This window comes from Lytechinus variegatus, chromosome 14 (assembly GCF_018143015.1).
Source record: "Lytechinus variegatus isolate NC3 chromosome 14, Lvar_3.0, whole genome shotgun sequence".
NCBI lineage: Eukaryota > Metazoa > Echinodermata > Echinoidea > Temnopleuroida > Toxopneustidae > Lytechinus > Lytechinus variegatus.
Genome location: NC_054753.1, coordinates 9,458,240 through 9,530,328, shown reverse-complemented (window position 1 = coordinate 9,530,328; position 72,089 = coordinate 9,458,240). Strand labels below are relative to the sequence as shown.

At 37.0% G+C, this 72,089-nt stretch overlaps 1 protein-coding gene and 1 pseudogene across 1 annotated transcript; one reads left to right on the top strand and one right to left on the bottom strand.

Moving 5' to 3' along the window:
• Positions 1-20,774: 20,774 nt before the first annotated feature.
• Positions 20,775-36,737, bottom strand: LOC121427166 (annotated as a pseudogene).
• A 28,349-nt stretch (positions 36,738-65,086) lies between these two features.
• Positions 65,087-65,554, top strand: LOC121427922. The gene has a single exon (XM_041624500.1). It carries the CDS (start codon positions 65,087-65,089, stop codon positions 65,552-65,554), a length of 468 nt encoding a protein of 155 aa, XP_041480434.1.
• Positions 65,555-72,089: the final 6,535 nt, after the last annotated feature.

The window sequence follows — 72,089 nt, the reverse complement described above, 5'->3', positions numbered from 1 at the left end:
GGGGGGGGGGGGGGGTGGGAAGGAATAAGCAAAAATGGCAGAAAGAGAGAGGGCTGATAGGAATTAGCGAAAACAGGGGTGATGGGAAGGAATAGGCAAAAACAGGGCAGAAAGAGAGAGGTATGGGAAGGAATTAGCGAAAACAGGGGAGGAAGAGAGGGATGGGAAGGAATAAGCGAAAACAGGGGGGATGGGAAGGAATAGGCAAAAACAGGGCAGAAAGAGAGAGGTATGGGAAGGAATTAGCGAAAACAGGGGAGGAAGAGAGGGATGGGAAGGAATAAGCGAAAACGGGGGGGGGGGGTGGGAAGGAATAAGCAAAAACGGCAGAAAGAGAGAGGGATGATAGGAATTAGCGAAAACAGGGGAGGAAGAGAGGGATGGGAAGGAATAAGCGAAAACAGGGGGGATGGGAAGGAATAGGCAAAAACAGGGCAGAAAGAGAGAGGTATGGGAAGGAATTAGCGAAAACAGGGGGGGGGGTGGGAAGGAATTAACGTAAACAAGGGAGAGAGGGATGGGAAGGAATTAGCGAAAACAAGGGAGAGAGGGATAGGAAGGAATTAGCGAAAACAAAGACAAGAGCAAGGGGATCGGTATTATACAGTGATAACATGAGAAAAAAAATATGACACAGCTTTTATTGATTCTGTTGTCCTTTCTCTAAAATTTCAATTTTCTTCTTGTAAAAATAATATCAGTGGTGTAACAGGCAGGGGGGCAGGCTGCCCTTGCTGATTTCATCGCCATAATATAATTAAAAACGGTGGGGGCGGAATTAAGAAAGGGAACAAAAAGAGGAAAGGGAAAGAAAGCGAGGATAGGGGAAAGGAGAAATGGAAACGGAAAAGTGAAAGTGAAAAAAAAACAATGGAGGATCCAGGGAGGGGGGGGGCCTAATATTTGAAAAATAAAAGAACGAAAAGGCGCCGCTTAAAAAATGAAGGAAAGAAAAGAACATTTTGACAGGGTCAGACTTTACCCCTTTTTCAATTTGTACTTTTATGGCGCCGGTGAAGTACAAAAATATGTATGCCGCTCGGCATTACGCCCCCCCCCCCCCCTTCGCCAAAAGCTGGATCCGCCTATGAATAAGTAAGAAAAACATACAAAGCGGGAAAGGAAGGAAAGAACATGTGAGAAAGAACAAATCATTCCATTATGCTAGCGTGATTAGTCAGAAAGGGAAATAAATGACAAAGATGCACAAAATAGCAAACATTTAACGGCGGGAAATCAAGCTGAGGTAGAATGGAATGAGTCAAAAGTTCGATTGGAAAATTAACAAAACGGACAAAGAAAACAGAGAACTATAAACACAACCGGGTTGTCTTGTTTTAATGTTTGAATCATACTTGCAATTAGATTTAAAATGGCGGCTAGTTTTAAGGTTTAAAATGAGACTTGGTGATTTTATTATTCATTTTAAATCTATTTATTATTATTATTACGTTTTTCTCTTTCTCTTTTAGGGGATCTCTCTCCTCCAAAATAAATCATTCAATCTTACAAAGGCTTTTGCATGGTCTCATTCTTTATCTGTTACTGTGTTAGAATAAAATATTGGTTGTGCTTGATTTGATCCGAATCAGCATTCATGTTGGAGGTGCCATGGCCGAGCTGTGTCTGGCTATACATGGAGAGCGCGGTCAGGCGCCGATCCCCGCGGCTACGACATTTTTGCTCTTATATCCTGCATTCAGATACATGGAAATCCTTTACGCATTATTTGTAACTTGGTGTGCACTTGTTTGTTTAAAAAGTGAAAGCGTATCTTCCCTAATCCATCCTCTGTTGGAAATTATGATGGGACTTAATTACTCATGGTACCTCCTGGCTCTTTTTGTTGTAGAATTAAGACGTTTATGTCAAGGTTTTTTTTTCTCTGCATCACTATTAGAATCACTTTAACCTTTTTTTCATTATACCTTTCTGTATTTTGTTCTAATTTTGAATCATTTCAATGCTGTATACCCCCCCCATGATGGGTACGATATTGAACCCATTTATTGAACAAATTATTCACGTTTTTACTCACACTGTCTCAATCTAACTTAAATATTAATAAAACATGAGCACATAAGTAAAGGTGAGGTACGAATTATTTTGAAGGCCCATCTTACCATTTTACAAGGGATATTTTTTTAGAACACGCGGTTAAAGTTCAGGTCATAATGACACGCTTGATAGACTACATGTCACGAGTCCGGGTAAGAGTAAACGCCATCGACATTCAAACAAGCCGATGGCACAATCCCTCCTCCATGGTTTTAGGTCCAACTTTTTAACCCCGCCTTTTATTTCATTAATAAGGGAGATCATGGCATTCTTTTTTTCTTTCACGAAGATTATTATAAAACCCCGGTTTAACTAATGATGTGTACGTAGACGATAATTGATTGACGTGGAACGTTGTTTCGTCTTGCAGTCGCGCGTGACTAACAAGTTGACTATTGTTCTCAATGCAGCCTCCTCATTGGTTAATCGTTTCGCCTTTTTTGGCACGCGGTTACTAGGGCCTTTCGGTTAGCTCGGCGGTGGCAAAATATATTTTTTTCATGGAGCAGGGTCAAAACGGAAGTCAAACTTCGAAGGCGTTTTTCTCTTGATTTTTATTTTCAAGAGCCCAATTCTTCCTCCATTCTAAAGCTAATATCTCCACTAATATTTACTCCTAAGGGTCGAGTGATATATCAAATTAAAGGTAAAGAAACGGGGAATAATAATCACTAAAAAAGTTGGATTTGAAAAATTCCGACTTGTCTCTCATTTCGGTATGCCGAGTCACAAATGAGATAACAATTCTCTTTCTATACAATGCTAACAGAATTTCACATTAATGCAAACATTATGAGATAGCAATTCTCTTTCTATACAATGCTAAGAGAATTTCACATTAATGCAGACATTATGGGCTTATGCAAGGTGAATTGGTCTTAAAGGTCAAGTCCACCCCAGAAATAATGTTGACTTGCATAAGTAGAAAAAAATCAAACAAGCATAACATTGAAATATTCATCAAAATCGGATGTAAATTAGGAAAGTTATGACTTTTAAAGTTTCGCTTATTTTCACAAACGGTTATATGCACAACTGACATGCAAATGAGAAAGTCGATGATGTCCATCACCATGATCACTCAAAATTTCTATTGTTTTTTGTTGTTTGAATAACATTTCTATTTTTACAGATTTGAAAATAAGGACACACTTGGCTGAACCATGAAATATTAAAGCAGTGGTATAATATCACATGTTCAGGGAGTGACTGATGTCAGAAGTCCCCTCATTTGCATACGGACCAGCATGGACCAGGATGTGAATATAACTGCTTTCGTGAAATTAAGCGAAACTTAATGTCATAACTTTCTTATTTCATATCCGATTTTGATGAAATTTTTAGTGTTATGCTTGTTAGTATCCCGTAATTAGTAACCATCTGGAATAAAATTATTTGAAATAGTTTTTTGACTGATTTGAGTACGTATGGGTGTCAACATTTACCAAAAAAGGTTAGGAGGAATACGGGTTGGGGAAAGTGCTTTTTTTCAAGGTCAAAGGTCAATTACCTTTTCATATATACTGTTTAATGGTAGCTCTGAGATGAAAAGGTGCAGGTTGTTGATCTTGGTTTCAAAATGCAGAGGTTCTTACAAGAAGATGAAATAAAATGAAATTAAGTACACAGAATGCATATAAATCCATACATTTCAAGGTCAAAGGTCAATGACCTTTTTACATAGGCTATATATCGTATAATGGTATCTCTGTGATAAAACGCTGCATGTTGGTGATTTTGGTGTCAAAAAGCAATTTTTGCAAGAAGATAAAAAGGCAGAAAATAATAAAGAATTATCGTTCACCTTTGATATCCAAAGTCAAAAGGTCAAAAGTTAATAGGCCTAAATATTTATATATATATCCATTCATGATTCCCCCCCCCCAAAAAAAAAAAGAAATGAATCCATTATATTCACATTTTCTTTGTGAATAATAAAAAGAAAGATAGCTATTTGTAATGAAAACTTGGATGTTTAATAATTTCACTCTGAAATAAGGATAAATAATGGCCATGAAAAATATATTCAGGGGTTAGAGGTCAATCAACTATGTCTATAACAGCGGGGAATTTAAGTAAATAGGTCGATAACTTGATTGTGGCATGTAGGTATATAGTGATTCTGATGGGAAAAAGACTGACCTGCGTTGAAAATGAACAGAAATTTAATAGGTGATTCCTTGACCAATGATGTCAAATACAAGTTCGAGGTGAAATTGAAATCAAATAGCACTCTTCAATATATATTGTAATGATGCATTGCCAAAAGTGTAAAAAAAATGTCTAAAGTAGCAACATTTATATATGCATTTTATAAATCTAAATCAAGGCACTAATTTTTCTGTAACAATAGGTCACCTCAAATACTACAATCAATACTATATACTATAACTTAATCTGTAAATGGAAGGATAGGCATCATCCAAGGAACATTTTCATATAGCCAGGGACATAGATGAAGAACTAAAATAAGGCAATCATTAAAGTGGCAGCTTTTGTCATAGTAAATGAAGTTAAGTGTCTCAACTTCATCAAAGAGTAATCAAACTCTTGAAAACCTTCTAAAATTTTCAGGACTTTGATAATAATAATAATAATAATAAAGGTATATTTACCCAGGGTAGCCACTTCAGTTCCGAAAACTGTTCTCCCAGCGGGCCCTGCTATTATCTGGCCCATTCAATGACAGCCTAATGTTCTGTCAAAGGATATCAGACCAGGATCTATATTATTACTGATATGTCCGGCTTGATACTCAAGAACTGGAAGTGGTGCTGTTAGGAGTGTTGTTAGGTCGATGGATGTGCACTTGTAAGCTAGTATCTCCTTTTTAATTTCATTATTATATGCTTAAATTTGTGCATGACAACAATCAGTTGTTCTGGACCAAATACATGATCCTTGTACAAATTGATACCTAGTAGAAATAGCATCATGGGTGACATACGGCAGGTAGAGGGCAGATATGAAGTTTTGTCCTGCAGCATAATAGCATCTCAAAGAGATTCTGGCAGCTCGCAATGAGAGGTAATTGATAATGATATGGGAATTCATCTTTGTTCATCTTTGTTGAATACATGTCATTTACTATGACAAAGCTGCAGCTCTAATGATGGCCTTCATTTCATCTTTATCGTCATCCCTCTGCTGATTGGAAATGCTCTCATATGATGCTAGCTGTGACATGAGAGTTAGACCTATCAATTTTCAGAAGATTAAGCTAATGAGATGAATGGACTACCGCTGGAGAGAAAAAGACACGACAACTTTGATTTAGATATTATGATGCATCAAATGCTGCTACAAAAAGATTAAAAAAAATCATTTCAAATTGTATACCGTACTCGATTTCATTTTTTTCATTGCTTTTGGCACTGCATCGCAGTATATGAATAAGTGTTATTCGGTTATCACCTTTTTTTAAAACTTAATTTCCACCGATATTTTGGAAAGAGTTCATTGATCTCTGACCCCTAAATATATTCTCCATGACCTTCATTACTTCAGACTGAAATTATGAAACCTCCATGTTTTGATTACAAATTAGCGATCTTTATTTACATTATCACAAATAAAATATGAACACATTGTTATTTTTTATGTCATACAGATTGTACACACACACATGTATGTATATACATGTATATGTTAAATAATATTTCATTGGATCTTGGAATTCAAGGGTGAAACTTTATTCTTAATACTGACTTTGGTGTTGTTTAATCTACTTGTAAAGATCTTTCCATTTTGGCACCAAGATCACGAACCTGCGATCTTTTATCTCAGAGATAACATTATCATTATCTTGTGTTAAAAATGATATTGACCTTTGTGCTTGAATTTTAAAGGTGAATGTCAATTCTCGATGCTTAATTTCATTTTATTTAATCTTCCTGTAAGAATTTGTGTATTTTGACACCAAGAATACCAACCTTCGCCGTTTTATCTTAGAGATACCATTATATAATATGGTATACAGTATAATGTATAAAAGGTCATTGACCTTTGGCCTTAAATTTCATTGGTGAATGTCAATTCTAAGTACTTGAATTCATTCTATTTTATCTTCTTGTTAGAATCTGTTTATTTTGACACCATGATCGCTAGCCTGTACCTTATCATCTCAGAGATACCATTATCATGATTATGCTATATGGTATATAATGTAAAAAAGGTCATTGGCCTTTGAAAGCCTTTGACCTTGAATTTTATCGGTGAATGTGCATTCTAGGTAATTAATTTTATTTTATTTGTTATTCTGGGAAGAATTTGTGCATTTTGACACCATTATCACCAATCTGCCATGTCTGCACCTTTCCATCTCAGAGATACCATTATCATGATTATACAGTATATATGAAAAGGTCATTGACCTTTGACCTTGAAAAAAGGGCACTTTCCCCAACCCGTATTCCTCCTAACTTTTTGGGGGGTAAATGTCGACACCCATACCTACTCAAATCGGTTGAAAAACCATTTCCAATAATTTTATTCCAGATTGGCTACTTTGGGATCTAATTTAGGGATACTATGGTGGATTTTTCTCTTTAAATTCAAATAAAATTTTTGTTTCTGTGGACTTGTCCTTTAAATATGTTATTCTTTAATGTTTAACATGGTTATTTGGAATATTCCATCGAGAAATAGATGGGTGACCCCTGTGTACTTAGTCTAAGGGGAATCTCAAAATGTAGTAGCCAAAATACAAAGTAAATTTGGAGAGGAAATACAAAACAAAAACAAAACAAAATTGAAATAAATGATAACAACAAAACATATTGTAACAAAATGAAAGATCCATCCAATGCTCAGCATGGTTGGAACGGCAAAGAGCGTAGAATGATCTTTAATCCATGTAAAATGTGTAGTCAGGATAGTAGCATGGGGAAATTCAGTAATCGGTTGTAATCGATTACGTACGGATTTTCTTTTAAGGGGCTGTGGCTGAGTCGTCTTAGGCGCTTGGTTATACATGGAAAGTCCGGGGTTCGATCCCCGGCCGCGACACCTATGCTCGTGAGCAAGACATTTAATCTACAATGCACTTTTATCCTGCTTTTAAATGAATAGAATACTGAAAATACTGAGATGAGTGAGGATACTGAAAGTACTGAACATGCTGAAATTACTGAGATACCGAAATACTAAATTACAGAGATACTGAATACTGGAATGACTGAGATAATGGAGATACGGAATGACGGACATATTGAAATCCATGAGATATAATCCAACTTACTGGGAAGGAACAAAGAGTCTGAAGTAAATAAGACAATAATGATGCGATTCATGATTATATAATTTACAGTGCCCTATGCCTTATTTTCCATATGTCAGATGTCTTACATTAGCCTTAGAATTATATTTTAAAAACATAATTCCATATTTATTTCTCAATGTGAACCTTCAACTTTGCGATTTAATTTCAGATCCCAATCTCAACATTTTTCACAACTTATAGATTTGTTTATTGGATTAAGTGCACGTATTTCACTTATCATTACCATATTATTATAGCTATTTATAAATATATTTGGAATTTATTTTGTAACGTGCTCTTATCTATAATAACCTTGTAAGTGCAATACACCAACATCAATTAAAATTAATTGTTACTTTACATTAATTGACTATTTCATTTCAATTGTGCAACTATGAAATTTATGTTTACATTGTAATCTTTGTTTGTATCAGTCTCCTGACTGTTTTAACAAGAAAGTATTTTGTACAATAAACCAAAATGATTGAATGAATGAAACCACGTTTCTTCAGCAGGAGAACTATATACACATTTATATATAAAAGAGGAAATGAAAAGTATTCTTTCTTGAAAGTGAGTGAAGTCCTGAAAAGGACTATAAACCAGATGAGATGAGCTGAATACGGCTTGAGTGGCGATGGTTTGAGAAGTAGTGAAGAGAATCACTTCACTTCATCCTGCTATTTCTCAAGCCATATTCAGCTCATCTCATCTTGTTTACAGTCCTTTTCAGGACTTCACTCCCTTTCAAGAAAGAATACTTCTAATTACATCTTTTCATCCTATATTTCAATTTCAATCTTTCTGCCTGTATTTCCTTCCTTTCTTCACATGGCGAACCGTAAACCTTCTCCACGTTAACGTTGTTGTTGTTATTGCTATTGTTGTTATCTTGGGTTTTTAGGCGTGAACCATTCAGATATGAATATTTACGATTATGATTTATGATTAACTTGTCTTATTTTGTGGTTATAAAATTTGATGCATTTGCATAAATAAATAACATGGAAATATAGCGTAATCTTTCAGCCAGACCAGGTCATTAAATAAAAACTTTCTGTGGAATAACACGTGTGTGTGTTTTGTGTTTTGTCAGTCGTGTATCAATCAGAAATGATTATTTACGTCTGGGACCGACCTTTAATGTCACCATTCGAAAGACGTGACCAGGGCTCGAACCTCTAACCTCTGCATCAATTTCTAACTTCCCAACAGCTTGGATTACAGGCGCACGCCACAACGCCCACGAGTAAGTATTAAGCTTAGTCTTTCATCTAGTCCTGGTTATTTAAAAAGTAATAAAAAAAAGAAAAAACTTCAAAGCTAAGACTACTCTTCAAAATTTAGACCCAGTAAAAGTTTTGGGTTACAGTGTTTTTATACAGCAAACCCAGCTCTTTTAAAAATATAAATCAAACAAAACATTAAGCTTAAAACTAAGACCCCAACATTTTGCAAAGTATAAAACCATGTGATAACGCATGTTTAGTTTTACCAGACCAGTTTGTTTAAAATATAAAAACAGAAAAACAAAACAAAGAAAGAAAACTATTTAAAATTAAAACCCTCTTCCAGCCAAAGATCCTAGAATAAAACATTTGTTTAAAACATTTTTTTCAGATTCAGTAATTTCTAATAGGAAAATCTCAAAACTAATAGCCCGATCATACATTTCATGTTGAAGAATGGTTGTGTTATTCCACAGGCATAAGAATAGGATTGAATTTAAGTTTTAAAGATTTCTTTTTTCTTTCATTTTTAAAATGACAAGGTCTGAAATAAAGACAACTCTACGCGCCATATAAACGAAAACAACAACAACAACGGGTCTGGAAAAAAGACAACTCTTGGAACCTTTGATGCAAATATTCACTGCTGAATGATACGCGCCATATAAGCTAAAACAACAACAACGTTTTATTAAAGATTCTTAGTTCAAAGGATTGTTGTCTTTTAGATTCTGTTCTGTTCTTAATGATTTTTGTTATTGTAAAATAACTTAGGTCTGGAGGAAAGCCTACGCTATATTTCCACGTTAAAAGGGAGAAGAGGAAAAAGAAGAAAAGAAAAGATACACAAAAGAAACAAAGAAAAGACAGAAGAAAGATTAGAAAAGAACAAGAATAAGAAAAGTAAAGAAAAAAAAAGATTTGTAAACAAAGAAAACAGAAAAAGGGGGAAAGAAAAAGAAGTAGATATGGTAGGAAAAGAGAGAAAACAGGAGCATGAGAAAAGAACAGAGACAAAGACAAAAATAAACAGAAAAGAAAACAAAAGGAGGAAAATGAGGGGTAAAAAGAAAGTAAAATATAGAAAAAAAAGGATGAAGGGAAAGAAGATTTCCATCCTCTCAAAGAAGGCTCCAAATTTAAGCAGTGGCAAAATGGTTATTTGACTGGTTGCAAACATACCACAAGACAGAAGAAGAAGTTATTCAATAATAAGATTATGGGTTTTTTGTTGTTTTGAAAGCACAGTTCATTAGTATACCCAGCTCTTCGATGAGCAGTTAAAAAAAATCAAAACCACACCATGCCAAGATTTAGCAGGGGGAAATTTAAGCACATTATACGAAGAAACAGGTAATTATGATTCTAAAGAGACGAAGATACTAATTATGGAGCAAGCACACATGCTCAAATTCTTCAGAATTATGAAATGACAGTATGTTATATAGTTGTATAGCAAAGTATCTACAGTACTTTATTTCTTGAAAGTAATCCCTGGTTGTGAAATAGTCCTTGTTTTTGACAAGCATTAGATTTTGAGGCCCTAGAGTGTAGTATTATAATATGGACCAACCGTTTAACTTGTTACTGCACTTGGTACTTTTGGGACGCACTGTATAGGCCGAAAAATAGAGCACATACCCTTCATTTGTGTGCGTTAGTATGTTTTATTTTGCGTTGGTTTTGCCTTATTTTTGTTTTTGCAACTTATGCTCTTTCTACTGATTTAATTTTTAAGAAAAAAGAAAATTGATGAAAAAATTTGAATAATCGAGAAAATATTTAGATAATCAGAAAAGGCGTAAATAGTCTTTAGAATGCAAACGGCGTTTTACATTAACATTAACCAACCGTTACTCAACATTAAAATAAGATTGTGGGGTCGTTTTTTATCATTTTTTTAAAGATTTGTTATTTTGAAATAACATGTCTCCCCATCTCTAATCAGCGCAGGGGAGGGAAGATGATAGTCTGGATGATCGGTGCAAAAAAATAGCAAGAATTGTTCAGATTGTGCAAGCATGACATTTGGCTGACAGGTAGAGTAAACAGTACTGAACCTTTTTTAGCAGGGGGTGCCAACCTGATCTCTTTTCGTACAGCAACAGTTGCTAGGTAACATATTTACCTCAGCATCCACCATTTTTGGGGTGTTATCTTCATTTCAAAAACTATAATTTGACTTCCAAGCGCCAAATCTACAATCACATATAGCAACGTTCTAACCATGTACAGTAACAGTTTCTAAGCGACACATTTTCCATAGCAACTACAGATAATATTCCTGAATACCACATCTGGTCATAATATTTGAATGAAAATTGTTAGAAAATTGGTCAAAGTATGAAACATGGGAGTAAAAACTATCTTATAAGCCTGAAAAAATCAGAAGCAGTCCAAATAATTACATCTGCATAATCATCGTATCTAGGTAATAAACCTAATTTTGATCCACAGTATTTGATTATATTTCTTCATACTTTTTATTCATACATGACAAAGCTAACACACCGACAAAACTCATCACTTGGTTATTGAATGTGCTTACTATTATTAGCATCCCGCCTGTTTATATGAAAATGTGACAGGGTATTGTAGTGGATGTACATGAAAAACTGGGAAAGACACTGACATTTTAGCTAGAATTAGCTAAAAAAGCTAAAATTTGATTGATAATTAGCTTCATTGGGAAGCAATGGCGATTAATGCCCACACATTTACTTGCAACCTGCTTGAAATGACTCTTTTCATCATTCTTACCCATTATATTTGAGCATCTATAAAAATAAACCTAATCATTCTGATCCCAAGTTTACTAGAAGCAATTGCCACTGTATGTATATCTGTTATTTGATCATTATGCTGGGCACTTGAGTCATTTACATAATTTACATGATATTTTGCAATAGTTTTTAGATATTGAAAGAAAATAAATGATTTGTATTTACACTGTAACTTTCCAATAGCTTGGGTACAATTCTAGCGAAGTAATCGAACGTACATTTTATATGTCGGACATGCCTTCTCAAAGTAGGGCATATATTTATACCAAAATTTAAGATGAGACTGGATTAATCATATTGAATACGGGAAAGTAAGACTACTGTGAAGCATGCAGTATGCTCGACAAAGAATATCAGAGGCAACAGAGGAATACATCAACAAAGTAACAGTCATCATCCTCTTCGGTGGGACAATTAATTGTTCATCAATCAAAGTGTAAGAAACATTTCTCTTCATTAGGAAATTATATTGCGAGACAAGGTGGTAGTGCCATCAGCAGAATCGTTTCCTTCTGAGTTGGACATGCCAAGAAGTATTGGAGGTATATGGAAGGGAGAAGCATATCAGAACTTAATGCTACTATTCTGTGGCCGAGTATGGATCGGGTCCAGCCAACCTGATTTCACAAGTGCTTCACATACAGTACGTAGGTGAGAAAGTCAGATGCGCATAGATCTATCAAGTCATGATCGATCTTGAAGCTGCAGGATCCTGGCCAAAATACCTGCAATTGGAATTGACAGGTCAAGTCAACTTCTTCACGAGCTTTCAAGTCATGGATCCTGGAGCTGCAGGATTGATCCAGGTCAAAACACCTGGAAACAGAATCGACAGGTCCAAATTAACTTCCGCAGGATCGAGTCATGTTAGATCAATCACATAGCTGCAGGATTCAGGCCAACATGCCTAAAAACAGAACTGACAGGTGTAAATCAACTCTATCAAGATCTTTCACGTCATGATAGATTTCAGAGCTGCATTACAAATCCAGGTCAAAACACTTGGAATATGAACTGACAGGTCCGAATCAACCTCTGCGGAAGTCAAAGTGGATCATGTAGCTGCAGGATCCAGACCGACATGCCTGGAAACGAAAATGAATGGTTTAAATCGAATCTAACAGATCTTTCAAGTGATGCTAAGTCCTGGAGCTTCAAGATTGATCAAGGTAAAATCACCTAAAAAAAAATATCGGACAAGTCCCAATCAACTTCTGCACAAGCTTTAAAGTCATGATAGATCCCCGAGCTGCACGATCCAGGTCAGCACGCCTGAAAACAGAACTTGCTGGTCTAAATCAATAGTTGCAAAATCTTTCTCGTGATGACAAATCCTAGAGCTGCAGGAATGTTTCATGTCAAAACACCTGGAAAAAGAATGGACAGGTCCAAATCAACTTCTGCAGGATCAAGTCATTTAGTTCCAGAATCCAGGCCAGCATGCCTATATATATATAGAAACGGAACTGACGGGTCCAAATCAACTTCTGCAGAAGTCATGATAGATCATGTAGCTGCAGGAACCAGGCCAACAGGCAAGGAATGGCACTGAATGGTCCCAATCGATTCTAACAGATCTTTAACGTCATGATAGATCCCACATCCGGTTGGGGAACGGCCTGGAGAACTAATATGATCTTCGTCGCACGCTACGGAAGGTAGTGGGTAAACCAAAGGAAAGTGTATACTTTCAAGAGTCCGGCTACTGTTAGCAAGAGATAAAGTGATATTCAAGCACTCAAATGAAAATTGACTTCTGGCAAGTTTTTGGTGTTTGAAATAATTCTAAACTTAGTTGACTCAATCAGTTTTTGGTGGTCATTCTTTAATCTATCCAAGATCAGAGAATAGGTTGTAAGTACCCATGACCTCCTGGGGAGCTCTTGTAACCGTTCTCCTACAAGTGGGACCTCTTGCTAAATGTTGATATTGTGGAATTATTTCCTAGGGTCGATCTTTTACATAATGTTTAAATTAATCTAGAATAAATATGGTTTCCAAATGGATAAATATGGGTGCAGAGGTTGTGTTTCACATGCAATAGATATTATTATACCATAATATGGAACCCATAGCAGGGGCGGATCCAGGATTTTGAAATAGGGGGCGCCAGCGGCGAGGGAGCGAAGCGACCGACCGGGGGGAGGGTGTGGGAGGGGGTTCCCCCCTCCCACGGCAAGGACTTTTTCAAAAAATCATGTCCAAAAGTCGTATTTTGAGAGCACCTTTAGAAGAAAAATGCACACTTAAATCACTGTAACTTCATGAATAAAAGACACATACTGACTCATTTAGGAGCTGGTTTCCAGTCACACACCGTATAAGCGGTCATTCAAAACATACATTTGGCAAAGGCTCTTCACTTGCTTGCATCGTGTGATTGAAACGTCAAATTTAAATGATACGAAACTGAGACTTGTAATCGATAAGTTCCGAATAATCCATTCTGTTTATTGTCATTTGTGTATTTACATTGTGTGTTTCAAACGAGAATTGTTTAGTCGTATGGCAACATGCATAAAATTTGGTTCTTTTTTCCCCAAAATGCACAGTTTGCTCCTTGATAATTCGTTGGAATGATTGCTTCGGCGAAACTTAGTTGGGGCGCCCTGGATAATATGCCTCTGAATCTACCAGAAAGTGTAAAAGTTAGTTTACATTAAATACAAATATGTCTGACCTATACATTTCAGTGAAAACGTACATGACCAAGGCAGAATGATAATGCTGCGCACGTGGCGCCCGATATAGGGCTTCATCTTTGAGTGAAGAATAATCTAGGGGATAGACATTATCATTCGCATCGTTGACACTTTCTCTCGCGATCTGTTACTTACAATTTACATGTATTTGCCATAAAGACGGACAAACGCATGTTACAAAAAACACAAAATTTCGGGAAAAAATGATATCCAATCCAACATCTTCACACTGGTCACTGCACTGCAACTCCCGATTACAAGTGGTGCAACTTTCCAACCAATCGACTTGCGCGCCCTGGAATTCCAGAATTTACATATTGCAATACAGTATGACAGAGGTGCATTTGTGCGAACACAAAGGCCATGAGCGTAAGTTAAAATACAGTTTTAACTAGATCTAGCCCTTGAAATTGACTACATTGTACCAATCCAGTAAATATAACCAACCCCCCCCCCAAAAAAAAAAAATCCGGCGAAAATAAGGGGGGGGGGGCGCGCCCGGGGCGCCCCCCTCTGGATCCGCCACTGCATAGACATCATCTTGAGAAGTTGTGCAAGGTTTTACTTTTTAAGCATATATACCTCTATGATTTACACACATACCTTACGGCATTTAAACATTGGTTGCTACAGAAAACGTATTACTTACCAACTGCTACTTCGCATGGGCTTGTATACATGGTATAATAATAATAATTAATAATTCTTTCTTATTAAGCACTTTTTCTAAAGTTACAAAGTTTATAATTGTTCTTGGGTTGTTGTGATTAATGTATTAATGCGCAAATAAAAAAGATGCGATTCATAGAAATTCTAATCATAAAAAACCCTATAATATTTGGTTACCGTGGAAAATGTTACTTAGCAACGGTTGCTATGGTGCTCATTTTGTCTACCTATGGAAACATTCTTCACATGAGGAATCTATGGGCCAGATTTAATTTCTGAGCTATTCTGAGTAAATTATGATGATCTGAACTAAGACAAAGAATTTGTTACTACGGAAGAGGCTCACTTAGCAACCGTTGTTGGGAATAAATGGATCAAGACTATTGTGATACAAAGGAACACGCTTTAGATTAAAATTTGTATGACATATCGCCTGTGAAAATGTAACTCAAGCCAAATTAAGCTCAGTTACTAAGGTAAATAAGTTACCTAGCAACCGTTGCTATGTATGATGAACTCACGTTGGCACCCCCTGCTAAAAATGTTTAGAATAACTTACTCTACCTTTGTGCCGATTTTCATGCTTGTACCATTTTCTGAACATTTTTTTCACCAATCACCTAGACTATGAGTGGATTGGCGCCATGGAGTTGGATAAAGCTTTATCCAACTCTAGGTGCCATGAGCCTAATTACATCAGGAGGGCTCAAGATATTCGTTCGACCCAACCCATTCGAATTTTTTTCAATTTGATGTTGCTGATTGACAAAACTGTATGAATATGATTCAAAATCTAACACTGATTCTAGAAATGGTAACTACTGAACTTCCTTCGCCCAAATTGGGAAGATAAAAAAGTGACTTGGAACTATTTTTTTGACTGGCGGACTAATTAGGGATATTTTACTGTTTGAGTCGATGAATTTGATCCATAGTTATCTTCATAAATGGCAATTTATTTTTAAAATGAGCTGGCTTCGCTACCCTTTCCTTGTCAGATATGGAATGCCAGATATATATCCTATCCAATGGTAGTAAACATTCCACCCTCTAATTTCACATTTATTTTTTATGAATTTTTCAAAAGTGCCATTTTAACACACAAGTCTATGGGGAATGTTTTACGCGCGTGACACCTCTATGATTGGCGCTGATTAGAGATTGGGAGTCATGTGCCCTGTATGTTAGCTTTGGGAAAGGGCACTTCCAAACAACAAGGTCCAATCTGGACTAGACAAAGGCGAGTATAATCACCATGATCACTGCAATAATAGTAGACTACCGTGCAAATATGGATATGATTTATATAATGTATAGGATCGGCAATGCAGAAGCAACATTTAATAACCCTACTATCTTTTTTTTTCTTTCCTTTATTGTATAGTTGACATTTGTGATTATTATTTGTAAACCTTAGTCTTGATTACAAAAGGAACAAAAATATATTTTCCCTTTCTTTTTTTTCTTTCTTCCTTTTTTCTTTCTTCCTTTTTTCTTTCTTTCTTTCTTTCTTTTTTTTTCTTCCTTCCCTTTTTTCTTTCTTTCTTTTTCTTTCTTTCTTTCCCTCTTTCTTTCTCTCTTCCTTCCATCCTTCTTTTTTTTCTTTTTTCTTTCTTTCTTTATATCTATTAAGGGGAAGGGGACCGCCCCCACCTGAAATGGGGGAAGGGGGCGTCCCCCTCTTCCGCCGCCTATGTTAAAATTGGACACTGAGATTATGAAATGCAGTCGTATCATGAAAAAAAGACTTTTTAACAAATTTTAATCAGGCAATACAATGTGTTCTTAAATGCCATGGATAGCAAAAACAAGTCAATGCAACCTGAAATGTTTTTTTTTGCACTTGCGCCTATATTCAAGCAGATCAAAGTCTTTTATACATGTATAAACTTAATTCATAACAGCCAATTATATAGCTTTTGAATGAGGAGACCATGGAGACGTGGTCATTTTCCATTATCATTTTTTAATTACATGACCTTAGTGTTAGATATAAACATTACAAACCAGAGGAGAATTTATTTGTATGAAATCATGACTGTTTTCATATCGATACCTGCGAAATAGTTTGTACAACACTTTAAATTAGTCGAATTTCAGGATCATAATTTGGAGCAGGAAAATAGTTTCAATTTTCTAAACCCATTGACGGAATCTTACAGATTGCCTCGTATACCAGTAATCTCACCCTTTACGTTCCGACACTATTAAAATAATGGAAACCCCGTTTGCTTTATGAGAACCTTGTCCTCATTCCTCGGAGGGGGGGGGGACTTTCATTGACAAGCGGATCCAATGCATGACCAAAAAAAAAAACACGTAAAAAGGATCTCTTTTTCAAGATAGGACACGTTACGTGTCAAATGCACTAAGATAATGAAAAAGGGTATATATTTTGCTTGGAAAACTACGTGTTTACGGCAAATTTGCAAGGGTCTAAGACAAACATTTTTTTTCGTTGAGGGTCCATTTTGAGTGAGGTGTGTGGGGTGGTAACCTAATGCAAGTACAGGTAAAGCCGTGTCATAGCAATTAAGATATCGTTGTAGATGTACTTGTTTAGGGGGTTAAATTCAGGGTATGCTTGTCAAGGGTATTCTGTTTGTTTCCAATACTTATTAAGGGTAGGGTTTCACACGCCAGTACTTGTTAAGGGTGCATTTTCAGAACATGGTGACTTGTTTAGGGTGCGTTACATGAAACCCCATGGTTACGCATGGTATGCACTCGTCAATGGAAGTGGTCCCTGGGTCCCCAGCAGTGTTGTAGTGCCTTGATGCTCGGCCTTGGCCTTAAGGCGCCTTAAGGCCTATTTTTTCAAAGCCTTGGCCTTGAACATTCAGGCCTTGGCCTTGAGAGGGCCTTGGCCTTGGCCTTGAGGATTTTGAGCCTTGAAATTTCAAGGCATTTTCAAGGCATTTTCAAGGCTTTTTCAAGGCATTTTGTATTTTGTACTTTTCATTTGTTTTATACAAGTAATTATAAATGTTTCAATTGTTCTGTACATCTAATGACACTAAATACTACCAGTCAGCAGCAACAGAAGCAGTATGTGTACTTAGCAGTGCCATCAATTGCAATTATCATCACATAATTATGTAACAAAGAGAAGTGATGAAAATTAATATTATTTATTGGTAATATGACGTAATCATGACTAATAAGGATAATGACAATATCAATAATAATGATAATAATTACGATTAGGATTATAGTCAGTGGCGTAACTACAGGGGGGCATGGGGGCACGTGCCCCCCCCCCCCATCGGCTGACTAAAAAAGGAGGAAAAGAGGGAGAAAGGAAGAGAAACGTAGTGGGAAAGAAGACAATGTTCATTATAATGTTATAATTATGTTATGTTACATTACATAAGAAACATTTTTTTTCATATAAATGAAACATAATTTGCTCAGGGCATATGTCTTCATTGTTCCTGGTGCTCCCATTGTCTGTTTACCGAGATATATAATCATGTTATACTAAAACCTCCCGTTTTCAAGTCAATATACACCAAACTACCAAATATATTTCCTCGCACTTCGAGTTATTCTTTTACATGTACAAAAGTATGCTTCTTTTTCACGAATATTGTAAGTGATTGTCCCATTTTAAGGTCTTAATATAAAACATTTCCTGTCCGTGCTTACGTTCGAAGTAGTGGATTGGTGAAAGATGTCTGCTCTCCATCAATTCCTAGAATGAGTCCTTAAATTGTTCCTTTTTCTGTTTTCTGATCTGAATATCAAAAATTTTCAGCTCGCGCTTCGCGCTCGCATCATTTGGTTAGTGAACTATGTAAGTCCTTCTTGAATTCCTACAAACAAGCCTTAAAATGCCCCTCTTCAGGTCTGAATTTCCTAAATTTTCAGCTCGCGCTTCACGCTCGCAAAATTTGATTAGTGAGATGGGTATGTTAATTGTTAATCATGATTACAAGTGCTTTATGTGCATGTTTAGATGTAATTCTAACAAAATCAGCAAGCGCTTATTGGCACTCCCATTAGATGACTATGGTGAGATGTGTATAATCTTAATAGATAAAAGATTCCTAAAATATAGTCCTTAAAATCTTCCTGTTTGGGGTCAATATCTACAAAAATTTCAGTTCGCGCTTCGCGCTCGCATTATTTAACGAGACAGGTACATATCATGATTACAAAAGATTGATTGTAATGTCCCTTTTTAGGTTTGAATATCAAAAATTTTAAGCTCGCGCTTCGCGCTCGCATTATTTGACTAGTGAGATACATGTCCGTTTATTGGCACTGTCCTTATAAAAATATCTCTATTAGTTCAGAATACCTGGCAACTGGGAGCGCTTTGCGCGCTCACTAGGCAATTCCAAGTTTTTGCTGGTGCCCCCCAATGCCGTGACCCACGGTACGCCACTGATTATAGTGATTTTATGACAGGAATAATTCTGACAGATCTGACTACAATTTTGACAACAATTTTCATACTCTAAAAATAGCTTACTCTAAAGAATGATAACAAGGTTGATTTCTATTCCATTAGGTTTTCCTTCTATTATTTTCTTTGACCAACAAGAATGTTTTAAGTCTTAATGATATTCTGAAAAGATTCGGTAAACTTGAACACAAACTTCAATTTCGTCATTTCCAAATGGGCTATGGTATCAATGGCATGATGAGCCAAAAATTTTGAGGGGCCAAGCATGGCATACAGAGCAAAATTTTAGGTTTCAAAATCAACAAATTTTGGATTGTGCTTGCATAAATTATTGTTAAGTAAGGTTCGCATTCAATTTACACAAAAAAAATGTTTAGAATGTCTAGTTTTTAGATCGGAATAATACAAATTTTTGAGGCTCGCGCTTTGCGCTCGCATTTTTTTGATTGGTGAGTTATGTATCCTATTTATGAGTCACTAAATGCAGTCCAGAACAGCTTCCTTTTCTGGTCACTAAAAATTTCTGCTTGTGTTTTGTGCTCGCGTTAATTTGTTTAGTAAGATGCACACCTTTTTCATGATTACAAAAACAGCTCAAAATATTTAAATTTCATTTCTTATTACAACATCTCGCAAGGATGCCCTTTTAACAGTGATTGGCACCATTAAATTGACCCAAAATCGAGTTTTACAACTTCAAAATTGATTTTTTTTTCAAAACCACTTGCTCGCTATGCTTTCTATAGCGGGAAATTAAAGCCTAAATCAAAACATCTGTCTTATCAATTAGAAATCACTTAAAAAAGCTTTGCTGAACTGCACCAAAATTCTCATTTTGACTTATACTGTAAGTGCATTTTTGGCTTTGACCTCCCCCCCAAAAAAATACATTCTGCCTCCCCTGTCCCAGGTAGAGGAGAAAGACATGTTGAGAATGGGCATGCCATGATCAGATCACCTTGGTAATAATAATTATTGCAATGTGAATCGCCTAGAACAATAATGAATTGTACAAATGTAACTATATATGTTTATTTTAATTTGATGTCTAAATCTACATGATCTATCATAAAATTATTTTCGTTTTAAATGTACAAGGGTAAACATTTTTGCTCGCTCACACCTTTTATACATTTGGTCCTGTGTGTCATGTATGCCGCCTAAGCATTGTTGTCTTTTTTTCCCATATATTGTACAATTGAAATGCCTTGGCCTTGGCCTTGGCCTTGAGGTTTTCAGGCCTTGGCCTTGGCCTTGGGTTTCCATGCCTTGGCCTCAGCCTTGGTTATTGAAGCCTTGGCCTTGGGTATTAAAGCCTTGGCCTTGGCCTTAGCCTTGGAGGTTTGAGCCTTGACTACAACACTGGTCCCCAGTCCTCCATTTTAGCAACTAGTTTTCCGCTGTCAATGGTAACTTTCACTGATAGAAAAGTGATTTGATATTTTTTTGGCTATTTTACGTTTCTCATATTGATGTCTATATGCAAGAACTATCTTATGAATACGCGGGTTTAGGCCTAATCTGCCCACTCACCCATACCCACTACGCTGTGTGGGTCTCTATAAACATGATAAAGGTATCGTTCGGCAAACGGTGATCTTGACCAAAAGCCGAATTGCATGAGATAAGAAATCATTGAATTTTAGGCCTACCTGTTATATATTAGATGGTGCAGACAGCGCACGTAAGTTCGTAACCATTGACATATGGCCCACAATCCAAGCCCCTCCCACCGTACACCGAAGTTCTGTCAAAAACAAGAACCCCCCTGCCTGATATCCACTGGTCCCCGGTTTAGAAATCATTTCTCTGTCCACACACACAAATTCTGATTTCTGGTAAGTATACCTCTCCGCCATGAGGTAACCAGCGTACTCCAAACGCCAATTGTCATCAGGACAGATGTTGCGGGCTGGGATCATAAGCTTCGTAGTGCGGCCAGATGGCGCCCTGCAGACTGCACAGGTCGGAGTGTGATCGTCCTTCGGCTGTAACCGTGAAGGACCTGTACTGACTTGGTATTCTGTGGAGTATATGAGTGCTCGATCGGTGCGTACACCGCTTTCTACTTCGTCGTAGATAGGCTCTTCTGGCATGCAAAGCTGGTTTGTACCACCGCCTGAATTGCTGTAATAGGAACCTCCGATACTACCTGAATAAAGAAATCACAAGCAGGCGTAACAGTGTATCAACATTGATAATTCCATAAAGTTATCGCTCCCTGATGAAAATAAATCATGTTTGATAATCATAAAATTCAAATTCTTCCAGATCCTTCTATTCACGACTCATGGCAAGTGCACTGACTAAACTGTCACTGCCTTTGACACGTCCTGTTTAGTTGTTAATGACATCCCAGGACTATCCAGTTGAAACCAATTAGAGCAAAACCAATTGAAACCAGTTGGCCAACTGGTTTTAATATAGCATATAATCTAGGCGGAGGCTGCAGTTATTGTCTTGGCTGTTATGCTGAACATAAGCGATACGTCTGATCTGACGAAGACTACGCAATTGTGGCTGCGTTAGCACCCATGCGTAGTCTCCGTTATATGTCTATAAATACCAATGTAAAGGGCATTGATAAAATATAGACTCTCATAAATCTATGTTTATATGGAGGAGCTTCAAATATATGTATCTGTATTTGATGTCATTTGGTAACAGTTAGTGGTGAACTAATTACCTTTTAATTGTAATTATAATCTATAATTTTTATGAACATGGTTTTCACTGCTAAGTATATTCGAAACTTTTATCTTAAAAAAGTTTGGCACTTGAGAATGAAAAGAAATGATTGATGATGAATCACATAAAACATCAATCTGTACACATTGGCAGATAATATGCAAATCAACTGGTTTCAATTGGATCCAGTAGGGTAGCTGGAAATTTTCCAAATGGAAACCAATAGGAGGGCATTTCCAGTTACCCAACTGGATCACTGCAATAACTCTCGTGTTGATTTAACACCAGCCCGGAATCTATATAATATGTCCACACCAGAGAAGTGTTAAACAACACCAGTTTCGTGGATACAGTGGCGTACCGTGGGTCACGGCATTGGGGGGCACCAGCAAAAATTTCGAGTCACCTATAGGGAGCGCGCGAAGCGTGCTCAGTTGCCAGGTAAACTGACCTTTTTCCCTCTTTTTCTCCTTTTCTTCGTTTTTTTTGGCCAGCCGATTGGGGGGGGGGGGCACGTGCCCAGACATGCCCCCCCCCGTAGTTACGCCACTGCATGGATATAATAGATTCCGGGCTGGTGTCAACACCAGAGTTTTTGCAATGTAGGATTACCAGTTTATACCCAACTGGATCCAATTAGAAGTCATTTCCAGTTACCCAACTTTCCAGTTAGAAGTCATTTCTATTTGGCAAGTGGGTTCCAGTTAGGATTTCCAGTTACCCAACTGGTTCCAGTTAGACTGCAAAAACTCTGGTGTTGATTTAATACCAGCCCGGAATCTATATATGTCCACACCAGAGAAGTGTTAAACAACACCAGTATCGTTTTGGTCTAACACCAGATAGGTGTTTATAAAACACTAATCAATATTAAAACAGCATCGGTTTGATTCCAATCTGTTGTTGTTTCAATACTTCTCTGGTGTGGACATAATATTGATTCCGGGCTGGTGTTAAATCAACACCGGAGTTTTTGCAGTGTAGAAGTCATTTCCAGTTGGAAGAAATTTCCAGTTTCCCAACTGGTTCCAGTTAGGATTTCTAGTTACTCAACTGGTTCCTGTTAGGATTTCCAGTTGCCAGACTGGTCCCTATTGGTTTCAATTGGAAATTTTTATATTCCAGTTAAAACCAATTGAAATCAATCGAAACAAATTAAAACCAATCAAAACCAGCTGGAAATCCAACTGGTTTCAATTGGATTTTGGTCCTGGGATGTCGTTCGTTTGTCAAAGAATTTGAAACACTTTGAGAGTTTTACTCAACCTGACATAAATGTGTCACGCCTACCAACCTGAATAGACGAGTTCTGCTCCTTGAGGACATTCGTCGTGCCCCATCGGACATAGACAGCACCAGAGAGACTTGTGTTACCTACTTGACTCACTTTCATATTGCCAGAGGATCGAGTCAGCTGTGATTGGTCTTTGAGTGAGCTGGGTATATCTTAGGAAAAACATTTAAAACAGGCATGTATAAATCTACTACTACTACTACTAATAATAATAATGATAATAATACTGATAATAATAATAATAATAACAATAAGACTTGATTGCGCCAAATCCACTCTGTAGGGTGCTCGATGCGCTTTTTAGGAAATAATAAAAGTTAAGAAGAATTGAAGAGAAATGTTTTAAGACATTGTTTGAAAGTTTCAGAGGTCAAGCACTGTTTGATGTTTTCAGGGAGGCTACTCCATAACTTGGAGGATGAGTGAACAAATGATCATTCCCCCAGGTTTTGGAAACTTTGGGGTAACGAGAGAATTGGAAAAGGAAGAACGTAAGGATCTTGAAGGGGTATAACTTTTTTTATTAGTGAAATTAAGTACTGGGAAGAAGAGCCATGGACACAGTGGAAAGTTAACAACAAAATCTTAAACATAATACGTTGTTTTACAGGGAGCCAATGTAAGGATCTTAAAATAGGAGTAATGTCTTGAATGTGAGTGCGCCTTGTGGATAGACATGATAGAGAAACGATGCGAGCAGCGGCATTTTGAAGTTTCTGAACTTTGACTAACTTATTCTAAGGTAGATTGAACAAAAGGGAGTTACCAAAATCGAGACGGGACGAAATTAAAGCGTGAACAATTTTTTCTGTGGCCGGTGGAGACAATCGCAATTGGTAGCGAACTGATCTACAAATTAAAGAGATGTGATTCGACATTGTCATGTGAGAATAACAAATTATACCGAGATTGCGACAAGAACTTCACAAATTTACAGTGAGGCCAGAAAATGAGATAGAGTCGATGTGGATTTTAATAAGCTGTACTTTGGAGCCAAAAAGAAGAAATTCACATTTGGCTGGATTCAACTTAAGAGAGTGAGAAGTCAGCCAATTGTGAACATCAACCATGCAACATTCAAGACGATGAATGGAACTTCTTGCAACAATATCCGATTTAAAGGAAATCATGAGTTGGATGTCGTCTGCATGAATATGGTATTTTATGCGGTGTTTCAACAGAACTTGTCGCAATCCAGATAAATAAATTGAAAAGAGAGTTGGCCCACCCACAGAACCCTGTGGTACTCCACAAGAGAGAGGCAAAGCATCAGACTTATAACCGTCAATACAAACAATCTGAAAATGGAATAAGAGATAAGACTTAAACCACATGTTCAAAAGGATAGTGTGATTTAGAGTGTCGAAGGCGGAGGACAAGTCTAACATCGCAGCATTTATTAAGAGTTTAAATACACACGGAGCGCATACTAACGGCAAAACTCCATTCAAGGAGTACTATTAGTTACAAATACAATAGCCTAACAGTGGAGTAATACTGTTCAGTTATGGACGAAACTGGAAGTCGTTGAATTATGAACGTTTTTGTCAAAATCATCTAGCACGTAAAAATATAAACATACTACTTCCATGCTAGACGGGGCAGCGGCCGTTTTGAAAGATGGTTCGGGAGAGGAGGCCGAACAAGCAAAAATTACAACCAGACGGTCATCTTTACGTTTTAGTAGACTGTCCTGCAGATAAGTGGAGGCCTTCAATTCCTCGGACCCTAGCCTGTGGGATTGCTACTTCGACGAGAACCATTTCATTTTTTCCTTTTTTTTAAGCAAAGTTAACCCTTCAGAAAGCTGATACGGGCTTACATTAGAACAAAACCAAAACAAAATAATGTAGATATGTGTACCTCTACTCTAAAAGAGGGAAAAAATTATCGGGTCAGTTTTGGTGACACAACCATGCAGTGCCAGGTAAAATGATTATGTGGCCATTTCTGAATCTATGATGTCAATCTGACCAGGGATGTTTTCTTAATTTTTTTCTGAGCTGCTAGTACGAAATAAGCAAACATTTCTCAATTGATATTGTTTTGTGTTCCTCAGTCATATCTTATGGCCTACCATTTACACTTGTCGGGGCATCTCGTCCGTCTCTGCCGTCCCTTCCTGGATCACCCTGTGGACCTTGAGGACCCCTTTCACCAGCAGCACCCGCAGGGCACATGTAACACTGACCTAAGGAAGAAACCAGACAAATTTCTTACGACGTTTACCATGTTTACTGACCCGTGGGACCACCTTCCACCATTTAAATATTGTTTATTCATCTGAATTTCAAGATGAGAGACGTGTCTTAGATGAACGATTATGATTCTTAAGGAATAGTCGCCTGCAGGATTCCTTCAAGAAACACAATTTTAGTGGACAAGGTATACGTACTTTACACAGTGCAGTCAGTATTTAAGGAAATCCATTTCATTTCCACAAAATTTTGCAGTTACTTTAGCACCAGTCCTGAATGTTTATACATAAATATATATATACCTTAAAAAATAACATGGCTTCATGCATAAACGCTTGATTTTTTGCTACTGTCCTTTGAAGTTCACCAAATTGAAGTCGTCGAGAATAGCGCTATCAAAAGCTTTGCTATTTTTAAACCCTACTATATCACTACGTTTCGGCTAAACCTCTATTAATAATTCAAATCCAAAGTTTCATCAAATTTTACAGTTTAGTTCAGAATGGTATACTGAAGGTGGAAAACCCATTTATACTGCTATTAGTTTCTTTAAAATTGTGTGAAAGAATACAAAAACAAAGTCTCAAAAGTTGACATTTCTTTAACAAATCTGAGAAATACTATAAAATGCTGCATGCATTTCATTCAAAATCCATGTCATTTCCACCAAAATTTGCAAGCTTGTAGAGGAAGGTGTACTCAAGCGGTGTAGACATTTAACATAGGGGTTCATGTGTTTGTCTTTAAACAATCAGCACTTTTTTTGGAGCAAGTGTGCTATTTTAAACGCCAAAAATGCGCCAAAGGCTTTGCTTCTATGTGAGGAAAGGTTCCAAACCACTTTTATTCGAAGAATAAGAATGCTTTTACCACATATAGCTTCTAGATTACCCGTTAATCCATTGTGAAGTCAATGCGCATAGCGAAATATGTGCAGATCAGTATCATGACTATGCCTTGACATAAATAACTTAGAGTAGTAAATAACTCTGAACTAACTGTTTGACCGCCCTCTTATGATTGAATGAAAAAAGGCACACATGAAAAAAAATAAAATATGAAAAGATAGGTAGCCCGTGTAACTCTGTATAGGCCCGACCCATATGAGCAAAAATGACGTCATCTCTATATCTCTAGATCGTCTTGCCCCTTTTGTAATATAATGTCGACATTGGTCGGTTAATTAATGCCAGAGAAATTTTTAAAAACTATGCCCATGCTACATACCAGAATATATAGGATAGTACGGTCCGGGGTCACTAATTGGCTGCTCGCCATCAGACATGCCGGATATTGGGAACGGTCTCGGGAAAGTCGATGCTGAGTCGATTCCCCTTCGACGTCGAGCACTTTCGGCTTCCCCAAAGTTGGGCCCGGTCTCGAGGAAGTCGGGAATGTCAATCTTCGCCATTATTGATGGATTCTTCGCAATGAGCTCAAGAGTTGAGAAGGAGCGAGTGATCTCAGCGACGGATTCCTATATAATTATGAAAATAAAAACATAATTGTTCATTTTATTCAAGATACAAAAACTCATCGGTTACTTTAGTTGGTCTGGTCGCATTTATTTCCAATCTCAGATGTATTGAATTAGTGGTTGCTTAACAAAAGCAAAACGATAATTTACATTACAGATATTCCCATAATATGTTCAGAACATATTTTATTGATATTTTTTAACAATATTCAAGTAGTAAAACGAATGGGGATCAAACAGATAAAGGGTATAGAGAGAAAGGGGAAAATGAAACGGTTTAGGTTGGGTTTGGCTGCCACTTGATTGAGAAAAAATAGGTGCCCCCCCCCCCCTCCCCGCAGTTCAAAATACACTGGCGTTGTACCTGACCATGGAAATAGCTCGCAGTATTCTTTCAACCTAATGATATTATGGCTCGGTTACAAATGCCAACTGCTACGAAGCCGTACAATCAATCTCAAATCATGTTATATCTTCTCAAGAAGGCCGTTAGAAACAGCGTTCACACACCGTTCGTAGACCATTCATCGATGGACTTGTCCAATGTTTTGTAAGGCGCTCATACGAAAAACATCGTGAAAGCCCAGCAAGATTTTGTAGGGCCGAGAGATATTCTATAGAACCCACAAATTCTTACGATATTTGTAAGAACTCGATAAGTTGATAGTGAAGCGCTCTTACTAAAAAATCTCGGCATTTGTATGGCATCCAGGGTCCAGGGGCGACCCCCCCCCCCCGGATATATCTTCGGTACATCTGAGCTCTTGTCGAGAAAAATTAAGAACAGATGGGGGAATGGAAAAAGATGCATGGAAGAAAAAGAGGAAAGAGAGAAAGGAGAGAGAAAAGTAAAAAAGGATAAGGAAAAAGAGGGAAAATAGCAATGCGAAAGAGAAAAGAAAATGGAAAATAATATAAGGAAGGAAGGAAGAAAAAAATAAAGAGAAGGGGACGGTGTATACTGGATTTGTATATAACTTGAGAATATGTCGGAGGAGATGTTGTTCGTTGAGAAATACACTCGCGCGGGACTACGTTTATCGGAAAAACGTTTAAGGTAGTTCCAACTGCTTGCTCGTTTTTTGTTTTTAGTTTCAACATCTTTGTCGGTATAAAGGTTAAATTGCACTCTTTATCGCTAAATTGTCGAGATTATTCCGTAACGCTTCTCTGTACCGAAAGTGATGAGAATTTTCCGGGGAGTGTTTCATCTCCGTTTCATCAACATTTGTGACTGACAAGTTGTCAGACCTGACAACTTTCTTTGATTCTGATTGACACTGTCACTATGGCAACTCTCGGGTAAAACAGGACTTGTCGGATAAAATGTCCGATAAATCTTTCATGAAATGCTCCCCCGATTGTAGATAGAAATCGCCCCCCCCCCCCCCAAAAAAAAAAAAAAAAAAAAAACAGCTCTCGCCTCGCGCTCGCATTGTTTATTGATATTGATTTCTCATTTGATTACATATGTCTGCATTTGTACTCTGTTAATGGTTTTGTTATCTATTTTTGAGGGGCCCACATTGTACAAGCATTGCTTTTTAGTGGGTCCCTCCATTTCCATCTTAATTTAATTTCTATTGAAAAATAGTATACTTATTTAAAACCTCCAATGTGTTGCCCAAATCGTGTAAGTTTTTTTCCACAACATATGTATTATTATTTTTGGTTCTTTGCAATGGATACAAATACTTATTTTTATATATATGGTATACAATTTGTTTTTGTTTGATGGAAGTGAAATAAATAAAATTGAATTGAATTGACTAATATGAACAAATAGTTCTCGATTTAAAAAGGTGTCAATATTTATGTTCCTGTTTTCATATCGGAATATAAAAAAGAAACTCTTCAGCTCGCATCATTTTTTATCGAGCTTGATACCCTTCCTTTTCCATGATTTAAAAAAGTGCATGGATTGTCCATTATTTAGGTCTAAATCTAAAAAAAATAGATAAGAATCAGCCCGCCCTTGGCATTCGCAATACTTTTTTTTTATTGAGATACATATCTTGATATTTATGAAAAAGGGCTTTAAAATGTCTAGTTGTCAAGTCGGGGATAAAATATAAATTTTCAATAATTGGGGAGATATGTATTATCTTTATGAGTCACTGCGAACAGTAATTATTATGTCTCTATTCAGTGGCGTAACTACGGGGGGGCATGGGGGGGGCACGTGCCCCCCCAATCGGATGGCCAAAAAAAAAAAAAAAAAAAACGGGGAAAAGGAGAAAAAGAGGGAAAAAGGAAGAGAAACGTAGTGGGGGAAAGAAGAAATTGTTGTTTATCATAGTGTTATATAACATAAGAAGCATTTTTCACAACTTTATGAAACATTATTTGCTTAATTGTGTCTTCATTGTTTCTGGTGCTCGCATAGACTTTTTATAGAGACATATAAAACTGCTGTACTAAAGCCTCCCGTTTTCAAATCAATATACAACAAAATAATATATTTCCTCGCAATTAGAGTAATTATTGTTTTAAGTAGTGATATATTCTTCTTTTTCATGACTACTGAAAGTTATTGACCTATTTTAAGGTCTTAATATAAAACATTTCCTGTCCGTGCTAACGTTCGCATTAGTGGATTGGTGAGATTTCTGCTCTTCATGAACTCCTAAAATCAGTCCTTAAAATGTCAATTTTTCTGATCTGAATATCAAAAAAATTTAGCTCGCGCTTCGCGCTCGCATCATTTGGTTAGTGAAATACGTGGAGTCTTAGTGAATTCCTACAAATAAGCCTTGGAATGCCCCTCTTCATGTCTGAATTTCCTAGATTTTCAGCTCGCGCTTCGCGCTCGCAGTATTTCATTAGTGAGATGCGTATGATAATCATGATTACAATGACTTCAAAAAGTGCTCCATGTGTTTAGATGTAATTCTAACAAAATCAGCAAGCGCTTGGCACTCGCATTAGATGACTATGGTGAGATATGTATACTCTGACTTAATGGATTCGTAACTATAGTCCTTAAAATATCCATGTTTTGAGGTCAATATATACAAAAATTTCAGCTCGCGCTTCGAGCTCGCATCATTTGGTTAGTCAAATACGTAGGGTCTTAGAGAATTCCTACAAACAACCCTTAGAATGCCCCTCTTTAGGTCTATATTTCCTAAATGTTCAGCTCGCGCTTTTGCGCTTGCAGTATTTGATTAGTAAGATACGTATGATAATCATGATTACATGACTACAAAAGGTGCTTCATGACTGTGTTTAGATGTAATTCTAACAAAATCAGCAAAGGATGGCACTAGCATTAGATGACTATGGTGAGATATTTATACTCTTAATGGATTCTAAAATATAATCCTTAAAATTTCCTTGTTTAGGGTCAGTATATACAAAAATTTTAGCTCGCGCTTCGCGCTCGCATTGTTTGTTTAACGAGACAGTTAAGTATCATGATTACAAAACAATTTCCTTATAATGTCAATTTTTAGCCCTCAATATCAAAAATTTTCAGCTCGCGCTTCGCGCTCGCATTATTTAATCGGTGAGATACATATTCGTTTGATGGCACTGCATGTCCTTAAAATATCTCTACTAGGTCAGTATACCTGTCAACTGAGCGCGCTTCGCGCGCTCCCTAAGTGACCCGAAATTTTTGCTGGTGCCCCCCCCAATGCCGTGACCCACGGTACGCCACTGTCTCTATTCAGGTCAGAATATCCAACATTCCAGCTAGCGCTACGAGCTCGGAATAATTGTTTGATTAGAAAACCTCCCTATTCATGAATGAAAAAATGTGCTCAACCTGTGCTGTTTCCAGGTCAGAATCTCATTTTTTTAAAAGTGTCAATATTAATGTTCCTGTTTTCATGTCAGAACATAAAAAAAAGAAACTCTTCAGCTCATGCTTCGCGCTCGCATCATTTTTATCGAGCTTGATACCCTTCCTTTTTCATGATCTAAAAAAGTGCATGGAATGTCAATTTTTTAGGTTTAAATCTCAAAATATAAATCAGCATTCGCAATACTTGTTTATTAAGATACATATCTTGATATTTATGAAAAGAGGGCTTAAGAATGTCCAGTTGCCAAGTCGGGGGTAAAATAGGAATTTTCAATTACTGGTGAGATATGTATTATCTTTATGAGTCACTGCAAACAGTAATCATTATATTGCTTTTTCAGGTCAGAATAACAAACATTCCAACTCGCGCCTCGAGCTCTAAATAATTGCTTGATTAGAAGACCTCCCTATTCATGATTACAAAAAGTGCTCAACGTGTGCTGTTTTCAGGTCAGAATCTCATTTTTTTCAACTCGTGCTTCGCGCTCTCATTAATATTCTTGAGGCCTATATATATATATATATATCCGTAGTGTGTTTTATAGCTCCATGATATATCCATTCTGTTCATGTATACAAAAGTACTTGGAATATCCAGTTTTCTTGTATAAATATCAACAATTTTCAGCTCGCACTTCGCGCTTACTTTGTTTGATTGGTGAGATATTATCCTATTCATGGGTCATTGCAAACAGTCTTTGACTGGTAATTTAGCAGATCAGTATATACATGTATTAAAAATTTAAGCTCGTGCTTTGAGCTCAATGGTGTAAATGATTCCAAAACCTGCTCATTATATTCAATTTTCAGGTTTAAATTATATTGAATATCAGAAAATTGGACCTCATCATTCGCGCTTGCAGTATGATATATTTAGGCCTCATGAGCTATCTGATCATGTTCGCAAGACTGTAGTTAAGATAAACTTATAACTTATGGACGTTCCACAGTTAAAATGAAGTCCATGTCATTTTCACCAAATTTTGCAGAGTTACATTGGTATCTATGCTTTATGCAAATGCAAAAAATAATATAGGTTCATGCGCTTATCATCTTTCTATGGGATTTCAAAGTCGCAATATTTGATTGATATGAAATGTTGCGCAATCAAGGCAATCATACCTCTCTTAGACCTCACAAATTCACCAAATGAGTTTAAATCATCTTTACTCTGTCGATATCGCATCAAACTTCATCAAAATGAGTCTATTTGGAGTCAGCAGCGCCCTCATTTAAAAAAAACAATAGTAATAGTTGAAATTTAAAAAATTAGAAATAAATAAAAAAAAAATTAAAATCATATTTTGGCCGCCAAAAGGGGCCTTGGGGGAATAATTAATAAAAATATTTTTACGCCCCCCCCCCTCAGGCCTACAGATGAAATCTGGATATGCCGCTGGGTAAGACAAAATACAATGTGACCGGCCGGGGAGAATGTACACTTGAAATAAATCATCTTCGTCGGACGTCGGTAATCAAGGTCCTTTATACCCCGCCACACACACTTACACAACTGCAAAAGACGTAGCGATGCCACAGATGGCGGCCGTAAGGGATTTGCAGGGCGTAGGTACACAATTTGCGCGCCTGTTGAGTAAAACATTATCACCAATTATATGAGAGTACCATGAGCTGCACGTATGACCATCTTGAGACAACGGAGTCGTAAGATGGCCGTAAGTCTAACAATATGCTAGTGCCATTTCATAACAGAAAATCATTTAGTTTCTCAAGGTTTAATAAGTTTCTATTTCTGTTGCGTTAACTCCCGTAGGAACTCAGCAACTTAATTCTTAAGTCGTTCTTGAAAAGGCCGTAAGAACCTTTGCCCCATCCATAGGCGGACCCAGGTGGGGGCCCGAGGGGCCCGCCCCCTATTGGCGGAGCAAAAAAAGAAAAAAAACAGGAAAGAAAGAAAAAGGGAAGGAAAAGAAAGGAGTAAAAGAAGAGGAGGAAGACGATCAATAAGATGAGAAGACTTGGAAAAAAACACATTTCATGTCCCTATGTAAAATTTTCGCTTGCGCTTCGCGCTCGCATTGCCTGTTAAATGATTCACATATCTTGTTCAACATGGAGCTTAAATATCAAGTTTGGAAGTCAATATAAAAAAACATATTTCTCCTGGGAAATCGAACTTTCATTAATTTGTGTGATTTACAAATTGATTATTAAAAAAGTGCCCTGTAAAAATTGATTATTAAAAAAGTGCTCTGTAAAATGTCAAATATTCCGCCCGCACTGCGCGCTCGCGAATTTTTATTTACCAGGTACCTATTATTTTCATGTATTCCATAAAGTTTTCAAAATACCCCTTTTCAGATCTGATTGTCAAAACGTATCAGCTAGCGCTGCCATGCTTGCATTTTGATTGGTGGGTTATGTATGTCTTAATATTGAATATATAAAAAACTACTTAAAATCCCTCTTTCATGACAGTTTATCAAAAATTCGGCTAGCGATTTGCGCTCGCACTAATGGTTAAAGATATAACTGATTACTGATGCATCCTATTCATACTAAAATAGTGCTTGAAATGTATAGTGTTCAGGCCATAACATCATCAGATTCCGCGCCCTCATTATGCATGGATAAGTAAGATATCAATTTAATAGATAAATTGTCCTTTTTGTTTAATCTCGCGCTTAGCAAGATGAATAGGAAGATATATAGTCATCATATTCATATGATAACATGTCATAAGGATGTCACGCTCCTATGTCTCAAACTCAAAGTAATAATGCAAAATATCAGCTCTTTATCAAGTGTAATTTATATCCACCTTATTTTCCTACAAAGTGTTTGAAATATAAGGTTTAAATTGACCCCCTTTTTCATCGGAATATCAAATATTTTAAGCTCGCGCTTCGCGCTCAATTTTATTTTCATGATAAAAGATGCCTAGATTCTAGGTCTAAAAGATGCCTAGATTCTAGGTCATGATAAAAGATGCCTAGATTCTAGGTCTAAATTTGAAACACGCGCGCGCATGTTTATTCAGTCATCCAGTTTTAGATCATAATATCAAAAATTTTCTGCTTGCCCTTTGTGTTCCAATTATTAATGTAGGAAGATCTCCCTTTCACATGATTTACAAAACATGAATGAAGTGTCTAGTTTTAGGTCTAAATCTGACATTTTTCCGCTCGCGCTTCGCAATATTTGATTGTTGAAATATGTAACGTATTCATGGCTAAGTGCAAGCAGTCCGTAAAAGGCACTTTTCGATCAGTTCAAAAAAGTATACAAACATTTTCTTCTCACGCTTTGCTCTCATATCATTATTTTAGGAAAATCCCCTCTTACTCATCATTTTTATGATTTACAAAACATGAATAGAGTGTCCCGTTCTCGGTCTAAAACTAGAATTTTTCCGCTTGCGCTTCGCGCTCGCATCAATTGTTTAGTTATTTAGCTACCCTGTTCATGATTAAAGAAATTGATTAAAGCTTCCGATTCTTTCTGTAGAAATGTCAAAGATTTTCAGCTCGCGCTTCGCGCTCGCATTATTTGATTGTTGAAATATATAACGTCTTCATCTGCAAGCAGTCTTTATCAGGTAGGTCTACCTTTCCGATCAGTTCAAAACGTGTATCAAAAATTTTTGCTCGCGCCTTGCGTTCGTAGTAACTATTGCAGGCACGTTTATTTTTCTGAATGTTCAAAATTTAAGAAAAAATCCATACAATAAAAAAAATGCTCGCGCTTCGCGCTCACATTATAAAATATGGATTATGATATTATATATTTATGTTGATTTAAAGAATAAAGCCAAAAATTGACTTATAGTACTACCCCCTTCAAAGCAACAAACAAACAAATCATCTTCGAGCGGCCAATGGGTGATAATATGGCAAAAAATAATCCGCCCCCCCCCCCTATTGCCGAAGGCTGGATCCGCCCCTGCCATCTACAAATCTCTGCGAACTCAAGAATTTTGTACGAACAGTTCGTTTCGTAGATACGAACGCATCGATCGTACGAACTTATTTTCACTTCGTATTGACGCTTACAATTATTAGCTAAATTTCATTATTTCTATGTACTAGTAATGGTAATAGAAATCAACTTCTATCTCAATTGAAAACCGAATTCTCCTACATGGCCAATGAGAATGTTCGACCTTTCAGCTAGTTGTAAAGGACACTTAATGATTTATACATATATATATATATTTGAATATCTTCATTCTCAATTTCAGATAGAGTCGAAATAAAATTGGTAATGGCATTTAGAATTTATTCCCTTTTAGACAGATCATGCTTGAACACGTACCTGAAGGATCAGTACTTGTTTTCTAAGTAGAGAGACCTTTTCTTCTTCTGTCTGACTCGGTTCTGGTGAATCTAAAATGTCAAAATGATTACGAAAAAATAACAGATCATGCATGATGAATAGAGAAGTATATGTACAGATAACCATCTAGGGCCTTTAAGCAGGCACGTGAGAGGGAGACGTCCCTGCTTTAAGTAGGGCCTCCAAGGACAACAGTAGGTCAATTGCTGATGGAGCCACCCTAATTAAAAAGACTTATAAATAAATCATAAATATCCATTAAATAACCATAAGATAATAATATTTTTATGATAACAGAAAATAAAAAGAGTTCCGACTAGCCTGGCGGAAGCTCCCACTATCAGTCCGTCGTACCTCTTGCGGCACGATTGTAGCCGATGGATCCTTCTTTCGCCAGCGTCAATCTGTGTAGAATTTCTCAAAAACTCACTGCACAGATTGTCGCAGGCTGCATAGATTGACGCAGCAGTGGCAACCGTCAACTGCACCGGTGTGTTGGCTCAGTAGGTATAGAGGGTCTGTCTCTGGGGCTGCTACTCTGTTCATGGTGTTTGGCGTTCAACAATTTAAAAGGATGGTCCAGGCTGGATATATATATATTTCAATGATTAAAGTATAATTCACAGAGCAAAATGCTGAAAAAATTATAAAAATTGGATAACAAATAACAAACGAAGTTATTTGATTTTAAATATTTGCATTTTCCGTTGAGACAGTTCTAGGCAAATCTTCATAGTGGACTAAATGATGTCATATCCCCACGTGTTTTTTTTTATTTTATTATATGAAATTAGGTTAATTAAAAAAAATCTACCAAGAACTGATTAAGTGCCTAGTTATTATTGCCGCAACTTATTTCATCATAATGGAGACACATCGACTACACATGTGTGAAAAACATGAATCAATTATGATTTCATGTAATAATATAGGAAAAAGGAAAGTGGGGATATGACATTATCAGCCCAACTAATGAATTTTCATGACGACGTGCACATACCTGTTTTCACAAAATATTTATACTCTTTAAAATTCAATAACTTCGTTATTTGTTGTCCAGTTTTGACGAAATTTTCAGCATTTTTGCTCTGTGAATTTTGAGCTATTTATTTAGATATAAAATAATATTTGAAGCCCGGACTTTCCCTTTAAGGGATAAGAGATAGAGCAACATCGATCTAGCGCTGCAAAGAAGCCCGTGATCAATAATAATTGGGTGAAATTAGTTTTCTAGGTATTTCAATTTTCAGACTTGAATTTCGGACAATAGAATATGGATTTTCATATGCAAAACAAAATTCAAAATAATAATGAATAAGTCATATCAATTGAAATTCCGCTCAAATTAATTAACGGATACGATATAGTTTTTGGTAAAGATGTTCGTTTTCAATTTTTCTTATTTCTAAAATACATAAGACTTATGAACTTAATCTGTTCGATTGACAATTTTTCTTATTGCCGCCTTTCGATTAATTTGTCTGCGACATTTTTGTTATCATTATAATCACAGAACTAAACAGCAATATTCTTGAAAACTATCATTTCTGTCCCAGTATGATTTTTCATATCTTTTTATACTTTTATTTTTAAACAAAGATGACACCGCTTATATAGACAAACACTAAAATGGGACCATGAAAAACCCCTTATTTCGAGCATTATTCCTGCTTTGTGAAAAGCATACTATACAATGACATCATTTCTGGCCGGGTGGTAAATAGCACCAAGAAATATAAAATAAAAACATTGATGTATATATCTTACTTTCATCCTGTGGATCTTCCTTTGAAACGGCAATTGCTTGACCGAATCCAAGAAAATACAGACATGCAAATAGAACTGCGACAAAGAATGGCTTCATCGTGGAGTTATGAAGAATGCTAACCAGGCTGGTGTTGAATGTATGGGTAAACATTTTACATCGGTATTTATATATCAATCACATAGTAAGCCACTCCCTTTCTTTCCCTAATTTGGCGCGAAGGAGGAGACCTAGTTAATTTGTAGCAAACCTTCGTGAATTGGTTCAACCTCTCAAGTAGGCGGACACGAACAGTGGGTCGTAAAATAAAAGTTATAGACATGTGATAACAGTAAGCACTTTTCGCACCCCCCCAAAAAAAAAAATCAACGGGAACGGACTTCTTCGACGTTATTTTTTTTCATTGCAGGACAGTTTTTTTTATACACTAAGAATGTTGGGCAACATACTGTCCACATGACAATTGGTTAAAAATTTATCAAATTCTGGGTAGTTTTCAACCAATAATGTGTGTTTTTAGTGAAAACTACACAGTATTGGTTAAAAACTACTCAAAGTTCGATGAGTTTTGTAACCCATTGTTGTGTGGACAGTATGTTGCCCAACATTTAAAGAGTGTATAAAAAAAAACTGTCCTGCAATGAAAGTTGTGTGACAGAATGAGACTTTTCGCACCCACAGCGGGAACATTCTATCTGCGTTTCGTGTGCAATTTTTTTGGTTAAACTTCGTAATTCCGAAGGTTCGTAATTTCGAAGGTTCGTAATTCTGAAACACGTAAATTGCCAATACCTCGATGTTCGTTAATCCGAAAACGAAAAAGGGTTAGTTAATCCGAACATTTGTGGCGTAATTCCGAAGGTTCGTTAATCCAAAAAGGAAATGAGAGTCGTAATTCCGAAGGTTCGTTAGTCCGAAAACGAAATGAGGTTCGTAATTCCGAAAATGAAATGAGGTTCATAAATCCGAAGGTTCGTTAGTCCGATAAAACGAAATGAACAAAGAACCTCATTTCGCTTTCGGATTGTCGAACCTTCGGAACAACGAACCTCATTTCGTTTTCGGATTGTCGAACCTTCGGAACAACGAATCTTATTTCGCTTTCGGATGAACGAACCTTCGGAATTATATCTGAACTTTCGGAATAACTAAGCTTCGGAATTACGAATGTACTACGATTTTTTTAGTTGCTACTCAGTATGGGAAAAAAAGCGACATCTCCGATTTGGAAGGATTTTCGAGAGCCACGTGTGTGTCGTCTTAGCGCTCGAGGTAACAGTGGAAGCGACAGCCAACCAGCGCGCCTCTAGATTCTTATATTATTACCATGGGTGTCGATCACGGGGGGGGGATGGGGGATATATCCCCCCAATATTTCAAGTGGGGGGATGGCCTGTATTATCATCCCCCAATAATTTAGGGTAGAAAAATTATAATAATGATGATGAAAAAATGAAAAGTTTGATCATGATGATTATAGTATGCCATCAATCAGTTTGTTTCCCTCTAAATTTGTCTGTATTGTTATTAAATAAAAACATTCTTTTTCAGGACTATTAAACAGATGGGTGGAGGTTCAAGATGAAAAAGAAAGAAATGTTCATGTATATGATATTTTTTAACACATGACATAAAAGGACCCCAGCGAAAATCAACTTTTGTTGATAGGGTGTTCCATCCCACCAGTGGTGAATAAATTAATTTAAATAAATCATTAATTCAAAAGGGTGGAAAAATAAACGGGAGTAAAAGGGTGGCAAGATAAATCTCTAAGGAATGACGGTAAGCCTGATGGCGCACGAGAAGCCACACAGGTTGTAATTTGTGCTTGTCTTAATTGGTCCGAATCTGCATTTTATCATCATGCATTAAGAAGAATAAAGATATTGCCAGTCGGGTTAGATTTAAGAGAGAAGTTGTATACAAAGAGGCGTCGATCCTGGGTGGAGGGGGGGGGCAGGGGGCGATCGCCCCACCAATAAAAATATTGGGGGGCAAACATATCGTTTTGCCCCCCCCCCCCTCCAATAATTCCGCATGTGCAATTAAAAAATAAAATAAGATTGTAATGCTACACTGAAATCAGCAAGCGTGATTGAGATACCAACTCGATTTTGATTTGAAATCGTGCTCAAAATGTCTGCTTTTCAGATTGGAATATAAATATTTTCAGCTCGCGCTTCGCGCTCACATCATGTACTAAAAACCCATACTTTTCATGATTAGATAGGTGAATAGAATGTCCCGTTTTCAATTCTAAACCTCAAAAGAACTTTAATTTGCAATAATCTTTTGTTGGATATATGTCTTTCCATTAAAGTGTCTTTTTTTCCAGATCAAAATATCAAAATTTTCAGCTCGCGCTCGCATCTATTGTTCTTCTAGATACCCATCTTAATCATTGGTACCAAAAATGCTTAGAATATCAAGCTTTCAGGTCAGAATATAAAGAAATTTCAGCTCGCTTTCTAGTAAGATACATGTATCGATCGTCCTCATGAGTTACCTACAAACAAACCTAAACAGGTACATTTTTCCTGTTTTCATGTCATACTAAAAAAATTTAGCTCGCGCTTCGCGCTCGCATTGTTGGTGAAGGTGAGATATGTGCCTCTTTCTCATGAGTTATATATATATATATATAGGCATATGTGTGGGGGGTGTGGGTGAATTTGTTCGTTTTTTGTGATCGAGCGCCTTTGGAACGTTGATTCATAATTTGCCCCCCCCCCCCAATCTGAAAAATGGATCGACGCCGACGCCTCCGTGTATACATCATGCTCAATAAACAGATCACTATGTACATGGTCCAGTCAATTTTTGTCATTTCTTTCTCGGTATGAGTTTAGAATAGGCTTACTTGTAACACAAATTGAATTTTCAAAAAAAACATACAAGTATAGTATACTACAACAATAAAGGAATTTCCAAGAACACCATGCATATCAACCACTTCCAAATGTCCTAACTTGTGATTTTAGTGAGGGTAATGTTATAGATCCCCATCCACAAGAACATTTGTGTCAATCTTCCCCCCCACCAAGAATACCGATCGACACCCATGATTATTGCACTATACAGGAAACCTATCCCCGAAAATAAATTCTTGATTTTCCCATTAAAAAATGATAAATATAGATCCATAATAGATTTAGGTTTTGAAGATAGATAGAATCTAATAATCATCACCACCCCGGAATAATGTAAGAATCTGGGGGAAAAGTAAAACATGATGCACACGGGGCATGATGTTCCTCACATTGTGTGCGAGATGGCTTGCCGTTTGTGTAGGAGGAGCCAAATTAAAAAAAAACCCGGATGGATTTCAGCCGGACTAAAAGGGAAATGAAACCCTTTGAACAAGTGGGCTTGTGTGGAGTGAGAAAAATCAAAGAATGAGGTCAAAGAAAGTTTGAGAAAAATCAGACGAATAACATGAATAATGAGAAAGTTATAAGCACTTGAATATTGCGATCACTAATGCTATGAAGATCCCCCCATTAGCAATGCGACAGATATGTGTGATGCCACATGTGAACAACTTTTCCTTTTATGGACTTTAAAATACCCCTAAAATGTCTCTTTTTGCTCTTTCTTATGGTGATACAAACTCTTTATCCGTAATATATTCTTTGAAAAGCTGTATTACAAGCCCTCCTATAGAAAGAATTAATGCTCTACACTGAAAATGTGATAAAAGAGGCATTTTGAGTGAAATAAGAAAGGCAATGGAAAGTTGTTCACATGATATCACCACTGATCTCTCCACCACTGATCTCTCCACTAACTAGTGGAGAGATCAGTGGATATCACACATATCTTTGTCGCAGTGCCAATGTGAGGATGCAATAAACTTCAAATGCTCATAACTTTCTTATTATTAATTCAATTTTTCTCAAACTTTCGTTGATCTGTTTCTTTGATTTTTCTGTTTTCACACAAGCTATCTAGTTACCAAGCTGTCATTTTCCTTGAAGTTTTAAACTGCTGTGTAAATCAACGCATGTAAAACGGTTCAGCTGGAGAGGTGAATGTAACCCACGTATTTAATTGCCAGCGATCCATCAATAATCCGCGTTAGATATCGATTCAAAGGACTGTAATGATAAATATACTAGTATATATATATATATATATATATATATATCCACTTGGTATGGGATTGTTTGAGGATTCCAAAAGTGCTTAGTGCCGGGACAGAGCAATACATATTCATACCTTGGTCAGCTCGTTCTACTACCGTCGGTTTCACGCTTTCGGCGATCTACAGGCAGACTGAAGATCGCCGATACATTAAAAATTGTACAACGCCTACTTAGCTTGTTGTACGCGATGAAATGGGAGGCTGACGTCCAAAATGTACCATTGCACGGCTTTAGGAGGTGACGTCACAATGCGATTTCATTTAATAATGTGACAATGCGCGTACAGCCCGCTGGCTTAATGCGCAATGCTGTCCAAGATCATGTGCGTTTGTCGGATTTTGCTTTTCGCTTTCAATATTAATTTTTCGCTCCCTTTTCATAGATTACTGGAGGGAAAACTTGTTTTTTCATATTTTCGCTATATTCCGAGGCGTTGTACAACACATACAGCGAATATCCTTATTCGTGCAATGGTGCGAGATTTCGCATTCGGTCAAAGAAAGAAACTCGACTAACGCCTCGTTGAATAGAGCATCTTTCTTTCACCTCGTGCGAAATCTCGCACCATCGCACTCATGCCTATTCGCTATTACTGTCATACTCACAATCATAACACAAGACATATACCACGGGTAAGAACTACCTTTACTCTGAATACATTATACCTTATTGTACAGCGCCTACTTTAATAGCTCGTTGTACGCGAGCAAATGGGAGGCTGAATGTCAAACATTCGTACCGTTGCACACAAGACGTACCATCCAAAATGTACCGTCCAAAATGGATCATTGCACGGCTTTAGGAGGTGACGTCACAATGTGATTTCATTTAATAAGGCGACAATGCGCGTACAGCCCGCTGGCTAAATGCGCAATGCTGTCCAAGATCATGTGCGCCTGTGGGATTTTGCTTTTTGCTTTCAATATTTTCGCTCCCTTTTCATAGATTACTGGAGGGAAAAACTCTTGTTTTTTCATATTTTCGCTATATTCCGAGGCGTTGTACAACACATATAGCGAATATTCTTATTCGTGCAATGGTGCGAGATTTCGCATTCGGTCAAAGAAAGAAACTCGACTAACGCCTCGTTGAATAGAGCATCTTTCTTTCACCTCGTGCGAAATCTCGCACCATCGCACTCATGCCTATTCGCTATTTGTATATGTACTGTCATATTCATAATCATAACACAGGACATATACCACGGGTAAGAACTACCTTTACTCTGAATACGGAGCATAATGTAGCTTAAGCATAGAGTGATGATGGGCTCAGCGAAGAGCTCAGAGGAAATAAGGTGGTTATATTCAATCCCGAAATGCTTTGCGAGTGGTCACAAAATCGTCTAGGCGCAAATCACCTAATACAACCGTCTGGTGAAATCGCTGATAACAACAATCACCGATTTAGTAATGATCTTAGTTTCCTGAAACTTGCACTTGTAAAGTTTTAAATATCAAAGTATGTTTTTATATGTATGTATATATCCCTCCACATATTTTTTAATGTTTTCTTTGATATCGTTGTAGTCATATTCTTTCACATTCGTTTCTTGATCACTATTTGTTGTTGTATTGGATCGGCATTTGATTTCGTTGGCATGAACAATAAATTATGCGCGCAGCTGAGTTGCATGCGCGCATAATTTATCGAGTTGACCTTCCTTAGAGCAACACGCTTGTGTGTTGCTGCCCTCTACGTTCGTTAGTAAAAATGAAGGTGCGCAATACGCGTATAAGCCTGCTGGCTAAATGTGCAGTGCCGCCCAAGATCATGTGCGCTTGTGGATTTTGCTTTCCGTTTTTCATTTTTTGCTACTTTTTCATAGATTACTGCAAGGAAAAACTTTTTTTCGCTAAATTCCGACGCGTTGTACAACACAAATAGCGAATACTTTTATTCGTGCAATGGTGCGAGATTTCGCATTCGGTGAAAGAAAGAGACGCTCTATTCAACTCGGCTAACGCCTCGTTGAATACTGAGAGCATCTTCCTTTAACCTCATGCGAAATCTCGCACTCGTGGCACTGAATGCATATTCGCTATTTGTATACTGGTCCCAAGATTTGGAACACAATGCCCATTGGTAACTTTTTCTGCCAGTGTGTCGGTCTTTAAATGTACTAGCTGAAATTACGTTTGCCGAAAGGTTATGCTGAAACTCTTTAAAAAAATTAGTGTAAAAATAGATTATTTATTATAATTCTTTGTTTTTTGTTGTACACCTCTTTTTTCCTCTCCTCTTTTGGCATTTTTAAACTCCTTCATACAACTCCCCTATAAAACTCTCTCCCTTCGCCGTCTCCCTTGTATATAAACCCTTTCTCATTTCATAATCCCTCTCTTATATTTCCTTATGTCTTTTACATTCTGTATATAAATTCATATATATACCCACTTTTTCCTTCTTTTGCTATATGCGTAGATTTAGATGTGTAGTCTTATTCAAAGTATGTTAAATATCTATTCACTTATCGTGTCCTTATTGGGGACCTTGTCTTGACAAGGCTAGCTTTTTAAGGTCTCCTCTTTTTTCAAAATGTGAAATTTTGTGTAACTTTTGTCTCTGGAATCCTACTCTGTAATGTAAATGATGTGATTTATGTAACAACCTCAATGTATGCGCTGACAATTTATCATTTTTTTTTTATCATTCTTTTAAACTACCATGTATGGATGTTTTGGTGAAAGGAAAAAAGAAATGAACTATGCAGGGGCGGATCCAGCTTTCGCCAAGAGGGGGGGGACGGAAAATATTTTCATCAACTTTTTCTCGATTGGCCGCTATAAGTCAGATTCTATGTCCATAGACCTGTTCAAAGATTCTTAGCAGTTTTTATAATAATGAACAAAGATAAGAGAGCTAAATATTGTGTGCAAACTGATTTCAGAACCGGATGTATGTGCCAGAACCGGATGTATGTGCCGGATGTAAGTGCCATTTAATCTTAAATGGGATTCATTACACAAGCAATTAACTGATGCGAGCGCGAAGCGCGAGCGAAATTTTATTATGTAAATAATATTAAGTCTATTTTCCAATACTTCCCCTCTCCCGTTTTTCTTGTTTCCTTTTGGGGTCGGGCCGGCCGTTACGAGGCTGTAAATTACACATCTTGGGTAAAATAAATCTTTCTTACATTTCTTCCTGTTTTATCGTTTCTATCAAGTTAAAGAGTACACTTTTTTCTGCAGGTTGCAAAAAGTAGGGGCGGGGCCTCCTGGATCCGCGCCTGCTATATGTCTAGTCCGGTAGAGTACCGGGATAGAGTAGCGCTGGTGGGCATGCTGGGCTGAGCAGTCGTACGTGAAAGCACGGGATTTTTCCATGCGATACCTTGCGTTGCAGAATTTGCGAATGGCTTATGTATCCCATGAATCCCAGGGGGTGTTGCATGAAAATATTTGCAATCAATTGCAAATATTACAATTATTACACGTTTACAGTTGATTGATAACTTTGAACTTTAGCAAATCAAATTACACTCCTTGTTTCATCGAGAAGAGTAAAAATCAATCGCAAATTTGCAATCAATTGCACGGCATATGCTTGTTTTCAGGAACGAAAATAGACTTGCAGTTGATCGCAAGTTTCTTGCAATGCCCCATTGTATTATAATAATTGTACAACGCCTACTTCGCTTGTTGTACGCCAGCAAATAGAGGCTGAATTTCAATCATACTTACCGCCGCACTATACCATCCAAAATGTACCGTTGCACGGGTTTAGGAGGTGACGTCACAATACGATTCAATTCATTTAGTGAAGGTGACAAATTGACAATGACATTTATTCCTATGTCACCCATAGAGTGGGTATTGGAGAAACAATCATATAAATGTACAAAATTTGGTATTTCATCAAGTAGTTTACAAATCATTTAGCGTACATTTAGAAGAAAAATTAATTAAAATGAATACAAATTATAGTATTAAAATAATTTCATAATTAAGGTTAAAATAGTACCCTGAAGCTTCAAATATGTAATCAAAGTTTACATATGATTTAAAACAAAATCATAGTACCGACATAAATGTCATCAAAAACTCAAAATATTATATTTCGAGCGTAGCAAAGTTTATAAAGTTTGATAATTAGGACTACAGTTGAGATAATGGATTAATTAACATTTTTTTAACATTATATTTAGCATAAAAATGTTGTCTAATAGAAGGCAATAATGACATGAGCATATCAATGGCTGTTATACCACTATTCACAGCTCAAAATATTGAATTTCGAGCATAACTTATTTAGGAACGAAGCTTAATTTTTTGCCAAATTTTACAAGGTTGGAACGGATTTCTGGTTTTTCACAGTTAAAAAGCTGATCTATTTTGAGTGTATTCGGTTTTTTTAGTGTTATTATTTTAAGATGAAACTTTCTTTTTATATATAGCAAAAGAAGGACAAAGGAATATAATTATAGTGAAATTCATCACAAATTGATTGAAGGTTGCATAATGTAGAAAGCCTCATGTTTCTTTGACGGTTTTCATATCTTCCTGAGGTAATATGGAGTCGATGATTTCCACAACGAAATCTACAAAAAGTGACTCAATCCTAAAGTAGAAGACAAAGAAATATCGTGTAGAAGACAAAGAAATATCGTATAGAAAAAAATATCACCAAGATTTTTATGGATTTCCAAATCAGACTTTACGTTTTATTAAAAAGTAATAGGTCTTCTACAAACTTAAGATAAAATACTCTGAACAAGCTGGCATTCCAGATCTGTAATATTTTGTTTAAAACAATGCGACTAGCAAAAAATGAAACTTCATTGATTAAACAAATAATATAAAAAATATATATAAGAATGATATGCAAAGTACATAGAAAATTTTAAAACAGGCAATGAAATAACAAAACAAGCGTTACTGAAATCAAAGATATAATGATGAACTTAATTAAGATCTTGAAATTATTGCAGATACTTTTAATAATTATTTTTCCTTCTATCATGTCAATAGGGGTAAACTAAAGTAATGAAGTCCCTCCTTGAAACAAACATTTATCTGATTATCTGGGCATATACCTTATCATAATTCCATATTTTTACCCCAGTTGTTGAACAAGGCAATATTGGTATTGTGTCTAGTTCGAATAACAAACAAGTCCTGGCTATGATGATATCAATAATTCCATTTTGATAGGTGCAATATATTTAATTGTTAATCCTTTCAATAAATCGACAAGTCCCAGACAATATGTAAAATACTAAATTTATACTTCCTATAAAAAAATGCGATAAGCTGAATGTCAATAATTACAGACCGATTTCCTTATTGTCTTCCTTATCTAGATTCTAGACAAGGTTGTTTACAGTAGCAGTACAACTATTAACCTTTTGAAAGCACACAAACATTTATGTATAATGGCCGGAGATTCTGGAACTCCCTGCAGAGTGAAGAGATCGGTTATACTTCGTAATTCCGAAACACGTAAATTGCCTATGCCTCGATGTGCGTTAATCCGAAAACGTAAAAGGGTTCGTTAATCCGAACATTTGTGGCGTTATTCCGAATGTTTGTTATTCCGAATCCGAGGGTTCGATAATCCGAAAACGAAGTAAGGTTCGTTGTTCCGAAGGTTCGTTAGTCCGAAATAAGGTTTCGTAAATCATTACGTTTTCGGATTAACGAACCTTTAGAATTACGAACCTCACTTTGTTTTGGACTAACGAACCTTCGGAATTACGAACCTCATTTCGTTTTCGGACTTACGAACCTTCGGACTTACGAACCTTCGGAAATACGAACCTTCGGAATATCCGAACCTTCGGAATAACGAAGCTTCGGAATTACGAATGTATGCGGAAGAGATCAGCAGCAGCACATCCCTCTGTGTTTTTTTTTACTTAAAACTTTTCTTAAAGCGGTGCCAGGTAAAAATGACAGAGGTTAAAATGGCAGAGGTAAAAATGGCAGAGGTAAAAGTGGCAGAGGTAAAGATGGCAAAGCAGAAAATGACAGAGGTAAAGATGAGATACGCTATATCATAATCAGTCATATTATTAGTCTTGACCAGACTCTTGTTGAAGAAATGCATGGGTAAAAAGAACCGATTAGATATTATTTATGTGTTTTTTCGTCATATTTGATTTACTTAGTCGATTATATGATTAAACCCAAGCATTTTTTTGCCAAAATAATTTCAATTATAGTGAGTGATGAAAGGATCTTAAGTTCTTCAGCAATAAAGCGCTTCACACGCAAACCCAATGATTTTTTTTTATTTAAGCACCAACCCTCGAAATTAGGCAAGTTCGTGACTACTTCGAACTACTTGCATAATATAACTTGGATAACACAAAAACATTCTGTAATAAAAGTTATTTTCTTTATTTCCACATCATGATTGATCATGATGAATATATATTGATGTCAGCGGTGGATCCTGGGGGCACAGTCGGCCCGTGCCACCCCCCCCCCCCCCTGAGAGGCACAGTTAAAATTTGTAAGCAAAATATGCGGTTCTATTACAAGTGTGCCCCCTTTTTATAGCGGGGACCTTTTATTAGCTTGTTGATTATTTTTGTGGACGAATTTCCTTAAATTGTTGGTTTAAGGAAAATCCATCAAAGATCAAGAAAGTTATTAGAAGTTTATTTTTTTAGTCTGTGACGTCATATACGAGCAGCTGCCAAATGACATTATATGCACTACAAAATGGTTTATTATAGGGAAATGATTTTCTTGATACATACTGAAGATAAAAAAAATCTTAGAAAATTATATTTCATTGATTTTTTTTATACACCATATAAATGCTCGTAAATGACGTCACCCTTAAAATATAGAATTATAGCTTTTTAAATCTTTGATGGACTTCCTAAAAGTTAAACCCTTACCAATATCATTTAATTTTTTCGGCTATTTTTACAATTGAACTTCCCCTTTAATGAATTAAGTACAACTGCGAACCAAAGTGTGCTTCAAATTTGAATATAGCGATTTGACATGACAAGACCGTCCATGTAAGTCCAGAAAACATAAGATATCCCAACAAAATGGTTATCAATAAATATATTTGGTGCAGACGATCTATCTGTGATCTAAAAAAATATTACCTCTTTTTTTATACGCACTGAATATAAATATATATAAATATATATATATATACAGTGCGTATCAAAAAAAAGTTTACACTTTGAAAAAGCCCTGGGAATTTAAAAATCTACAACATGTCGGTAATTTTTTCACATGTAATCTTGGGTTTGGGTCTCATCTATCCGATTGACTGAGCACTGTCCATTTTTGTAAAGCTCGCAGAAATCTGTTTGCGCAGAAATGCTCGTTTTCACGCTGTGTGAAGGGAAAGGGCCAAATTAAACTTACCATGCGAAACATTTCTCATACATTTCCCTTGCACTTTTAGTCATTTGAATAAAACGGATACATTCAAACATGTTGCAACAATTTTGCCGCCCAAATTGATATTTCAACACTTAGTAAGCACAACCATAACCAGTTTTGTGCCAGCTGGATCTGAGGACATAACTGAATCTGAACAAAAGTTTATATCAGACATCTCCAGCATTTTTCACTTAGTGTCACGTGGGAAGTGACTTTTTTTAATTATTTAACTACTGCTGCTTGACACCAAATAAGGAATACGTAAAAACTGAGGATTACAGTTATGAAAGATTTAATCAAACCTTTTCAATATTTCTTTTGGTTTCTTTGTCAATGATTGTACACGAAATATACATGATGTGGGTTATGGATAACAAAATATAACTTAACTTAAACGGTAATCGTTGATGTGAGCCCCCATCATCCTATCTGGTCTGACACGCCCCACTTGGCCCTGGTGGTCGGTCCAGTTCCTGGCCTCCGCAGGTTGCGATGTCTCTTCCACTCGGCCTCGGCCTCCGCAGACTGTGTTACCCCTCGATGAGTAGCCCCCAGATAAGAGAGATGTGGCTTCAACGAATTAGTGGACGAGATCGAGCCCCCAATGATGACATGAATTTTGACCAGTCATGTCGGTGGAGAACCGGCGGCAGCTGGGGTCGTTATCTCGTCACCGACGTAGTCCCTCAGTTTTAACTTAAAACTGCCTACACGAACATCTGTAGTCTATTCTGGCTTAGGTGGTTCTCCCTGAATTACCGAAATTAACCTCCTAATATACCCTACCGTTACTAGGTCTGACTGTAAAATTTCTATAAAGTAATTCAAAGGATTTCAATAACAGATGAGTGCATAAAGCAACACATTCTTATTAATAAAAGACACTTCCTGTGTATCTATACATCTACACTCATCAATGCTAGATCACTCTTGGTTATTTACGACACCTGTATGAAAATGCTTGTCTAATAAGAAATATTTCTAACACCTGTATAAAATATGACATAAACCTGGTACACTTGTACTCTTAAGAGGGGGGGGGTATCAAGCGTTTCCAATGCTTGCTTTAAAGTATTCAAAACACGTGTACCTAATGGTCTACAAGACAACCCTAACCTGGATGAAATGTTTAACACAAAGTCATGTTATAAACTATAACCGAGACATATCTGTAATTAAATTTCTTTCCTGACACTCAGGTTTTATCATGCGAATGGGTTTTCACACTTAATAAAAAAAAAGTTATAAGAATAATGATCTTTAATAGTGATCTATGATTTTTATCTGGCAACATAAGTTACTACATGTGAATTTTCTAAATAATATTGCATGGAACAGTAGGGGCTCATAAAAAGTTTAAAACTTCTAAATAAACTGGACTAGATGAGTAAGAATAATTTATATCAGCAGCTCATTTTGTTCCTTTCTCTTTTTGTTTACTATGCAGGTTTCACAGGCTGTTTGAGTATCACCAGTGCAGATCAAGACGAAATATGAAGGCCAGATTCATAACAAGCAGTTACTTCATTGCAATTACAGATTTAAAAAATTGAATGAATTTAAATAAATGTGTCAATACATATTGAATGTTGCTTAAACTACACATCTGTTGAAAAAAAAAAGATTAATTGGAGTACAGATATTTAGGTCCATAGGTTTCACACAAGATTAAAATGTTTTTCCAAAGGGCACACTTATCCCCCCCCCCCCCTTTATTAATGTTCTAATCATCTACATGTAGTACTTATGGTAGTGAAAGCACTTTGAATAATATTAGTAGTTTGAAAGGGATAGGTTGTATTCTGGCAATCTAAACAATGCAGAATGGGCCTTTACTGAGGTCTGGGCTATGTAACATACATATAAAAGGCGATAAGAAATAATGGATTTTCATTGAAAAAATGTGCATAATAAAAAAACAATGTGACAGAACAAAGGGCGAAGAAATCACTCTCAGTCCTGGACCTCAATTCATTAAAACTAACCACTATTCTAACTTTGAAATTCTGGTAATTACTATGGAAACATTAAAGCAACAGATCAAAATTGGGGTTCCCATGCTAGTTGCTAGTTACATTTGGGGTCAATTTACCATAATTGAAGTCCTTATAAAATAAGAACCTGTATGTATTGCTGGACATTAAGCTGTTGAATTCATTTTCTGGGGAAGTGAAAAGTTGCACAATTTTTTTTTCGTTTTTAATATCTTTGTTTTTGTAACACTGTATTGTCGATGTCACGTATAATGAACTATACACAACAAAAAAAGTAAGTCCCCCCTTGAACAAACATCAATAATTTCCGAACCAATTCGAATTATTGATATATTTGTACATGAGCGTGTAGGTAATTTTATAGGCTACACTCTGAGTAAATGTTATGGACGTATTTTACGTCATGCTTCAGTGAGCACCGTCAGAAGGCAAAAATGTCACTTTTCAAAAGTCACAAGCCAAATATCATGACTTTGATTCCATTTTACTGGAACTAATTCCACATTCTCATCATGAAAAATAGTCAGAAGGCTTGTAAAAGGTACTTTCTAAAGTACGATACAACTTTTTTGCTAAATTTCATGGTTGAATAAACACAAGTCCAAATTTGCAATAATTTGATTTTTTACACATTTATATCACTAAGAATGAAAGAATATGATGACAGTTATTTTTGGGAAGAGTATCTTCAACAATATTCATCGTTTCACGGTTCAATGAACATTTATAAAAACAAAAAATACGATTTTCAAATATCATAGACAAGTATTGTTTCATTTTGGTAACTGAAAATGATCTTTTCTCAACTTTTTCGTTATGTTCACGACCATTTAACATGTTTCAATGATTCAAAGGCGTTTAATTAAACATTCACGCTTGAATGAACATGTGGAATGTGATGCTCTCTTTTTTACGTTATTGGAAAAAATGCAATTCGTAACTATGGATATCTGTTAAAAACCTCCTTGCATAGTTCATTTGATTTGATTTTTATGAAAATCCCGATGTTTAATGCATCAGTGAGCACATAATATTCGAAAATTATGCAAATGAGAAGAAAGTTCAAAGCCTTGGCCCCACTCTCTGCCGTGTTGAATGGTTATTTTGGTGTGCGCGCCTTTTGGATAGTGTTACTCTGAAGCCATGTGCGAAGTTTCATGAAAAATCTGTTGGCAGAAGTAGCAAAAACCGTCCATTAAACAAACCCTCATTTCATATTTGTGAAAATTTTGACTTCTTCTCTCATAGACTTGTGTACATTATGGGTGCATATGTTTAAGAATAAGTAAACCCTCATTCAATATGGTGGAACTTTTTTTCAAGGCTGTCTTTAGCAATGTCATTTGGCAGTAATGTTTATTAACCTATGGGCGGAATTCTGTGCAAAAATGAAATCGATATGTTTATTCATGGATGAGTGAGCACGCATCAAAGTGGGAAAATTGGTATTTTCAATGTCACAGACTCATTTTAAAGGGACATAAATTTAGTGCATATTGAGGGCAAATTCGGTTTCAAATGTTTTTGTTTTATCATCCATCATTTCTATCACCACACACTTTTCGAACTTAAAACATTTTCATGGTTGAGCGAGCACATTCGAAAACTTAGGAATGAATACTCTTTATACGGCATAAATGTATTCTTTTCGTAACAATTTTTCATGATCAGTTTAATTTATGGGCAAATTAGTGGTGGACCCAGAATGTTAAATGGGGGAGGGGCCTATAATCGGGGGAGCCACCAACATTTTCAAATTTTAACATGATCTATAGCAAGTTGTAAAGGATACTACAAGGATACTACCATAACCCCCTATGATGATACGTCACAATACAGGGGCCGCGGAACGGTTTTCAAAGTGGGGGGAGGTGGGGGGTAGCTGAGCCAAAAGTGGGAGGGTGGGGGCTGACCATGCAAAAATCACAATCGTATGGTCATTTTTACATTTTTGTACATGCTTTTTGAAAACAGTGGGGGGCTGAACCCCCTCACCCTGCTTCCGCGGCCCCTGCAATACAATGTGCTCACTCAACCATGAACATACGATATCAAAATTGTGTGTGGAGTGGCTAAATGATGGATAGTAAACCAGTATAACACCATAAAATTCACCTAAAAAACAACTTTTGTCCAACATTGTATTTGCACAATCTGAAACACGACTCTTGTGACTTTCAAAAATGGTCATTTTTAATTCAATCTTTGATTATTCATGCATGACTCAACCGATCAATTTGATATTTCCCCAGGAGTTGCCTAATGAGTGTAGAAATCCACCTACGAAATATCATATCTCAAAGTAATTCCGTTCAAAAGTTACAGCAATTTGATTTAGGGGGGACTTACTTTTTTTGTTGTGTATAGATTAGCTCTGCAAATAAAATAATTTGTTGGAAATAGAACACAGCTCTAGCAGCACTTCACAACAATAGACAATAAGCAACTTTGTTACTGATTTACTAATGTGCAGATTTGGGAAGGCACTCTTTAGAGAAATGTGGCAATGTGCTTCCCTTTTTTATGAAGTGTCCCCGATTAGATTAGCATGCTATTTCTTGTCAGCAAATGCTGAAAAATGATTTGATATTTGAGTAACTGACTTTGAGAGAGAGGTATATCGATAATCTTTTTATTAATGGCATCCTTGATGCCCCCCTTATATTGACTATGTAAGGCTTATCAATAACTATGTAAGTGAATATACGTACTTATTTTTTCCTATTTTTTTTCTCTAGATTTTACCAAAAAAATACATCCCCTCTCTTGTAATATCCTTGCAATTTCTGTTGCACTCATTATAGGCATTTTGCTGATGTAATTTGATGCTTTGGTGAGAAAAGAGAGAAAAAAATATTTTTATCATGTATTCAAAATTTATTATTTAATAAACATTTTAATTTGAAATATTACTTTCTAATCTTCATATTCGTGATTTACTTAATCCACCAATTTATATTGCGTGAAAGATATGTGATGATGATGTTATTGCTACCAAACTGTGTTGTGATGAAATGGCACTGAAGATTACTTCTATATATGACTGGAATATGATGGTGCTACTGATTGATTGATTGATTGATTCTGTATGTCGGGTATCCATGGGTATAATACTAGTACAACAGGTATTTAGTATCAAACTAACATGCGTGGCAAGATAGATAGCCCATAAAAGCTATTGCAACAGGGCATACTGTGACATTCAGGTGCAGCCGAATTAAAGACATGAATGAGTTTGATTAAAAAGTGGGATAGAAATATAAATGAAATGAGAATAATTGTTTGCTCGCATGATTATGTGGAATGTGTGTGTGTGGAAGAGAGAGGGGGGGGGGGCGGTGGAATCGATAGAGAAATATAGGGGGTGGGCAGGTACAAAATTGTTATTTTATTTGGAAGTGACCTTTAAGATAGCCTTGATGAGAGCAAGTACATGGGGGGGGGGGGTACTGGGCTCTCTTGCTCCCATCCCAAACTCAGACTTTAAAAACAAATCTTCATAAGATTTGCACCAGATTGTTCATTTCAATTTCAAAATAAAGACAAAATGACCTGATTGCTCTCTTGCTCAGATCATTTAAAGTATTTACCCCACCCCCGAAAAATAATCAAATATTTGTGGCTATTCATGATGTGTAATGAAAATAATGGGCAGTGATGAACACCTGATGAATAGAGCAAGCAGATCCCTAAGTTCAATCCTACTAATGGATCTCTTGTAATCTTCCAAAATGTCTCCCAGGGAAATATCTAGCAAAATTAATTGATGTAGTAATAATCGCGAAAGAATTAAAAATATGTAAACAAGAAAAGATGAATAAACAACTAAATACCTTGAGGGGGGGGGGGGTGAACGGGGAATGATCAATGACATGAATTTACCAAAGACGCAGCTCTATGAATACATTTCATATTCAATCACGTCGCGTATTATGCTAATTTGTGACAATTTGCTTATTTCATATTTTACGCTGTGCGCGCAGGCCAATTTATGACCATGCCTCTGTTTCGCTGGTGTGCCATGAAGTTGCGGTGTCCATAGCCTTGTACGCGAAAAATGGGAGCAGTGTGCACTTTTGACCTTCCAAAATTTCCCCATGTCTGACCGGATGCAGAAGCGGAGTTTCACCCCCCCCCCCCCGGCACTATACTTTTGTGGTGCAAATTGCCGATTCTGAACCGCGAGCTGATGCAAGTTAATCGCGTTTACACGCTATGAAAAAGCCGATTAAGTGTAAACACGGTATAAGATAGTTTGCGAGAGAAGACAGGTCTTCTCAGGAAACCAATTAGTAGCAAGCCACACAAGAGCTACGTGTTTAGGGTCAAATATTTACGAGGGAATAGAAAATTAGGACTATTTTTTGTTTAATAAAGGATGTACTTTTTGCCCCAACAGTCAACACTACGTGTTTAGAGTACGATTTACGCCAAGTGTGGGAAGTGGGGCCGTATTTAACCAAATGCTGTAGTGTAAGGTAAAACCGACGACCGTCGCGACGTCCGTGACATAACAATTAAAATATCGCTCTACTTGTTTAGGGGTTCAATTTAGGGAATACTTGCCAAGAGTATCGTTTTGTTTCCAATACTTGTTAAGGGTAGGGTTACACACGCCAATACTTGTTGAGGGGTGCATTTTTAGAATATGGAAGATACTTGTTTGGGGTGCTTTTTGTAAATAATCGCGAAGCGCGAGTGAAAATTATATAGTGGCATGAAAGATATTTATATAATATTGACTGGCCTTGAGGGGAACATCAAATATATTGCCAGCAAATGAATCCTATTGGCCCGAGTCTTTAGACGAGGGCAATATGGGCAGGCGCGTAGCCAGGGGGCGGTGGGGGCGGTCGCCCCCCCCCCCCCAAAAAAAAAAAAAAACGTCCCCAAAAAGAAACAAAAAGAAGGGAAAAATAGAGAGGAGAAAAGGAAAAGGGAAGGGAGGAAAGGTAGCTTTTTTTTCTTTTTATTCTTTATTTTTTTCTCAAAAGAGAAACTCCTTCACTCTTCTTGCTCTAAATTTATATATGAATTTTGCTTCCGCGCTGCGCGCGGTTAAATGACAATATTAAAGTTCTCCATTGTTTCCCCCACCTTTTCTCTAACCTCGCCTGTTTTTCCACCTCAGCTATGTGCTTCTTGCCAGTTAAAGTTAAAACTGTATACATTAGGGCATGAATTTGAGTAAGGTTAGGCCGAAGTAAATATTTGAAGTTATCTTCTTTTTCAATTGATCGCGCAACTTCTGGTCTGGTCGGCTCCGAGCGGGTAAAATCTTTATATCAGTTTCTGCCGTTACCTCCATAAAGTCAACTTCTCCCGCTTTTCAGCTCATTACTAAACAACCATAATTTTGGGGCAAACAGGTTCCTAATTTAAAAAGAGGAAGGTATGAAATTCGTGTCGTAATAAATAAAAAAAATACAATATTTTTTATCAAATTGTATTAAACTTCATTTCATTTCCCTGTATACATTCATCTCCTGTCCTGTTTTGCGCCCTCAGTTTGAAATTTTGAATGACACGTAAGTTTCTTCATATTCAAAATGAAGCGCTTCAGGATAAGTAAAAAAAAATTAGGCATCCTTTTTTTTTATATAGATAGATAATTTCAATTAATCACAGAAGTTTCAACTTATTGCGCACTATTTTCCTTGTAATGAAGTTCAATAATCTTAGAAAATCAATTGAATCAGAGCCAATTGGGTATTAGAGATATCTACATTCGATGAAACGTTCGCCCTTTGAAATTTCAGAGTTTCATTGCTCTGCGCGGGTAGAAATATCTTCCTTCTACCAATCTTCTCCTCTGTTTTGCGAGTTAAAATATGCACTGTTGCTAAATTGTTTGTAATCAAATCTGATCTTTCCAAAGAAAGTATTCAATATATCTTTGAGAATACCCTTTTTTCGGGACCCTTTTTATGGCAAGAAAAATTGATAAAACGCTATAGCTTCCGCGCTTCGCGCGGAGTTATCGTTTTTATTTCGTCCATTGTATACCTCTTGTGCGTTCACAATCACTTTTGAAAACAAGGTTCAAAATCGCAATATAGTCAACCGAATTGGAGGTACTAGAGACAAGAGAAACGGCTCCTTTTCATTTTAATTTATGAAACACTAAAAGCTTCGCGCTTCGCGCGGGAGGGGGAAACTCCTCCTCCCTGCACCCACCCCCTAGGGAGCGCGCTTCGCGCGCTCTGTAAGTGTTGGCACGCTTCGCGTGCATTCACCGACCCCTCCAAAATGAAATCCTGGCTACGCGGTTGAATATGGGTCATGTAAGGGCAATAAATTTGATGTTCCCCGAAAGAAGAGCCAGTCAATATTTTTATTATCATCCATATCAGATATCTAGAGCAAAAATCATGATAATGGGGATATTTCTTTTAAAAATAGAGTTCTATTGTGTCATGTTAATATCGGTCTAGGCTCTGCACTTAACCATTATGACGTACTTGCAAGCGCTCGGATTCAGCGTTGTCTTTATTATGACGTATATTTTTGGTGGGCGGATCCTTATGGAGCGTATCTCTTTATACGCATTCACAAATGCCCTGATGTGAGACCAGGGAAAATACAAAAGTATATTTAGCTTCGTCTCTGCATGCAAAGTAAATACGCGCATTGAGACCGAGGAAAATACAAACAATATACCTACCCTTCCCGATATTCAGAAAATGTAGGGCAATACGGTTTTGTAAATGACCAGCTCAGATGTCTGATACGGGTGATAATTATATAATATTGACTGGCCTTGAGGGGAACATCAAATATATTGCCAGCAAATGAATCATATTGGCCCGAGTCTTTAGACGAGGGCAATATGGGTCATTTAAGGGCAATATATTTGATGTTCCCCGAAAGAAGAGCCAGTCAATATTTTTATTATCATCCAAATCAGATATCTAGAGCAAAAATCACGATAATGGGGATATTTCTTTTAAAAATAGAGTTCTATTGTGTCATGTTAATATCGGTCTAGGCTCTGCACTTTACCATTATGACGTACTTGCAAGCGCTCGGATCCAGCGTTGTCTTTATTATGACGTATATTGTTGGTGCGCGGATCCTTATGAAGCGTATCTCTTCAGTTATACGCATCTTCAAATGCCCGGATGTGAGACCAGTGAAAATACAAAGGTATATTTTGCTTCGTCTCTGCATGCAAAATAAATACGCGCATTGAGACCGAGGAAAATACAAACAATATACCTACCCTTCCCGATATCTAGAAAATGTAGGGCAATACGGTTTTATAAATGACCAGCTCAGATGTCTGATACGGGTGATAATTAAAATTATTTTCCAAGTCTTCCCTTCATCTTATTTTATTCACTCGTCTTCCTCCTCTTATGTTTTCCCTTTTCTGCTCTCTCTACCATTCTTTTTTTTATTTTTCCCCCTGTTTTTCTTTTTTCCGCCAATGGTGGGGCATATTAATCAAACAAATGCGTTTTCACGGATTTTCTACCTTAGAGCATGGTCACATCGCCCGAGCGTTGTTGGAGCGGTCGTGGAGCGGAGAGAAAAAAATCATCACCTCTCGCTCCCGTTCACCATTTTCGATTTTGATAGTTTTTTATTTTGTTTTCGATTTTTGTTTTTTATTTTTTCCCCAATTTTGTGAACGAAATTCGACCCCCTCTCCCTACCGCTCCACGACCGCTCCAAAAGCGCTCGGGCGGTGTTACGAGGCCTTGAGCTATCGCTTGTTTAATTCTATCCTCAAATGCAGGGGTGATCTTACACAAAACGGAATATCGATATTGAACAACAGTTATAGCCTGTAAAAGGTCCTATGAAATTATAAAAGTTCCCATAAATATCTAAAGGAGACAGAACTTTGTAGTTCCTTAATTTGATCATTAGAGACGTGAGTTTCATTTTAAAGTACAGATACGGTTTGCAAAATGATTTTTTTGTAATCTTTACCAGTGGCCTAGAACTACGGGGGGGGGTATGGGGGCACGTGCCCCCCCCCCTCCAATCGGCTGGCAAAAAAATGGGGAAAAGGAGAAAAAGAGGGAGAAAGGAAGAGAAGCGTAGTGGGGAAAGAAGAAATTATGTTCATTATAAATGTTATATTATATTATTATGTCTTTATTGTTCCTGGTGCTCGCACAGAATGTTTAACGAGATATATATACCTGTTGTACTAAAAACCTCCCTTTTCAAATCAATATACTGTACATCAAATACATTTCCTCGCCATTCGAGTTATTATTATTTCATGTAGTGACATTTGCTTCTTTTTCATGAATACTTAAAGTGATTGCCCTATTTAAGGTGTAATATAAAACATTTCCTTCCGTGCTAATGTTCGCATTAGCTGATTTGTGAGATGTCTGCTCTTCATGAATTCCTAAAATAATTCCTTAAAATGTCAATTTTTCTGATCTCAACATCAAAAATTTTCAGCTCGCGCTTCGCGCTCGCATCATTTGGTTAGTGAAATACGTACGGTCTTAGTGAATTCCTGCAAACAACCCTTAGAATGCCCCTCTTCAAGTCTGAATTTCCTAAATTTTCAGCTCGCGCTTCGAGCTCGCAGTATTGGATTAGTGAGATGCGTATGATAATCATGATTACCATGTCTACAAAAAGTGCTAAATGTGTTTAGATGTAATTCTAACCAAATCAGCAAAGGATGATACTAGCATTAGATGACTATGCTGAGATATGTACACTCTCTATGGATTCCTAAAATATATTCCATTTTGGGGTCAATATATAAAAAAAAAATCAGCTCGCGCTTCGCGCGCGCATCGCGAGGCATGCAGGTACGTTTCATGATTACAAAAAAATGCTTATAATGTCCCTTTTTAGGTTTGAATATCAAAAAATGTCTCTATCAGGTCAGCATACCTGGCAACTGAGCGCGCTTTGCGCGCTCCCTAAAGCCCCTTTGTATACGACCTATTTACGACCGCCTGCAACAGTTTTTTCTTGTTGTTGCACGATCGATCCCTTGGTGTCTTGCGAGCACTCGCAGTCGTTGTAGACGATCGCACGAACTCGAGGTGGTCGGAGGTGGTCGTGACTAGTCGCATCTGAACTTTGAACATGTTCAAAATCCGAACGCGATCAAATACGATTGATTCACTCGCATCAGGTCGTACCATCGGTCGGGCGATCATCGTGTGAGTGTTGTTCAACGTTGTACGACTTGGTGCGAGAGGTGGCACAACTAAGTATAGTCGCATTTAGTCGACTGGAGGTCGTACAACACTTTCACATGTGCTAGAGACCTACAGAGACCAGTCTTGCGACTGGGTGCGATAATATAAGACTGTTGCAAGACCGATCGATATTACGGCTTACAACATTCTACTACCGTTGCATTCGCACGTATGCGACCGTTCAGCCCCTTTCACAATTGACTTCCGACCAGTTTACGACCGCCTGCAACAGTTTTTTCTTGTTGTTGCACGATCGATCTCTTGGTGTCTTGCGAGCACTCGCAGTCGTTGTAGACGGTCGCACGAACTCGAGGTGGTCGTGACTGGTCACATCTGAACTTTGAACATGTTCAAAATCCGAACGCGATCAAATACGATCGATTCATTCGCATCAGGCCGTACCCGGGGTCGTACCATCGGTCGAGCGATCATCGTGCGAGTGTTGTTCAATGTTGTACGACTTGGTGCGAGAGGTGGCACAACTAAGTAGTCGCATTTACTTGACTGGAGGTCGTACAACACTTGCACATGTGCAAGCGACCTACATGTACAGAGACCTGTCTTGCGACTGGGTGCGACTATTGCAAGACCGATCGCAACGGCTTACAACATTGCACTACCGTTTCATTCGCATGTATGCGACCGTTCCACTCGCAATCCCTCGTGCAACACTCGCATGTGATCGCACGAGCACAATAAGAGCATATGCGACTTACTCGTGCAACGGGGTTTACTTGTTTTTTTGTTGTACGACAGCTGTTGCAACTGTGAAAGCCTCTGTGCGATCTTATGAGATGACCAGCGATTGTTGCCTGTTGCAGCCTGTCGCACGACCAAAAGGTCGCAAATGGTCGTACGTCAATTGTAAAAGGGGCTTAAGTGACTCTAAATTTTTGCTGGTGCCCCCCCCCCCCCCAATGCCGTGACTCACGCCACTGATCTTTACTGTAGATCAGCGACGGCGGGACGATTTTGAGAGAGGTGGGATGACTCGGCTATTGATCTTTAAATTTTTCGTTACTGTTATTTTCGTTTTCGTACGTCCTATATACGATTTCATGGTTTTCGGGGACAACCCCACAATCAAGGCCTATGCGTACGGAAGTATAATTAAAACATGTACTGCACAAACTACGGTGTTGATTTAACACCAGCCCGTAATCTATATATATCCACACCAGAGAAGTATTGAAACAACACCAATTTGGAATGAAACCGATGATCTTTTAATACTAATTGGTGTTATACAAACACCTATCTGGTGTTAGACCAAAACGAAACTGGTGTTGTTCAACACTTCTCTGGGGTGGACGTAATATAGATTCCGTGCTGGTGATAAATCAATACCAGAGTTTTTAAAGTGTACCGCTTTTGGTGATCTAATTATTTATTTTCCACTCGTGGGCTGGATTGCCCTCTTCAGCCACAGGATGTTCTTCTGATGACTCTTCAGGCTTATTACATTTTTTTCGATAGCTATCGTCAGTGGCGGATCCAGAGGGGGGCGCCCCGGGCGCGCGCCCCCCTATTTTCGCCGGATTTTTTTTTTTTTTTTTTTGATGGTTATATTTACTGGATTGGTACAATGTAGTCAATTTCAAGGGCTAGATCTAGTCAAAACTATATTTTAACTTACGCTCATGGCCTTTGTGTTCGCACAAATGCACCTCTGTCATATTGTATTGCAATATGTAAATTCCGGAATTCCAGGGCGCGCAAGTCGATTGGTTGGAAAGTTGCACCACTTGTAATCGGGAGTTGCAGTGCAGTGACCAGTGTGAAGATGTTGGATTGGATATCATTTTTTCCCGAAATTTTGTGTTTTTTGTAACATGCGTTTGTCCGTCTTTATGGCAAATACATGTAAATTGTAAGTAACAGATCGCGAGAGAAAGTGTCGACGATGCGAATGATAATGTCTATCCCCGAGATTATTCTTCACTCAAAGATGAAGCCCTATATCGGGCGCCATGTGCGCAGCATTATCATTCTGCCTTGGTCATGTACGTTTTCACTGAAATGTATAGGTCAGACATATTTGTATTTAATGTAAACTAACTTTTACACTTTCTGGTAGATTCAGAGGCATATTATCCAGGGCGCCCCAACTAAGTTTCGCCGAAGCAATCATTCCAACGAATTATCAAGGAGCAAAATTGTATATTCTCAATCACCAGTCGACCCCACTCCGCGTTTGCTGTGTATAGGCAGCTATATGTCAGCGTAAGGAGCGAAGATTTTATGTGACGGGGGGGGGGGGGGGGGTGGGGGGGAGAATAAAAATACTTTCGTGCTGGGGAAAAACGTCCCGAGGACACATTGTGTATTGTTAAAAAGTAGAAATTGTGACATTAACCCCCCCCCCCCCCCTTACCCCATTTTTAATGTTTGATAATCTATAGGTTTGCTGATTACAATATATCTTTTTAAAAAAATTGCCAGCAAAATCGAAAAAAAAATAGTTTTAAAAATCTAGGGGGGGGGGGGACGACCTCACCCGAAATATTTGAGGGACTACACGACCCCCGTCCCCCCCCCCCGATCGCTGCCGATGATATGCGCGTAAACCCAAATCCATCTGACCAAATTTGTTGGTTGGAAAGCTAGTATACATTGATTCAGCATGTAGAAAAAACATCAAATTGGAAGCCTATATGAATTCATGGTCTAAACAAGTTGTAATTTCATAAATGAAAAGCTTACAAAATGCCTTCTGAACTCTGTATACCGAAGACGAGCCTCGGTTTATTTTACATTTTCTGCCACTGATAGTTATAACTTATACAATTATGGACTGGATATCAAAGCTCCTTACATGTATTTTCTAGCATTTTATCATTGACCTTATTTGTGGTATAGTTTTAACAAGTGCTTCGTAAAAATTGATTATCTTATGTTAAAATAAATATAAATACAATTTCATCCTGGCTGGTCATAAGTTAAGATGGCAACGCGATGAGAGACTTTGAACGTAAACAATAAAAATGATGAGAATCCCCTTAAGAAGCATTATATTACTTTGAGGTTGTGCAGAATGACTGGATTATTGAAGATGATTTGAAAATAATACGAGGGAAAAGGTTGATTACCAGAAGATGATGTCGTTTTTTCTGTAGTTTGTAACAATTTACTGTGCATTTTGGGGAAAAAAAGAACCAAATTTTATGCATGTTGCCATACGACTAAACAATTCTCGTTTGAAACACACAATGTAAATACACAAATGACAATAAACAGAATGGATTATTCGGAACTTATCGATTACAAGTCTCAGTTTCGTATCATTTAAATTTGACGTTTCAATCACACGATGCAAGCAAGTGAAGAGCCTTTGCCAAATGTATGTTTTGAATGACCGCTTATACGGTGTGTGACTGGAAACCAGCTCCTAAATGAGTCAGTATGTGTCTTTTATTCATGAAGTTACAGTGATTTAAGTGTGCATTTTTCTTCTAAAGGTGCTCTCAAAATACGACTTTTGGACATGATTTTTTTGAAAAAGTCCTTGCCGTGGGAGGGGGGTATCCCCCCTCCCACACCCTCCCCCCGCTCGGTCGCTTCGCTCCCTCGCCGCTGGCCCCCCCCCCTATTTCAAAACCTGGATCCGCCCCTGATCGTGATGTGTTTTTTGTGATCTAAATTAATGAATTACGTTTGGATTGACCATGAATATGAAATGCGAGCGAGCGAGCAATTTTCAGTAGTTGGAAGACTGGTGTCAAAAAAAACACCTTTCAAGGGGTGTCATGATTAAAATATTTCTCTCTAGAGGGGGGGGGGGCTCGCACTTTCAAAAGTGGAGGGGATATTGACCCTGTTGTTCAGCGGTTACTGGAAAAACCCAGTAAAGATAATGTTCAACAAGAGTACCTACTTTGAAAACAAACCTCTTCAAGACAATTATTATCATTGCATAAAGTTCAGGTAGGCCATAATTAGTCATGTTGTCACAGACATGAAAAATAAATAATGATAAACAAATACAGACTATTGTTCTTAAGATATCATCTCGACGTCATTCTCTGTTCTTATTTTTTGCAGACCTGCAAAATGACAAGGTCAATGCTTAATACATTATTGGGGGGTTATCAAAACGGTTTGCTATAATTTATTTAAAAAGATAACAGCGTAACATTTTCCTTGGTTATACATGTTATATAAGGTTTGTTCTTTTAGCTGAAAAAAATTAGAAAACTAAATTGATGTGGTTTCCGTCCTATCGTATAATATTGCACCAAAACGAATAGAAAAATGAGCGTTAGTGAATTGTATAGTTAGGGGTACCACTTGTAACATAAAATACCTTGATTTTGGCTATACACGATAGAGCAGAGCAGTCAAGCAAATGTTGTTTTTCATATCGAAATAACATCCATGTAGCCCTACAATGTACAGTGATGTATATAGCGTCCAAAAAAGGTAATACTAATGTGTTATCATAACTTTCTTACAAATATTATTAATTGTTCAACTTAAAGAGATCTTATTAGTATTTTATCTTGTCATATGATGTTGCACTTCACGCATGAGTGAATATAAACAGTAAAGGTTGATAAAATATATCATGTAGCCGACTGTATCTTAGTTTCAAACACAAAATCACATGTCTCAAGATGTTTCATATTTCCTCTGCAGCCTAGGGCTAAGGAAATTGGGGTTCTTAAAATTTTCGCTTGGGTTTTATGTTATTAGAGAAGTATGATTTACAGGCTAGCCGTTGGACTTACTCAACAGATCGTTCTGTTGACAGCCATGCATTAAATATTATTGTTAACCATGCCATTACTACGATTGACAACGATAAAGATAAATTTATTTAATGGAATCATTTAGATCAAAACATTTTTTATGAAACAGAACATTGCTATTTACTACCTTGTCCCATCCCCTCCAAGAAAATTCTGCGTACTGCCCTAGTTACCTACAAAAATTTGTGACGTGAGCAGAAAATAATCAAATCTCTAAATAAAATATGCTATATACTTTTATTCAGAATTCTTCAAAGAAAAGGTTAAAAGAAAATAAACAATCGAAAATTGATTCACTAAAGGCCCGGTCCCAGTGACATTTAGGATGGATTGCGCATAAATTGCGGATAAAATTTGATTACAGACGCTAAACATCCGCAATATTCGTAAAGTATGCTGTTTTAAGACGGTTATTTTCCGCACATGTCCGTAATCATCCGCAAAGGCACATTTTTCCGTTCCCAGGAGTTTTGGGCTGCCCAAAACTCCTGGGAGCGGAAATCATCCGGTTTATATGCGCAATGCATACGCAATGCATACTCAATGTATGCGCTGAATTTTCGCAGTTATCCTGTGATATCCGCAACGGACATGGGATTGCGGATAAGTAGCGGACTGGGATAGAATGCGAAACGAATGCATAGCGTGCCTAATACGACTTTATACCAAGCTATAATAATTTATAAAGAATGCTTACAGACTGGTCACGAATAGTGCGTTTGCATTACGACTGTTTCGCGAACAATTTGCGAGTATACAGCAAACATTCATCATAAACCCAGATTACTATATAAATGTAACAGAAAATGAAATTTGACCGTCATTTTAAGAACAGTTGTGTAGAATATAGGATTTTGCCATGGATCATCACGGACATTTGATAGTTGCAGCCATCCAACAACATAACAATCTTCTCTTCCAAGTTCAACGTTTGATCCAAATACGGAAAAGAAAGCGAAGGAGAAATCAAAGAGCTGTCTGGGTGAGACCTTGGATTGGCAGAAGACTAGATCTGGGCATGTACGATAGATTGATGGTGGAGCTGCGTAACGAAGATCCACGTGCCTTCCAGAACTTTATGAGAATGCCCCCATACATGTTTGACGAACTGGTGAACCGGCTCACTCCTCGACTGCTCAAGACACAGACCAACTTCAGAGCGAACTTAGAGCCTGGACTCAAAGTGGCCATAACCCTACGCCATCTTGCCTCTGGTTCAAAATACAGGGACATGCAGTACGGTTGGAGGGTCCCTCACAACACAATCAGCAAAGTTGTCAGAGAAGTATGTACAGCCATATCAGAAGAGTACCTTGATGAACAGATGACTTGCCCTACCAACGATGAAGAATGGCGTGAAATTGCCAATGACTGGTTGCAGAGGTGGAACTTTCCTCACACAATCGGCGCGATTGATGGCAAGCATGTGGCATGCAAAGCTCCCCAAAATATTACAACTACAAGGGCTTTTTCAGTATCATTTTAGTTGCCCTGGTCAGTTCTGACTACAAGGTTCTTTGGGCTGACGTATCAGGAAACGGTTCCGCATCAGATGCTCAAATATACAACCAAAGTGAGCTGAAGCAAGGTCTCGAGAACGGCGACATTATGGGTTGGCCAAATCCAGATCCCTTACCCAATGACACCCAAGATGTCCCATACTTCATTGTGGGCGACGATGCTTTCTCTCTGAGAACATACCTAATGAAGCCATACAGTGCAAAGGCCCTGACCAGGGAAGAGCGTATCTATAACTACAGGCTGTCGAGGGCCAGGAGAGTCGTCGAGAACACATTTGGTATCATGGCAAATAGATTCCAAGTCCTTCTCACCACCATGCAGCACCATGCCGACACAGTCAGGCTGATACTGCTCCACAACCGAATTGCGCACCCGCTACCCAGTCCTACAGAACAGGCTTGTGGACCGGCAGCTGGAGAATGGACAAATAGTTCCTGGAGAATGGCGAAGGGGCCAAAACCTTGTTGACACAGTGGAGGTTCAAGCACCAAACACAGCTTCAAGAGATGGCAAGAGATCTCAAGCTCAGTGGCTTTTTCTTCCCACAAAGCTTTCTTTCTGTTTGTGTCTTTAAACATCCTACTTCCCCTTCTCCACAAAAGCTCATTTTCTGCTAACCATTCGAAGGCATTATCTTCTTGGTCGGGTTTGAGGGTGAAGCTCTTTCGTGGCCTCTTCTCTTTCTTCTTTTCAGCTTTGTCATCTCTAGGCTGACTTGGACCAGGGACCTCATCGGCGCCAGGGAGGTCTTCTGGAGGTGGACTCGGTGACCTTGGGGATTGTGGAGGAGGTGGTACTGGTGACGGAGCCCTCTCTCCAACTTTGCTTGTCTTTTGTTTCTTCTTTCCTCTTGATTTGGCTCTTGTTGATATGTTGCTACTTTCTACAATGTTGATAAAGATAATGACGCTGAAGAGTGGAGTGCTCTTCTTTTATATGGTCTCGATTCAAATGTATCACATTCGCAATGCGACCGTTGTTTCCGCACCACGTGCGCATTGCATTCTCTATGCATACGTAATACTTCCGCAATAATCGTTCAGCATCCTATTTTTGTCCGCAATACATGTGTTATACTTCCGCATTACTTTCGTTACATTTTCGCAATGTCTGCAATACATTCCACAATTTTACAAGCAATATCCCTCGTAAAATAGCATTCGCAAGGTAATTCGTTTTTATTCGTGATATTTCCGCTTTTAATCGTAATTTGTTCGCTGTACATCTTTTATGTATCCGCAATTTTAAAGCGGATTTTTATTTTTTTGCCAAATTTAATGCGGATGACAACGAATGACCGAAATTTGTATTCGCAATTCATGCGTAATTCAACTTCCCCCCAGTGGGACCGGGCCTAAGATCACAGCAAACGTAGTTGGAAATTTCTTTTTTAACATTGGTTATGTAAGATTGGTGAAATTCCTTTATGTTTTGAAAACAATATATCAACAAACGACACGAATTATATTGGTACAAAGGAGAATCTACCTAGTTTTTACCATGATCTTTTTGTAGCTGGCCTAAGTTAAGATACATTGGTTTTATTTGAAGTAAAGGACATTGAAAATGAAATCATTTGGAATAACAGTAATATAAAACGTTTGTTGGTGTTTGAGAAATGGAGGCATGCAGGTATACTGAGAGTAAGAGATCGTCAGTGGTTACCACCATATATTTTGAATAAATCTATCTATTCTTCTCAGATTTTATTTGATTTAGAATATCCTAAATTAATAAAAAAAGGCATTTTCAAGTCTATTGGTTGATTAAGTTGTTTGAGAAAAATATCTACTCAATTAAAAAAAAAGTTTCAGAATTCTAATTTGATTAAAAAAATGCAGAACAAATAACTTTTAACCTACAAGAAAGATATGTTCATTATCATGTGCAGAGGTATCTAAAGAACCAGTAATTGTATCTTCTTGGTTTAATCTTTTCTCGTTTTCATTTAATTTCATTGAAAACCATGTATTTTACTTTCAATTGCATTTAATTGTAGATAAAAAAATTAGACAATTTAGTTTCAAACATGTTAAACTCTTGAACAAGGTTTTACCCCAACAGATAATTTATTTAAGTGGCGTGTAGTGAATAACAACACATGCAAAATTTGAGGGAAAGTTGAAACCACTTTTCATTTCATACTGTATTGTAAATATGTTCAATTATTTCAGAAGATTATAGAAAGATTTATATTTTATATTTTCAACATTATCATTTCTAGATTAAAAAACATTAATTACAGGTTATCATCAGCAAAATTCCAGTCACAGTACGTGTAATCTACTTTGTGTTACTGCTCAATTTGTTATTTATCGAAAATATACGACTAGCATATTCAAAGTTAAAAAATATAATATATATGATGCAAATTCTTTATGGATTGAATTCAAAGTTACTATAATTTTTTATTCAGAAAGTTTATGTAAACAAAAAAACTGGTTTGGAAATTGTGAAAAATGTGAAATTCGAAGAATCGTTGTATTATTGAATTGAATCTTTTTTTATTGTTTGTATCTGTATCTATATGTATATGTTATTGTGAATAAATACCTCGATTTAGAGGATTAAAATAAATCAACTATCATTCGTATAATGATTCTCTTTTTCGGAAAAAAAATCGAAAGAACATGAATTATTTTATGTATGATCAGATGTGAGATATTTTGTGTATAATTCAACTTAAATGCTTAAGACTGAAATACGTTGTCTGAATCTAGAATTAAGACTATAAAAAAGATCTTGGTTGAAAAATGTTTTCACGTGTTCAATACATGAATTTAAAGTGAGCAGGGAATTAGCTTTATTCATAATTTATGCCCCGATGGTCCAAATTCATTTAATTATATTTAATTGATTTAATTATATTCAATCATATTGAATATATTGATTTAAATTTGACATGTATGTAAAATATTTTTTGAATCACTTATCGAACATGTATATCATTTATTCAATGTTGAATTTTGTTCATACTTTTATTTAAATTGAAATAATTTATCTTGTAATTATTTGTATTATGTTGAAGAATGAAAAATAAATCGAATTGAAATTGGAATTGACATGGTTAGATAACGGGCGAGGTAGTGGACATGTCATTGGATTCGCGTGTAAAACATAAATTTATTTCCTTTATTATTCATGTTTTCACTTTTATTCGGACAGAACAGTGCTATACACATGCAGCAGCGCTGAACGGGCAAAACGTAATTTCAGAAATGTCAAGCTCGAGTTTGCAGCATGTTGTAGGGGGACCACTGGCCGTAGGCAACATTTTCCAGGGGGTAGGCATGGTAGGGGAGACTTTCTATTTTGGAAAAACCATGAAAGCGAGGGAACTAAGCGGCCGAGACTATCACGATGATACTTTTGCGTTGAGCAAAAACTGCAAGCTTTTCACATTAGATTCTCCCCCATTGACTCTTAATGAAGGGACTTCAGTCTCCTCCTCCGCACCAAGGAGGCGGGCGAGATGGTATTGTTTTTACCAAATATGGAAAATAATGGGCGTGGCTTATAAAGTGGTGCTGAGGTATAAGCGGATACAAACCCATTACCCAGACAGTCGACAGCAGTAGAAGTGTATTTTCTCGTCATTGTGATTGCTGAATTTCTCCTAAACACTTCGCTTCAGAAGTTCACCTAATAACAAAACTTCAACCAGGTTGATGTAACCAAACCATCAGGATGAAGTCATCCTTTGGCGTAATTTTTTTTTCATGTCTGTATCTTCTTTGGGTCGGTCAAGCAATTGCTGTATCAAAGGAAGATCCACAAGATGAAAGTAAGATATATCCATGTTTTATGTATTTCTTGGTGCTTTTCACTACTTTTAAAAAGTATTCTGTGATCCGTTTTTACCAGAGCGAACCATAAAATAAAAGTGGAATACTGTCTTCTTAGGATCGCCGTACTTGATGTACATGAGTTCAAAACAAGAACCAAGCCGATGATTATCATGTCTTATCATAATAATAGGACAAATAGAATGATAATAATAAATAGCTCGTATTTGTAAAGCTCCTTTCTTCTGCTTTCATTTTATGGAAATGGCGAAATATTATTCTGCATGATATAAATAGTTAAAATGAAACATACTAGTAAATTTTTTCTACCGTGGTTTGATTGTTTTGCGTTTTCTTATTCAAGTCCTTTGGTAAATGTATTGCATGTAGTAAATGCCCATATTAGCAAGAAAACGTATAGACCTATTAATCATGTGTATCCATAGAAAGGAAGCAAGTTTTGATTTCTAAAAAGTCTAATAATAATGACAGCAATGAAGCGCCAAATCCAATCTTAGTACTTAATATTTATATTCATAATCATTCATTTGGGTCGCTAATTATAATTCCTAGAGAGATCTGCCGCTTTGTTGATGAATAATAAGCCTTATTGGATTATGAGTAGCGACCGTCTTATCGGAGTAATCATTATTTTGATCCGTTAAGAACAATGACCCTATGCTCGTATTATGGATAGCGAACATTATGAATATTGAGCTTTTCCCCATTATACTAGCGGTCCTGTGAGGGTATGATGGACCCCCGTTAGAAATCTTTCAAAAACATCAGCTCGGAATGTTTTCTTACTTTTTATACTTCAATATTGAATAATGTAAGTATTATCTTTTTTAAAGCTTGTCTTTTTTTATTTTGTGACTTTCAACATTGTTCCTCGTTGTTTTCCCCCTGAAAAGTATGTTGATACCCCTCATTACTTCAATACTTTCATGCATATCTCGATGCGTCAAAAAAAATGATTTAAACGACGTAGCGGGAATTTCCTCCGGCAGTGTCCGGTGCAAAGGTACCTGTCAGTATGTATATTTAAAAAAGCTGATTATCCACCCCCTTGTTCCCTCTGTCTTCTTCTCCCTCTTTGCTTCGTTTTATTTCCATCTTCCACCGTTTGATATTACTCTCGTTTCATCGTCCTTGTTTTTTTTCTCGATCTTTCTGATTCCAGTCATTGTCACTGCCCACCCGCCTCTCTTTTTCTTAACGTGTCCAGTCATGGCCCTTTATTAGGTTTCCTCAAAACAGATTTTTTTTTCCCCTCCCCCTTCATTTTCTTTCCTTTTTGCAGCGTTTGAACCAAGTGATGATCTAGATTCAAAAGAATTGAGTCAGGCAGACAATGAAAAAATCTCTCAAATCAAAGAGCAAGTATTTCTCCTTCAGGTAAGTATACGCTGGGTCCGGCATGCCATAATGACGCTTAGTGTCTTTTATTTCGAGAATATGATCTAAATCCATATTTTCAAATCCATATTTCAGGGGCGTTACAGGAATTGGTGATAAGGGGGCGGGGGGGGGGGGCAAAGGCAAAAAATTCCCAATTACATCATGGTTTGAACAGGCAGTGTGCGAGGGAAATTTATTGAGGGGGCCAGATATGGCGCATCGGACAGAATTTATCTTTTACAAAAAAGTTGCGAGTGAGCAAAAAATTTGATAATTTTATAACAAAAAAAATCGATTTTGTGATAGATTTTGGCATAATATTCAGAAAATTATTTCACCCTTCTCTCTTTCCTTTTCTTTTCTTTTTTTTTTTTGGGGGGGGGGTCTGTACGCTACTCAAAAGGAAAAAAGAAACAAAGTTTTTAGGTGTCACAATAGATGAACATTTAAATTGGAATGAACATATACGTTGTATAACTACTAACATCTCCAGAAACGTAGGTGTACTTTATAAAATGAAAAACATAATTCCTCATACTACACTCGTTCTACTATACAATTCATTAATATTGCCGTATATATCGTACTGCAATATAGTTTGGGCAACGTGTGCAAAAACTAAAATTAATATAATATACTTATTACAGGAAAAAGCAATTCGAATTTGTACTAATTCGCAATATTTATCACACACAAATCCATTATTCCATAAACTAAAGACTCTAACTATTTTTGACATAAACTCATTTCAAAGCTTACTGCTTATGTTCAAATACGTAAATAACATGCTCCCACCTTCATTTCACAATTTTTATACTATGAACACATCTATCCATTCATACCCTACGCGGAAATCTTCTAATTTCCATTTAATCAACCCCAAATTGCTTATTGCGCAGAGATCCATAAGACACCATGGTCCTGATTTGTGGAACTCTCTACCTGAATCTATAAAAAGATCCACGTCTCTTTACTCATTTAAGGCAAACGTTAAATCTATGTTGATATCAGAATATTTGAAGTAAAATTTCTGTGTCGATGTGTCATCATTAAAGCATCATCACCATCATCCTCTCCATCGCCTTCATCTTCACCATTTCACCATCATCTTCATCCTTATCATCTTCATTGCTCAAATTACATTACTGCTGTTTTTCATGAAATGAACTGTTTATCGATTCTGCTGTATTAATGTATTATATTAATTAATGAGTTCTAACCTGGGGTTGTCATTTTTTCAAGCAATCTGCTTATGATGACAATCCTTCTCCTGCAAATTGTAAATGTTAACTAATTTGGTATGAGATCAGTTTT

Excerpts from the sequence above, each read along its gene's own strand:
- LOC121427922 (XM_041624500.1), top strand. The coding sequence starts at position 65,087 with ATGTACGATAGATTGATGGTGGAGCTGCGTAACGAAGATCCACGTGCC.